General features: G+C 45.2%; 2 protein-coding genes across 4 annotated transcripts; both read left to right on the forward strand.

The window, feature by feature from the left end:
• The first annotated feature begins 16903 nt into the window (after window positions 1-16903).
• On the forward strand, window positions 16904-34093 carry LOC148529084 (uncharacterized). Of its 2 annotated transcripts, none has more exons than XM_088469011.1 (9): window positions 16904-17033; window positions 19758-19802; window positions 22786-22830; window positions 24270-24353; window positions 25180-25399; window positions 25481-25626; window positions 31246-31365; window positions 33350-33437; window positions 33965-34093. In XM_088469011.1, exons 1-9 carry the CDS (start codon window positions 16989-16991, stop codon window positions 33967-33969), a joined length of 798 nt encoding a protein of 265 aa, XP_088325137.1. In that variant the 5' UTR covers window positions 16904-16988; the 3' UTR covers window positions 33970-34093. The 2 variants fall into 2 exon arrangements, with proteins under 2 accessions (XP_088325137.1, XP_088325136.1); XM_088469010.1 differs by having other exon boundaries at window positions 16905-17033; window positions 33962-34093.
• A 3675-nt stretch (window positions 34094-37768) lies between these two features.
• Window positions 37769-53206, forward strand: LOC148529085 (uncharacterized). 2 transcript variants are annotated; one of them, XM_088469012.1, is made up of 6 exons: window positions 37769-37845; window positions 40367-40450; window positions 44554-44755; window positions 44841-45037; window positions 50663-50773; window positions 52828-53206. In XM_088469012.1, the coding sequence occupies exons 1-6, from the start codon at window positions 37813-37815 to the stop codon at window positions 52882-52884; spliced, it is 684 nt and encodes a 227-aa protein (XP_088325138.1). In that variant the 5' UTR covers window positions 37769-37812; the 3' UTR covers window positions 52885-53206. The 2 variants fall into 2 exon arrangements, with proteins under 2 accessions (XP_088325138.1, XP_088325139.1); XM_088469013.1 differs by having other exon boundaries at window positions 44841-45001.
• Window positions 53207-72089: the final 18883 nt, after the last annotated feature.

Here is a 72089-nt window from a genome sequence, read left to right on the forward strand (position 1 = left end):
TCCTCAGCTGGGGCTTCATCTGCGATGATGGAGAGATGAGACCTCCTACCCAGGCAGCTCCTATTCTCTCCTGATAACAGGCACTTAGGAAGGCAGTCCTTTATTCAGAGGGGGCTTCTTCCAAAGCAGGGTGCTCTATGCAAATCCCCAGGCAAGCTTCCTCCAGGGACTCACATCCAGCATCAGAGCACCTCCCCTGGCAGATTGGATAGGTAGCCTTCCGGGCTAATGTGAAGTCTGGTAATTGTAATCCAGGGCAAACACAAAAGTTATAACATCCTTATGTTTACAGCTCCAAGGGCACTCCACTGAAACTCCTTACAGACAGCACCAGGTGCAGTATTTGTAATCCAGGATAAATGAGAGGGGTTACTGCACCCCTATATTTGTACAGATCCAAGGGCACTCCACAGCAACTCATTACAGACAGCACCAGGTGCAGTATTTGTAATCCAGGGTAAATGAGAGGGGTTACTGCACCCCTATATTTGTACAGATCCAGGGACACTCCACAGAAACACCTCACGGACAATCCTTTTTTTCAGAAATTCCTCCCAGACTCAGCACTGACAGCCTAGAGGAAGGTATTTTATAAGCTCTCCCTCACTCTCTTCCCTGTCGGTCCGGCATCTATGAGTGGATAGGAGAGACCCAGCAACAGGCCGCCTACAGGGATCTCTGCCTGGACACCAAGGCTACCAATCAATGGGGCAGGATTTTCCCTCCAAAAATGGGTCGCTGACCAAGGGGCATTTTCTACCTCCCTGTCTGCACATGCTCAGTAAGGTCAGAGGGAGAAAGGTCAGCAAAAGTTCACTGTATTATCCTATGGGACCAATGGTGCTATATGATCTTATAAAAAAAAAACTGACAGGGGCTTGCAGGGTAACTATGGGCCTGATTCAGACCCACTCGCGAGCGGCTGTCCGCTCGCAAGTGGGTCGATGGTCTGCACTGAGCATGCGCACGACGGAGGGAGCTCCGTCGTGCGCATGCGCCAGACACGACGAGCGAAGGACTTTCCTTCGCTCGTTGTGTCCGATCAAAGGGGGCGTGCTGTCAATGTTGATTGACAGCACGCCCCCTTTGGTGGGCGTGCCGGGGGCATGCCTCCCTGACGGGGGCGTTCCCACGGGAACGCCTCCCGTCAGAAGCCGGCCCACTGACATCACTAGTGATGTCAGTGGGAGTGATTTTGGCTCTGATAGAGCCAAAATCACTCCGGAGCTTGCGGTTGAAAACCTCAACCGCAGGCTCCGGCTCGCAATTTCGATGGTCGCGATGGTCACGACCATCGCGGCCATCAAAATGCACGCTCGTATAGCCTGTGGGTGGTGACCCACAGCTATACGAGCGTCCAGGAGGACGCTCCATGAAAATGGAGCCCGGCCCTCATGCAGAGCGTGCGCTCTGCTCAGAGCGTACGGCTTTGAATGAGGGCCCATATCCCCTAACTAGTTAAAGGGGTAACCCCATAACTATGGGGTTACCACAAATACATCTCCCGGCGGCTGCTACATTCACTTATTTTTGCATAACAGCTGGGTACAAATTGACAGCTGCAATGGCATTAGCATACAACTTTGAAGGCGGGATGCATGACAAATCACATTGGGATGCGATGCATCCTGACACCGTTTGCATGCATGCTGGTGTTAATTACACTGGTATGCATGAAGAAAATCACAAATGACAGCTCTCTCAGTAAGAGCGGTCCTTTGCGAATGAGGGACTTCTGGGTCTATGACTACAGCAGCTCAGAGCAGAAGATAGATACAGCCAGTGGTGGCTCCAGAGGTGGGGCTGCAGGGCAGTCCAAAATTCAAATAGGGGAGCCACACCAACTACCAGTAAGGCCCAGCCAGCGATGTTTGTCACCGTTTGGGGTGGCAGTTGGTGTGGCTCCCCTATTTGAAGTTTGGACTGCGCTGCAGCCCCACCTCTGGAGCCACCACTGTAAACAGCTAAGGGAGTTCCTGGCTTTTGTTTCAACAGTGCTAAATGAAACTGGGATTCTTTGTGCTACAGTTACCGTGACCTAGACCCAGATCCCTCTGGCATCCTTCTGCGCATGCGCAGAAGGGCGTGCGCGCCGCGGGGGGGGGGGCTGGGAGGGATCTGATTGGATACCCCTCACAGCCCTTTGCGATTAGAAGCCCCGAGGCTTCTATAGGGTAGTTACTGCATTCAAGCATCCGGGGCTTGGTGCATATGAGAGATGCAGTAAATCCGCACTTCTTGCTTTGCTGCATTCTGCCCATTATCAGTCCCTTTGTCCTTTCCTGTTTCCCCAATGTTTGCATTTGTTACGTGTACACATTGGGCCTGATTCAGACCCACTCGCGAGCGGCTGTCCGCTCGCAAGTGGGTCGATGTTCTGGACTGAGCATGCGCACGACGGAGGGAGCTCCGTCGTGCGCATGCGCCAGACGCGACGAGCGAAGGAAAGTCCTTCGCTCGTTGTGTCTGATCAAAGGGGGCATGCTGTTGATGTTGATTGACAGCACGCCCCCTTTGGTAGGCGTGCCGGGGGCGTGCCTCCCTGACGGGGGCGTTCCCACAGGAACGCCTCCCGTCAAAAGCCGGCCCACTGACATCACTAGTGATGTCAGTGGGAGTGATTTTGGCTCTAATAGAGCCAAAATCACTCCGGAGCTTGCGGTTGAAAACCTCAACCGCAGGCTCCGGCTCGCAGTTTCGATGGTCGCGATGGTCACGACCATCGCGGCCATCAAAATGCACGCTCGTATAGCCTGTGGGTGGTGACCCACAGCTATACGAGCGTCCAGGAGGACGCTCCATTTTCATGGAGACCGGCCCTCATTCAGAGCGTGCGCTCTGCTCAGAGCGTACGGCTCTGAATGAGGGCCATTGTTCCAGCATTCACCATTGTTTCATTGTTCTGCACACACTCCATTTATTAAAGTTGTTGTTTTTTTGGGTTGATTGTTGTTTTAAAAAAAGGAAGAATGTAGATGTATACATATCCTGGTTGGCGGAAATGACCTGCTTGCCAACCAGTGTATGTCCGGAAGCCCGTTGCTGACTATGGGCCTGATTCATTACGGATCGCAACTGCAACAGCGTACGCAGTTGGCCGATTGTTGCGTACTGCACATGCATATGCATTGCTGTGTGCGTGTGCGACAACTACACTGTGATTGCACTGTGATTGCACTGTGCACACAGAGCACGGTAAGCCATTGCAGAGTGACTGACAGGTAGTCAGTGTTTGGGGGTTGTGACGGGGGAGTGGTAGGAGAAACGCAGGCGTGCCTGTCCGTTTTTAACGCCTTTGTATGGGTGTACATAAATTAGCCACTGCGACAGCATACGTAGCTGAGTAAGGTCAGGGCTGCTGTAATTGTGCGTGAGGGGCTGATGTTACTTGATGTTACCAATGTATACGCAGGACTGCAAGGTATTACGGGTGTGAGATAGCGGTAATAGGCGGCAGTGGGCTATGCTGGCTGTGTGATGGAAATGCGTTAGCATTCATTAGCATATTTTCGCAGTTTGGCTGCGTGCGTAATCGCAGCTGCAATAGAGATCCTTAGTGAATCAGGCCATATGTTTTGGTTAGTTGTAAGTTAGCATGAAGTAAAGACACACTTACTGCGGCTCCAGTGTCCTGACGTTCATGAACAGTGACCTCCCACATAGTTTTATAAATAATAGTGCACCAGTAGATAGTATTATAAATAATTGTGACCCCATTAATAGTAGTTATCAAAATAGTGCCTTCTTATGTTACAAGTTAGGGCCACCTATTGATCCCTAACATTTTCAGCAGTGCAGTGGTATCATTAGTTAGCAAGTGAGTTAATGTCAGATATGCCCACCCTCTTAATAGATAGAGAGCCAGTCATGCCAGGCATAAACTAAATCTGAGCCATTGCTTATGATTAAACAACTAGCGTCATTCTCAGGGACAAAGGGCCTGATTCAGAGCTGCTTGCAAGCAGCTCTGAATGGTCCCCCACTGCGCACACGCCGCATCCGGCGTGCGCAAGCCCCGTCCAGCGACTGCAGCTCAGTCACTACAGGGCTCGCTACAAGATGGGGTGGCTGTTGATGGTGAGTGACAGCTTGCCCAATTTTGTAGGCGGGGAGGGGGGGTGGCAACACAAACGCAGGCGTTCCCTAAGGAACGCCTGGCGTTTGTGGGAGGCCCTACTGACATCATTACTGATGTCAGTAGTGGACTTCCTGCTCTATTAGAGCAGAAAGTCCACTCGGCCTTGTGGTAGCTGAGACCCTACCACAGGGTCTTGTCGCAAGGCCGCTGGTAGCGATAATCGAGAAGGCCTCCTGGCCGCTCGCACAAGCTGTGGGACGTCTCCCACAGCTTAGCGAGTGGCCAGAGAAAAAAAAAACACTTCCATCAGACCTGCAAGCTGCCTCCGGCAGCGAGCGGGTCTGAATCAGGCCCAAAATGTCAAGAGGAAATTTATCTAAAAAAAAAAAAAAAGTGTTACGCTGTCAATCACCTGCAGTTGTGCCATGATGCCAAGCTTTTCATTGCTGGGTTTGCATGTTTGATTTCTGCATTTCCCTTATCATACAGTGGTCCTGATTAGAGATGTAGGCCAATGCAACTGCAGCTGCGAATTGTATGCAGCGGTTGTGTGAAATATGCAAAGGCCACAGCCGCCTGGATTTGTATTCGCCCACCGGTGACTTCGTAAATCCAAGCTACTGTGTACAAAGACTCTATGGATGCGCAAAATGACTGCAGGAAATGAGACGCCAGACCCATTTTTACTGCGTACAGGATACAGGATAGTCGCCACTAATTGCCACCCACAAATGGTCTCTGCCTCTCAATCACTTTGGGAATAAATCCTCACTGCGAGCAACAACAAAAATGAAACTTGACTTATACGCACTGTGACTTATACGCACGTGCAGGTTACCGGTAATTGCTGAAATGCGTAAGCATCCTCATTAGGTGGATCTCTGAATCAGACCCATTGTGTTTATGCAGAGTTCCTGTCAAGAGCTTCCTACAGTGGATGAAATAGGAATCCGGGATCTACTCAGGCTATAATGCCAGGGAGCAGGGAGGGAAATGCACTAATAAAACACTGCATTTTAGATTTATTGTAGACACATTTTTGAAGCTCTTTCTGACACATCCCTTATTATTAATTAGCACATTAAACAACCATTAGAAAAATCACTGTGAAAAGTAGGAACAGAACATAATCACACTAAAAAGTTTCAAGTTGGCAGTTTCTATACTCAGCAGTATAAGGGGTAGGTGCATGTTTTCAGATGTGGAGATGTTGCCCATAGTAACCAATCATATTCTATTTAACATTTATCTAGCACCTTCTAGACTAGAATATAAAATCTAGAATCTGATTGGTTGCTATGGGCAAAATCTCCACTTTTAAAAACCCGCATTTTAGTAAATATACCGCTAAGGCTCTATTCACAATACGTTTCTCTGTGGAGAAGAGAATACAGAGCAGCATTAAGGTTTGTGGGATCTTTTTGTTACTTTGTCATTTAGATCTCATCCGTGGGGTATTGTAATTAAACTCTGCTGGTCTGTCTCTTATGAATTTCATGTCCCTCGTTCCCTATGTTTAAGACCTAGATTACAATTGTTTGGGATGTATGCATTTATTTTCTATTTAGTTTATTAATGTCCTTTCATTGACTGAAGCCTACCAGGCCCATGGCATTTATTGGAATGTGAAGAAAGCCATGCTAGGTTTTCACCCTAATACCACTGCTTCTGACATATACCCAGTCTATTTAAAGGTTGTCCTGTGGAATGTTGGTTGTCTTAATTACCCGGTCAAAACTAGGAGGATAATCTCTCATGTAAGATGTTTTTGGCCTGATATACAGTAATTATCGTTCAGGAAACACATTGGCTTTCCTTAGCCTCTTTCACTCTTAAAGTCCCATGGATCGAGGCCTATCCACTAAGTTGTTTGCAAGCCCAACATTATATGAGCTTGGCAATAAGGATATTTTCTAATAATAATTAGTCCACCTCCTTTGATAGGCTATTCTTGACATCCCTCCCATCTACTAAAGCCATTTCTACCCATTATGTTTTTCTAAAAGAGCACATAGACCAGGAAACAGTCCAATCGGGCATGTCAAAATGCTCCCCCATTTCCCCTTTTTATCAGCCTCTACAATTTCGAAAGCTTTTAACAATAACGGCCAAGCCCTTAAATCTAGCTAATACATGGAATTGTTTTTTAATATCATTCACCACTCTTATTTGTCTCCACATCGAAGATTCACCATGTGATTACTTTTATCACCTGTGTGTCCTAAATGTTTCACACAACTGCTGACTTGTTTAACTGCTGCTGGGAATGCCCAGTCCTGTTAGAGGTTTTAGTTACCACTGCCAGTCAAGCGACACACTGAGGGCCTGATTCAGAGGTGCTCGCAAAAAGTGAGCGATCGCTCTGAATCAGGGCGGGCGCAGGTTTTTTTAGTTGCGGCCTCTTGGCCGCTCACATAGCTGTGAGTTACCACCCACAGCTATTGCGAGCGGCCATGATGATGGTCAAGACCATCGCGACCATCGGGCTTGCGACGAGACCCTTGTGGTAGGGTCTCAAGGCCGCAAGCCACAGAGAGCTTCTGGCTCAAATAGAGCCGGAAGCTCTCTCACTGACATCACTGGTGATGTCAGTGGGGCTGCCCACAAACGGCAGGTGTTCGCATGGGAACGCCTCCGTTTGTGAAGCCACCCCCCCGCCACGCCTATAAAATGGGGCGAGCTGTCGATCAACATCGACAGCCGCCCCTTTTGTAGTGAGTCCCGGAGCGAGCGCTTTTTGCACTCGCTCCGGGGCTACTGCACACGCAGTGCACCCGCCGCGCGTGCGCACTGGGCCACCATCGACCCGCTTGCGAGCGCAATGAGCTTGCGAGCGGGTCTGAATCAGGCCGAGACTCATCAGGTTAATTTTGTCCCCTTTACTGCAGAGTGGGCTATAATGGAACAACTTCCTCAAGGTCAGGTTTCCAGGGGAAGCAGGAAATTGCTGGCTAAAAAAAACTAATCTTCAGAACTGGATCCAACCAACTCCATCTGCCATCCCGTTATACCACCACAAACTTTAATATATTTTAAATTGAGTGGATTGATAAATTGTTTCACAAGGGGGCCGAGGTTGGATCTTTTTTTGGCACATGGGAGAGCTATATCTCTATTCTCACACCCTCTCTCCGGTACCAAATTTTCCCTGCCTTCCACAGCACTACCTGGTAATCCCTTCGACTATTTGAAAATGTTCCTCTAATTTCTGTTCTCTCAACATGATTTGGTTCCTCCTTTTTTCTTTTCCTCATTTTCTACATGGGAGAGAACTTGTCTGGATTTTAGATTTCAATTAATTTTTCAATTTATTTCTTTATTTTCTTAGTATTTTTGTTATCAATGGGCCTGAGTCAGCAGGGATCGCAGTTGCTAATACGCATGCAATCGGACATTTGGTGTGTACTTCATATGCGTATGCATCGCAGTGCGAGTGCGCAAACTGGCCGCAGGGATCGGGACAGCGTTGCAGGGGCATGCATAAATTATCCGCTGCAATACCATACACAGCCTGAGGCCTCATAGCGTGCGCTGAAGTTAGCAATTCCTGAGTGAGGTCTGACCTGCCTTAACTGTATGTATGGGTTCGATGTTACTCGATATTACCGATTATTTGGCTATGTTGCTAAAGTATACTGTTGTGAGTAAGGGGAAGTGGGTGTCCTTATGTTAGGCTACGATCGCAATGTGAATGCAATTATTTGCATATCACCACTGATATTAGCAACTGCGTTGCGTGCGTATTAGGAGAATAGCGATCCTTGCTGAATCAGGGCCAATGTCATCTTAATGAACCATTGTTATTATTCTATATCTCATGTTTTTCTATATCTAGTTTGTTTCTGCTCTAAAACCGCTCTCCATCATATTACCTCTACTTGACTGTGGGGCCTATTCATCATACCTTAAAAATCGATGGAGGTAATTAGGTTTAGAACTCGCATGGAGTTCTACCTAATTACTGGAGGAATTCATCATTCCTCCTCTCCATCAGTATCTATTCCGACAAGCTGTCATTTTTGCAATGACAGCTTTTCAGGAAATAGATACTTTTCCCTCTCTACTCTAAGTTACCGCAGCTGTAATCAGTGCTGCACATGCGCTGTTACATTCGTAAACCCAGTGCATGCGCAGCACTATCTACAGCGGCGGTAAATTGTGTGCCCCCCCCCAACCCCGCCCCCTCCACACACTTCCCCCCCATCCCGCACTTACCTGCCCACGCAGCTGCCTCCGACTCCATCCTGCTGGTCTGACACGTGGTCTCCCAGCACACCACAGTACAGTTTAGAAAAAAAAAAAAAAACTTTTATTTTTTTTCTAAATTTTATTGTGTTCTGCTGGGAGAACACACTGTGCCAGCACCCACCGGAGCCAGAGGAGGGACCAGAGCACCGGAGGGAACTGCAGGGGACCTGTCCAGCTGACCGCAGGTAAGTCTCACCTGCTACTCGCCACCTCACAGTGGCGGGTAGTACCTCCATCAATTTCCGAAAATACATAATTTTCGGAATTTGATGAATGCCATAATTTCCATATCCCCATACTAATGTATGGGGAGTGTGGAAATTAACGCAGGGGGACTTAGCAAGGATATATCAGTGTTATCTCCTGTGCTAAGTGTCATCATGAATACTAAAATAGCATTATTTAAGGAAAATGCCCTGTGCATCTTGAATTTGTATATGTTTGTTTTGTTATTTTGTACACTGTTTTATCTTCAATGAAAAATTTTATTGAAAAAAGGTTTGTGTGACCCCCAGAGCAAATAACTTGTAGCGGTGTCGGACTGGTGCATGAAGGGCCCACCAGGGAATGCAATGGTAGGGACCCAAGCTTAAGGGTGTGGTCAGCCCCCAGAGGGGGCATGGCCAGCCAAAACAGATTGACTTGGCCATCTATTAGAGAGGACATGCAAAAAACAGGGCCCGTTTATGAAAGAGGGGACAGGAGTGTGTCAGCACTACCCACTTTGATTGGCAGGAGGGATAATCTTGGTATAGTTTTCATAGAAACAAATCAAACAAATCAAGCACCCGAGTTCATCCATGATCCTGCTCCACTCCTAGAGGGGATGGGGCCCTCAGGCAGTGCGGCCCACCAAGGATTTCTCCTGTACCCCTGTTAGCCACTCCATCCCTGACTTGTAGGGTCCCCTACCAATAAATGTGTTGAATGCAACATGATAAGAATTCTAACCTATTTCTGGATGGATGGCTGCAGTCCAGATGCCATGATGTCCTGATGTTTGACACAGAATGCTGTTGTGCTTCATTTTTGCCCATTGGAAAACACAGGCAGATGGGGTGTCCAAATGTTAGATTAAAAAAAAACCAAAGCAAATAATAAACATAACAATCAATGGCAAAAGACACTTTTTGTGATAACAGGTTTGAGTTCCTTGTGTATGTATAATGCACTTATTCAAATGCAATGTGCAGGGCCTGTATACCTGTAGAAAAAATAATGAAAATATGAAAACCTCCTCTAGCTTTTCCCTCACATTCACCCTTGCCTGCCAGCACTTCTCATACATGTCACCCTGCCCACTCGCTTTTCCCACACATGTCCATCTGCCCACCAGCTTTTTTCTCACATGTCCCTCTACCCACCATTTTGTTCTCAAATGTCCCTCTGTCTATCAGCTTTTTCCTTACCCCTGCTCTCCAGCTTTTTCTCATATACCCCTGTACCAACTAACTGTTTCTTACATGTACTTCTTCCCACCAGCTTTTTTCTGATTTGGTCCCTATTGCCTACCAGCATTTTTCTCACATGCTCCGCTGCTAATCTGCTTTTCCCTCATGTATCCCTTTGCCAACCAGCTTTACTGTCACATACCCCTATGCCCTCCAGGTTCCCCTTATATGCCGCCTGCATACTAGCTTTTAGTTTACATGTCCATCTGCGCACTAGATTTTTTCTCACATGCCTCAGTGCCACTAGTTCTCCCTACCATGCCCCTCTGCCACTAGTTTCCCCTAACATTTACTCCTACCTGCCAGCATTTCTCTAACATGCCTTCGTTCCCACCAATTTTCCCCAACATTCCCTCCTGCCCACTAGCTTTTCCCTATCATGCCCCCATGTCTGCCATCTTTGCCATCACATGCCACCCTGTGCCCACCTGTGTAACCCACATTGCTCTTCTTCTACCTAAATCCCATGACTGCTACTCAGGAACCACCTGCTTGCACACTGTGACTGAAAAAGCTGCGGTCACGTGAGTCCATGCCTTGAAGTCGTCGGGTCAGCAGTCTCTTAACTCCTCAGGAGCTAGTACGGCGCTGTGCTCTTGTTCCCCCTGAATGTGGATCTCTATGTGTGGGGGCCCCTAAGGATTGTGGGTCCCCAGGGCTACTGCCTGACCTCCCCCACCCAGTGGCAAGACAAATGTAGGATTTTCTGTTTTTTTTTCGTATATATATATATATATATATATATAAAAAGCACATACATGCATATACACTATATATAGAGAGAGAGAGAGCAAACATATATTATATATACACACTAACACATACATACACATATATACACTAAAACATATACAGTATACACACACTAGGGGTGACTGTGCATCGGCCACTTTTCGTGTATTGGTTTTGGATCTGCTGCTCCTCCATACTCTGAAGCATATAGAGGGTTGAGTTCCACCGCGTCACAATCTCTTGCTTCAGGTGATGGCGGGGCAGGTTCAAGAGTGTTTGCTCGCGCTCCAGTCTTCGGCACGCAGTCGCTGAATGGCGAAAGTGGCCGGAAATTTTTCGGGCCACCCAAAGCATCTCCTGCATGCCCCTGTTGTTTTTCCGAAAATTCTGTACCAACAAATTTATTGTGTGAGCAAAACATGGGACGTGTTGGAATTTGCCCAGATGTAATGCCCGCACAATATTGGTGGCGTTGTCAGATATCACAAATCCCCAGGAGAGTCTAAGTAGGGTAAGCCATTGGGCGATGATTTCCCTCAGTTTCTCTAAGAGGTTGTCGGCGGTGTGCCTCTTACTGAAACTGGTGATACACGGCGTAGCCTGCCTTGGAACGAGCTGGCGTTTCTGAGATGCTGCTACTGGTGACGCTGCTGTTCTTGCTGCATAAGGCCATACATCTACCCAGTGGGCTGTCACAGTTATATAGTCCTTAGTCTGCCCTACTCCACTTGTCCACATGTCTGTGGTTAAGTGGACATTGGGTACAACCGCATTTTTTAGGACACTGAGGACACGTTTTCTGATGTCTCTGTACATTCTCGGTATCGTGTGCCTAGTGAAGTGGAATCTAGATGGGATTTGGTACCGGGGACTCACTACCTCCATCAATTGTCTAAATCCCACTGCACTAATGGCGGATACCAGACGCACATCTAGCACCAACATAGCTGTCAAGGCCTCAGTTATCCGCTTTGCTTCATGATGACTGTTGTCATACTTCATCCTCTTCGCTAAGGACTGTTGGAGGGTCAATTGCTCTGTAAAAGAAGTAGTGGTATACCTACTCCTCTCTGGGATGATGAACGACTCCCAGCAGCAACAGCAGCAGCGGCAGCAGTTAGTGTAGCAATGCAGGATCCTCCCGAGGAATCCCGGATAGGAGAGTCAGTCATGCCAGTGACATGGCCTGCAGGACTACTCCCGATCATGACTGAGGAGGAAATTGACGAGGAGGGAGTTGACGGTGTGGTTTGCAGGCGCTTGGATACAACAGGAGAAAGGGAATTAGGTGTCCCTGGACTGCTTACGGTCTTAGCCACAGCTTCTGAACTTGTCAGTAACTTTTTATGAACGCGCTGCAGGTGTCGTATACGGGAGGATGTTCCTAGGTGGTTAACGTCCCTACCCCTACTTATTCCACCTTTACATATGGTACATATGGCAAAACAGTTATTGTCTGGATTTGGATAGAAATATTTGCAGACCAAAGAGGTGGAATGTTTGGTCTTCTGCCCAGGCATGACCGTGATGGCCTTTTTCATCCCACAGACAACAACTGTCTCCCCCAGCGCCTGATTTAAACAAACCACCTCACCATCAGAATCCTCCTCGTCAACTTCCTCCTCAGCGCCAGTCACACCAATATCCTCATCCTGTTGTACTTCAACAGTGACATCTTCTATTTGAATATCAGCAAGTCGACTGTGGGTGCTCCTTCCAGCACTTGCAGAGGGCGTGCAAATGGTGGAAGGAGTCACCTCTTCCCGTCCAGTGTTGGGAAGGGCAGGCATTGTAACTTTCGCCACACTTGGACTCTCCATGGGGATTTGTGATATCTTCTTAGAATTAGAAAGTACAGTTCTTTGCTGTGCTTTTTTGCCAGCTTAACTCGTTTGATTTTTGTAGCGGGAGGAGGGCTTCCATCGTCATGTGAAGCTGAACCACTAGCCATGAACATAGGGGAGGACCTTAGCCATTCCTTGCCACTCCGTGTCGTAATTGGCATATTGGCAAGTTTACGTTGCTCCTCAGACGATTTAAATTTATTTTTTATGGTCATTTTCCTGAACTTTGCCATTTGGGATTTTATATACCCTCTACTATGACATTGGGCATCGGCCTTGGCAGACAACGTTGATGGCATTTCATCGACTTTGTCATGACTAGTGGCAACAGCTTCAGCCCTAGGAGGAAGTGGTTCTTGACCTTTCCCTATTTTATTTTTATTGGACAATTTTTTGTCCTCCATTTACGTGATAACGATGCATGTGCGGCTAAGGCGCACACAGACACAGAAAAAGATTTTATTTTTTTTTCCAGCACTTTGGGGGTTACATCACCCTTCAACAGATGAGCCAGCCGGCCCTTGACTTATGACACAGGCGCACGCTTGGCGCTGCTACTTTGTTGATGCACGTGCGGCTACAGCGCACGCAAGTCACAAACATAGAAAAAAATAAATTGTATTTTTTATTCAGGCACTTTGGGTGTTACACCACCATTCAACAGATGAGCCAGCCGACCCTTGATTTATGACACAGGCGCACGCTTGGCGCTGCTACTTTGTTGATGCACGTGCGGCTAATGCGCACACAAGTCACAATCAGAAAAATAATTATTTTGTATTTTTTGGAGCACTTTGGGGTTACACCACCCTTCAACAGATAAGCCTGCCGGCCCTTGATTTATGACACATATTTGCACTTGGGGGGAGCACCCCTGATGGACAGAGCACCCCCTGAACAACACTACAGCACCCCTTTAGGACTACAGCCTTTATGGGACACTGCACAACACAGCCCAGCCAGCCCCTATGGACTTTGGAGTGGACACAGCCCCTATGGACAACAGCAGCACAACTCCCACCCTCCCTCTTCACTGTCCGCAGCCGGAGTGAAAAATGGAGCCGACGCAGGGATCTTTCATAGAATCCAAAACCCGTGAGATCCAACAGCGGGATGGTGACGTTTTGCCTCGACTTCAGGTCCGAGTCAGGCGGAAAAACTCGAGCCTGACTCGATTCCCACTTCGGATCGGGGGGGCTCGGGGGGTTCGGATTTCAGAAATCCGAACCCGCTCATCCCTAACGCACACTAACCCATATACATAATAACACATACACATACAGTATATGCACACTTACACAAATATACACACTAACAGAGGTGCCCAAACTAATTATTCCACTTCTGATTCTGTGAAGAGACCTGGAAAACATGCACTGTTTGAGACCGAGTTTGAGAACCTGTGCACTAGAACATTACACATATATACACTTTTCATTCAGCAGCTGCAGGTTGCTAAGGGGGACGGGCACCCCGCATCATTAGGCCCTGCCCCCTCATGTAAATGCAGCGGTAGAGCATGTTATATTGGCTCCGCCCCCACTGTGGCCAGCCTGTGTGAAAGGAAATCGTTCTGTCAAGGGGGGGGGGGGCGGTTCTAGATACTCAGAGCAAATCCAGCACAGAGCAAATAGGACCAGGTAGGATTATGGAAATTTACATTTAAATTTTTTAATGCTCCTTCACAAACTAACAAGGCCAGCTTAGTTGAAAAAAAAAAAAAATCAAAACATAGGTGCGTTGTGTAGTATTAGGGCTCAGCTACACTAGTGGTTTGTCAGCTGCAATGAGTGGGTTGATTCAGAGGTGGATACAGGCAAAGTATTGGGTGCAAGCAGGGGCGCTGACAGGGGGGTGCAAGCGGGGGGAGAAGGGGGCGTGACCTAATCGTTGTAGGCATGGCCACACCCCCTTTGAGAAGACAATACAAAACATTTTTGCAGTGGCGCTGCCCGCTGGGGAGGGGGGGGCGCTGTGAGCCCCTCAGCCCGGCACATAGCCAGTGGGGGACGCAATCAGTGTGATCGCTCTTCCCACAGGCATAGGAGACTGCTGTGGCTGCTACTTAGCAGCCGCGAGCAGTCTCCCGGTGCAGCCCAGCACACAGCAGCATGTGCTGGGCTGCTTTGATGTAAGAGGGAAAGGGGGGGGGGGGCATTTCCGGACCCGGGCCCCTTCAGCAAGCCCGAGCCCAGGTAATCAGTACCTGCTCACCCCCTCTTGGCACCCCTGGGCACAAGCGGGCAATGTTTTCCCTCTTCGCATGCATCTGAGAGGCACTGCGCAAGCCCTGATTATTATCAGGCAGACACGCAGATCGAAATTGCAAGGAAAAACATGCAATTTTGATGGTCGCTACTTGGTGGTAACAGCTAACTGATGCAAGTTTGGATTTTTCACGCCAAAAATAGGGTCTCAGAAAGAGGCAAAATGTCATCTTTCATGGACAAACATCATCTTTTCTGGACAAAAGTCCATGGAAGATGATGTTTGTCCATGAAAGATGACATTTTGCCTCTTTCTGAGACCCTATTTTTGGCGGGAAAAATCCAAACTTGGCTGGGGAAATTCGAACCTATCCGAGCCTGCACATCCCTATTTTTAATATGCCTCAGATCAATGTCACTGTGTGCAATGTGCACAGCCTGCTATGTAGCAAATCCTATTCAAATGCACATGGGCCCAAAGCACCTCTCCCCCCACCCTTTACCAGACGCGTGCATGGTGCCACACCTATCTCTTGAACTGGTTATGTCAATAAACCTTGATTTTGTTATTGCTCAACTTTAACTTGACGAATCAGTATGAAACAAAGTGCAGGTTATTCATAGGAGTTTCCACTACAAAATTACGCAGATTTCATGAAATTGGTTCAGTAGTTTTTGCACCAACTTGGAACAAACAGACAGACACAATGTTCTTATTATATTAGTACAGATAAAATGATACTGAATCATGTTTAAAGAGCAATAATTTGCATAATTTAATTTAAAAAAATTAACAATTTTGGAGAAATTTTTTGGAAAAACATATTAGCAAGTTAAGTGGTTAAACGTGAGGACAAAGGTTTTGTTTACATTTTTGCATAGTTTAATTTCTCAATCCCTTTTGGTACCAGCTCTTAATGCAGTGCAGCTTACTCACAAAGGCTCCCAAACACGGTCCTCAAGGCTCCCCAACAGTTCAGGTTTTAAGGTGCGTACACACTCAACGATGTAAGTAATGCACAATTTTCGTTGAATGATTTTCGGTCAGTTTTTCCCTTGAAAAAGTGAACGAAAATCGTCCGTGTGTATGCACCATTACTTTACTTAATAAACGCTTTTCTGTGTGTTGAAGGAAAAATGTTGCAACTTCTATTGAAAATCGTTCAGTTGGCCAGTCTGACTGACCTACAAACTACAATCGACAAACGTGAACGCGCATGAACGATAATCGTTCATCGTTTATTGTTTTACACTGAACGATTTTTTTGAACGATTGAACGATAACGACGTCGTTATAGTTAAATCGTTCAAAAAATAGTTGTGTGTGTGTACGCACCTATAGAGATAACCATGGTTGAGCACAGGTTGGTAAATCAAATTGACTGAGGTACTAATTAATACCCCTTTTCCACCAAAATTCCGGGTCTGACCCGGAGTTGGAACAGGGTTCCTATCCGGATCAGACCCGGAATTTAGCCGGCGCCGACTCAGGATATTCCCAAGTCGGCGCCGCTCACACCGCAGTCGGGTCTGCATAGACCCGGCTTCTCAGGCGTGAAAGTGGATGCTTGGAGATGACGTCATCTCCAAGCGCCACTGAAGCCGGACCAATCGGCCGGCTTGCGGCGCACTGCAGGTCATCAAGACCCGGAGTGCGCCGTACACACGGCAGGGTTTCACGGGTTACTCCCGTGTTAAGCCCTGTTATTTACCTGGGTTGGATTGCCGGGTCTCTTGACCCGGCGGTCCAACCCTCACCCCTTTTACACCAAGGAGCTGCCCGGGTTAACCCTGCAATAACCCGGGTTTTAGCTCCGGTGTAAAAGGGGTATTAGTCACCTGTGGTCATAGATGGATATCCTTGAGGACCGAATTTAGGCTTACTGCATCATTTTCTGATTGCACCTGATTTTGCAAAACTGCACCCACTAACTATAAAGTGAGATGCCATTTGTATTATATCAAATACAAGAACAAGAACTGTAACATCTAAAACACAGATATAATTTATTATATGTGTTTTTATGCTATTATTAAAATCATCCTCAGGACCCCACACAGGTCACGTTTTCCAGATCACCCAGCAGGTGCACAGGTGTATTCATTACTCACTGACACATTTTAAAAGATCCACAGGTGGAGCTAATTATCTTGTGATTCTGTGAGGAGACCTGGAAAACATTTACTGTTTAAGGTCCTGAGGACCAAGTTTGAGAACCTGTGGTCTAAAATACCAATTACTAGCCATCATAAATGATTATACAAAAGGGTTAAGGGGTGTATTTTACTTAACAAGGTTCCATTAACTTAATGAGGTAGCATCAGTTTAAAACACACCTACGCGCTTATGTTAGGTGATATTTAATACATTTTTAAGGGTGATCAGTCCAGGAAAAGAAGCATTGGTTGTAAGTGCTGCAATAAGGCAATGGATAAGGATAATACAAGTGCTCAAAGTAATGATGACTTAAAGGTAAGTATTTTGTTTTATTATATACTTGATTTGCCTGCAGTGGCAAATGCAGGATTTCTAGAGGGGGGTTTCCAAATGCTTGATTTTAGAGCGAGTGTGACTAGTCCATGAAGAGAGCAGAATTAGTATTTAAACAGCTTTAGTATGCATCATACAAAGTGTATTGTGTCATAATTCCAGCATATACAGGACCAGCGATCACAGTAACCCATTATTTGTGGCAGTAGGGTCATCCTGCCTGAGCTGAATGTATTTATTTTAGATGTGGGCACCATTCCAGAGCAATGAAGCAAGTTCAGAAGCCTGGAGTAGCAGCAGAAGGACCTAGCACTGCCCTGGAGATAGAGATAGGGATGCAATATAATTAAAATATATATATATCTCTAACAGTACATGTTTTCCAGATGTCTTAGTTGGTGCACAGGTTATTTATCACTGGCTGATACATGTTAAAAGATCCACAGGTTGTGCTAATTTCATTTGTGATAGTAAGAATAAAATGCAGCACTAGTAAAATTCTGTTAAATTACTATTTTTATTGTTGTCATGGTGTGGGCTAGGGAGGGGGTTTTCCAGGCAGATGGAAAACACCCCCTCCCTCTGCGTTTGCCTATGAGTTGCACTAGTGTTAGTATATTGCACTATTCCAAAGTTAACAATGCAAGTCAGAGTGTATGCTTTGTACCTGTTTCTAATCTCCAGCATGCTAACTCTCCTTTGTCCTGTTTTCTTGGTTGAATCAGCACATTTAAATCCCTGCATAGAACACACTGGAAACTATGGTTTCTAACTTGAATTGATGTGTTGAGCTTATTCATAACTGCAATTGCTGTACTGTTATGATGCAAGGGTTGTGCTGTGTTGGTTGCCAGCTGTCTTGTGTCTTAAAATGTATGTATGTTCCTGGAAATCTAACTGCACAATGTAACATTCTCACCTGTGTTGCATGCAATTCTCCAGCTCTTCCTCCTGCTTAGGTTTACATGGTAATCTATTTTGTAGGGGATGGCTTTAATATGCATTCACTCATATGTTTAGTTAGTATGCCATGATGGGAATTGCAATTACTCAAAGGGTTACTGGGACTGTTCAACAGTAAAATGCATTTGCCAATTGTTAGAAAGGGTTTTACATACTGTAATTGGGTGTGCTAAGAGAAGTCAAAAATGGACACTCTTTATAAACTGCATCACATGCTGGTGAGATGTGTTTAAGCTTATTATTGTGTGGCTGTCCATTTTATTTTTGTAATGTTCTAATTCAATTTATATTTTATTCTTTTGTGTGGTGTCCACCAGTGGCAGGACAAATTCACTGTAATGCTCTTATTTAAAGAACCTCTGTTCCTTTATCTGAGCTGCTTGCTGTTTCCCCCTTCCTCCCTTGTATCAATTTACACTTAAAATTAGGCTTTAATTTTATCAGTGTTGTATAATTATCTTAAAATCAATCATGCTGGGCTATAGTTGAAACTCTAGGGTGCCCAATCTTTATAGGCACAGCCAAAAGTACGGCAGTGATCTAGTATGAGCGGATACTGTGTGCTTCTTCCCCCCCATAGAAGAACCATCCTGGGGCTAGTTTTACCTATGACAGGGCAACTACTGCAGTATTAGCCCAGGTGCTGTGGCTTTGAGCAGGGGCCAAAGGCAGCCTCACACATTCTGTGGGACTTAATTCTTTATTACATCTAGCAGTACTGTATTGCTACCATAAGGATGATAGTACATACACTAAAATACATTCCCATTTTCATTCTCAATTAAGAGTGGGTGTATTTGAGACCTTGGGGCACATGTATCAAAGCTTAGTGTGTGCATGTATAATATCTATATTCCAACCAATCGACTTTTAACTTACGTTTTGCAGGCTGTGTTTAATAAATGAGTTTGGAGCTGATTGGTGATATATATCACAATTTTGTCTCACATCAAGCTTTGATACATATGCCCCTAAGTTGATGTCTCCATTGGCTGTTTATAGCAGCTCACTATCTTGTATAGATGCAGTTTTATGAAGCCATAGCCTGAATTGGTGAAAATGTGGACTAAGCCTGATGGAAGTGGAAGCTGTGATGTGGGTGTGGCCAGTGCAATATGGGCATGTACTAAATCTTTACACAATCTGCCCCAATCTCTCCCTTAAGTATAAAAATGGCTGAAGATATCATTATCATGTTGATGGGCCTTTTATGTGGATGCTGGGGGATGTAGTCCCATCTGCTCCTGAATGTGGGTGCTGTTTAATATTACAACTAGATCAAATAAAGTAACAAACTATAACTGGATCATTGTTTGCAAAAAGTCACTACAGATGCTAACTTTTTTTTTTTTTTGCATCTTTAAATATCTGGTAATGTGTGTGCATGCAGTGACCCTGATATCAAGGTTTAGGGTGGCTACTGGGGGAACCTGAGGAGGGAAGTGCATTGCTTGCCATTTCACACCTACTGATCCTTTCAAGATCATGGCTATTGTCTATTTCCCTGTTAAGCATTGGAAGTTAGTGGTGAGAATTAATTATCATAGCATGCACAATGATGGCTCAGCTTGACACTAGTAAAGGCATCCTGCACTTATGGTCACTGTGTATTCTATTGGTGATTAACTTGTGGCTTTATGAATTGTACAGTAACATGACCTGAATGTTGAATACCTCTGAGTGAGCTTAAATTGCTTTGCTGTGCCTTTAAATTACTCACATGATTTTTTATTTTTCCTTTAGACCATAGATGAAGATGCCAAAAACTCATGTGATGTGGGGTCTAAGGTAACCATAACTTTACCTATCTGTCAATATGCTAAAGAATGAGCAATGCATCCTACATCAGGTTCTGTAAACTAAACAATCAGTGATGAGCTATACAAGGCTTTAAGTATTAAGGTGCATACACACACAACGATTTAGTTAATGAACGATTTTAGTAAAATTTTCTACCTTGAAAAATGGACTAAAATCGTTTACTAAAGTTGTTCATTTACTATGTTCATTTAAATGTAATGAATGATTTTTATGAACTACAAACGATTTTTGCATATTAACTTAATGAAAATCGTTGAGTTGACAAGTCTGACTGAACTACAAACGTGAACGCGCATGAACAATAATCGTTCGTTTGACTCAGAAAGTGAACGATTTTTTTCAAACGATTAACGTTAAATGATTTAATTTAACAATCGTTCAAAAAATCGTTGTATGCACCTTAAGGGGCATATTTATCAAAGCTTGATGTGAGATAGATAGATATATTTCATATGCCCCTTAATGTCGTCTTAGAGTAAGTTGCCGCAAAATCTACCAACAAATTCCGATGTCACTGTATAATGGTGAATTCTAAAGAAATATGCAAAAAATGCAGACCAAATTGCTTTTTTTTTCACTTGTCCAGGAGACTATCAAATTTGAGTTCTCCTCATGGATGTCCTCTTCCCCAATGAAGTGGGTTAGGCTGTGATTATTTACCACTGTTGCAGTCCACTATGGGTCAGAAAATAAAGGTCATGGACCTCTGACATGTACCATGCACAGTATATAAGTTTCTAAACAGTATAAATGTATATTTAAAACTGGAGTACTGTGTAAAAATATAAATTCCTTTGGAAGGAGATACTGTATCTGGTGTAGTTATGCAGTGTTCAGCTTTGAGAGATGGTTATTTGTGGTCCTGTGAGCAAGGATCTATCATATGTGGACTATGGCGGTAGTTGGAACCTATTTTAAGTTCCTAAAATGTAACTGTTCCTTATTGCCGACTGTGATTTGGCAGGGGAGATGTATTAAACCTTGGAGTGGAGAAGGAAACTACCAACCAAGAAGTCCGTCATTTTACACACAACCTGTAAATGGAAGTTGAATGCTGGTTGGTTGGGGTGTGTCGCTTCTTAAGATGGTGTTGGTTATCGGTTGATAAAGTTCCAAAAAGCTTGCTTTTTCAGACCTTGAAAAATTGGGGGATACTGCAGCCCCTGTTTAAAATAATGGGATTGAAATACCGACTGCTGTGTAGTCGCCGGTACAAATCACGACTGCGGCAGCCTGACAGGAAGACATCCTTTCTCCCCCAACCTTCCTTTAGTGGTGCCTAACCCTAACTTGCCCCGGGGGTGTCTAACCCTAAATTTCATCCCTGGGCTAAGTAGTATACTTAGTGATGGCCATCAACCATCGATTGTTTATGGCTGTTGCATGTTTTTGACATTGATGGGGGAGTACCAGATGGCTTCCCTCAATCGATGTAACAGCATAACAAATTTTTTTTTTTTTTTTTTAACTAAGTACCGGAACAGAGCATAGCTCCACCTGCAAAACCTTGCCCAATGTTCTGATTAGCCTACAGGCTTGTCTGTCAAGACAGGGATGACCATCGGTTGGTGAAACAATTGTTGGTCAACCACTGACTAGTTTGTAACCAACTATAGTTATACCACCGATGGCCATCACTATACTTACCCGGCTCTTGATTGGGATGGCGTGAGTCGGGCTTCCGGCGTGGGGATTAAGATAGGTGTCGGTATTTTGACGCCTATCTTAAGTCTTGTGTCGGGCATGTTTAGACCAGCGGCCTCATCTGCCGTCTATTAATTACACCCCTCTGGGATATCTCTTGTCCTTTGCTGACATGAAGAGGTATTGCAGATCTCCAGCATTCAATATTTCTGAAATTGAAGTTGCAAAATTATTCAGTAACTGCTGTTTCCTCATGATTTTCAGGTGTGATACTGTTAATAAATGGGACCTTCACTGTTATGTGAGGCACTTAATGCAATTTGTTAATACTCCATCCTCATTGGCTGATGATGGATGTGGTTTGTCTTATGGCCGGTAGCATCGCATGCATAACATGGCAACATTCCCCTTCTTGCAGCCTTACAACAAAGTGGCTATAAAGTTTATTTGGTACAGAAACTAGTTATTTTCTATAATCGTAAATTCATATGGAAGAACTGAGGAAAATTAACACCATGGGAAAAAAAATCATCGGTTGAGAGGACTTTTGTGAATATTTTTAAATGGCTTCTAACCTTAACATTAATTCAGTTTCAGTTAGTATTTTCTTCCACTGGTGTTTTGCATATTAAATGTAAGTGCTTACATCAATGAAGGTGTGCTTGCCATGTAGTTTTATTTGTGTTTAAGTTGGAGATTACCTAACATTTCGCCACAAGTGCATCTGGGTGTGGTACAGCATGTTGACATGATACAATGTAGACACTGTCCTTAATGGTCTAACTGTGTTAACTGGTCCCGATGGCAGTAGTGACTTCCATGTCCTGAAAGTTCTGGGGGAGGTGTCACATGGCGTTAGTGACTATTCTTCACAATGCCTAACCTTACCCCAGTGCCTAACCCACCCATACAAATCCTAATGTCGATGTGGTGGTGTCTGCAGTTCAACAATGCAGACATTGTGATTGTCAACCTTACCACTGCATCCCATTCATGCGTGATCTACGCATGTATTGAGCAGTGTGCAGGAAAATGTAACCTCTCCAGTGAATTTTGACCCAAAGTAATTGGGTTTCAAAGCATTTGGTCTTAGCCACTGGTTAAATGCTGGTTAAACTTTTATTTTATTTTAAGTCCTATGCATTTCTGAACAGGCTTGAATTGGGGGGGGGGGGGGGGGGGAGGGGGGGTCTTTCAATAATTGATCAGAAAATAACAATGTTATGCTACCCATTTAATATTTTGATTACCTATCAAGAAGATTTGCAGTTACTATCTGCCAAACTGACTTTTTTTTTTTTAAAAGGATACAGATGAGAGTGCCAAGAATACATGTGATGTGGAAACAAAGGTAAGAAGTTCAATGCTGGGTAAGGGGTGGAATAAAACATGCCATTTAAGTACAGAACGCCCTAAAGCTGGACGTTATTACCCCAGCTACAACAGGAAAGCACTAAAATGATATGGTGTTGCACACATACTGTACTTAGCAAACACTTACTTTTTAGCAAGTCTAAGCCAGAAACTACTTACTTCTGGGATTTCTATTTCTAAGTAAACAAAACTCTTCTGGGAGGTGTGGGGATTGCGTTTTGCTGTACATTGTAGGTTTCTGGGCTAGCTGATATGGGTGGAATTGCTAGGTGTTGAAATTGGTGCATGCATGGCACAAGAGAATAACACCCGGACATTTAGTTTGGCCTGACTGTGTGGGGCAGATAGAAAGTACACAGAGCCGTAAGTAGACTTTTTGGTGCCCTGTGCCATAAAGAGCATTGGCACCCCCCTCATTTTCAAAGGGACATAATGCACCCAAAAAAGGGGAATGTACTCATGGGGAAGGGCCAGGGAAGCAAGAGGAGGCCAGGAGATGCTGGGGATGAAATTAGAGGAAGCTACAAGGGAGAATGGGCCTGTCAAATTTCTATTTATAATCAAACAGCACCCCTTGACCTGTGGTGCCCTGTGCGATGGCACCAGCCGCACTACCCTAGCTACAGCCCTGAAAGTACACTAAGGTCTCTGGGGGTACGGACTTGGCAGGGATGTAAAAGTCACACCCCTATGATGTGGTCACAGTCCCTGTACCAAGGCTCAAATTATCTCATAGCAGCCTTCCCTTCACAATACATTTAAGAGACAAAAATCAACAGGCACTCAATAGTTGGTTGTGGTGAGATCTTTCAAAGTAACAGCTTGGGGTCCCCCACAAATGCATACTTCACGGGTTTCCCTACAAAAGGATTATATTAAGCTTCTTGACATGCACTCAAAGTAAAAGATGTGGCCTTAGGCACTTAATATAGGTGATCGTAGAAACTAGCCACTGACCAATGTTTGGGGGATCTCAAACATGTGTATATCAAAAGAAGCAACCAGGAAAAAATGGTGGTGCTGGTAGAAAACTAAAGCAGTTAAATTAAATTTAGGTGTAACTCAGGGGCTCCTTAACTGAACTCAAGGCACCCTAACAGTCCAGGTTTTAATGATATCCATGCTTGTGCATTGATGGTATCATCAAACTGAGGTACTAAGTCACTTGTATGGATATCCTGAACTTGCACTGTTGGGGTGCCTTGAGGACAGAGTTTAGGACCACTAGTGTAACTCCATTATTAAAATTGTCTAATTTCATGTTAACTAATAGTCCATACCTCTCTGGACAAAAAACAAATGGTTAGCACTAGCAACTGCAGTTTGTTTTCCTTAGGGCATATTTTGACATGCACAGCCTTATTCATAAACTCCAATTCAAGTGTAACAACAACCTAATCTGGCTGTTCTCCTCAGGCAACCAGTGTGCCAGTCAGAAGCCCAGGATACATTAAGTCCCTCCTACTAAGGATTTCTCGCATCTGGCCTCTGAAATATGTGGTAAGGTTAAGTGCTCAGATGTGGGGGAGATGCAGTTTAAGAATCTGATACCTTGCATTTTATCCCCCAAAAATTAGAATTTTCAACAAGTACAAATATTGTATCAACTTTATTCATTAACTATTCACAGAAGAGCACTTGTGCCACATCTATCCCAAGACTCCAAATGTATAGTAAGCAATCAGCACAAGATGTAACTATGGGCCTGATTCAGACCTGGTCGCAAGCGCTTGCAACCGGGTCGATGGTGGCCCAGAGCACATGCGCACGACTGAGCTGGCTCCGTCGTGCGCATGCGCGAGACCCGGATAGCGACTGGCAATCCATCGCTCCGGGACTCGTACCAAAGGGGGCGTGCTGTTGATGTTGAGTGACAGCACACAGCCGGGTGGGTAGCTGCCCAAACGGAGGCGTTCCCATGTGAACGCCTACCAATTGGGGCCAGCCCCACTGACATCACAAGTGATGTCAGTGGAGAGATTCCAGCTCTGTTAGAGCCGAAATCTCTCTGGGGCTTGCGACAGACGAGACCCTACCACAAGGGTCTCATTGCAAGCCTGATGGTTGCGATGGTCTTGACAATCGTGTCAATCTTCCTGGCCGCTCGCTATAGCTGTGGGTGGTCACCCACAGCTATGCGAGCGGCCAGGAGGCCATTCTAAAAAAAAAAAAAAACAAAAACAAAAAAAAAACCGTCCCTGATTCAGAGCGAGCGTCCGGCTCTGAATCAGGGCCTATGTTCACTGTGTTCTTAAGACTGAACGCCATTTTAAGCAGTACATAATTTGGACCTGGAGAGATTACTTGTCTGTCCTTTTCTCTCCAGTTTAAGATGCTTAAAAAGATTGTGTCATTTGCTGGCCTTTCTGAAGAAGTGGAGACTGTGGGCAGTGCTGAGCAGATATCCCCAAACAGACGGTTTTTGAGTGGCAAGAAAAGGATTGGACGCTTGGCCAGGCTTATTCTCTTGATCACTCCTTATAGGCTACAGTATGCATTGGGTTACCACTCTGTGCAAAACATCGGAAAGACCTCTGCCTCCGATGGTAAGTATTCTAAGATTATAGCAATTGGGGCTGAATGATGGCTATATATAGATTTAAAGAAATGACAGTATTTTCTTGCAGACATTCGGAAGTCCCCTCTAAAGCCGCATGGGAAAGGTAGCAAACGTAAACAGGATGACTTGGATATGGAAGAGCAGCACAGCTGGGTGACCTTCATGACTGAAGATCTTCCAGATGAAGACCAGGCTGATGACCCTACTTATGAGGTAAACAATCATTCCTGCCTGACATTCAATTAATTTGAAATGTGACTTGCCGTTGAGTTTGGCACATGCCCACTGTACGTTTTCTTACTCCTCCATTTGGAGTACTGGAAAAACATTGTGGTATATTGCGTGCACTAGCTTTAAGTCTTAATGTGTCCTCTCTGGTGACCCTGGCAGTATGGTGACTTTAGGTTGAGCTGCAGCCCTCTCTGGATATATTCTAAAAATCTGGGACTTTAACTATATCTACATGCAGAGCTTACTAAGGGTCTCATTCAGACCCGCTCGTGAGCGCTGTACGCTCGCAAGCAGGTTGGTGTTACCCAAATGCGCATGACTGAGGCGCCTCCGTCGTGTGCACCAAAGGGGGCGTGCTGTCGATGTTTGACAGCACGCCCTCTTTGGTGGGCGTGCTGGGGGCGTGGCTGCCCAGACGGAGGCATTCCCATGGGAACGCCTACCGTCTGGGTCCGGCCCCACTGACATCACTAATGTCAGTGGGAGTGCTTTTGGCTCTGATAGAGCCAAAAGCACTCCTGGGCTTGCGGCAGCGAGACCCTACCGCAGGGTCTCGTCGCAAGCCTGATGGTCTTGACCATCGCGACAATCATCATGGACGCTCGCATAAGCTGTGGGTGGTAACCCACAGCTATGCGAGCGTCCAAGAGGCCGCACTATTAAAAAAAAATGCCTTGATTCAGAGCGGGCGCTTGTTCAGAGCGTCCGGCTCTGAATCAGGCCCTAAGTGAGCAAGGACAGCTAGAATGAGGGGGCTGCCTGTAGGGAGTATAGCCATTTTGGATGGTGTCTTGTAGGGGAGGGATGCACCTCCTTGGCAGGCTCAGACTCTGTAGATCTGACCAACTGTCATGGTAGGTTTCTTTAAATCTGCTGCGCCACCATTCGCAGTTTCTTACCTGCCTACTAGTGTGTGTGTGTTACTTGGGTTTCTCTCAAGTCTTCCTTACCCTCAGGAGTCAGTGGCGTAACTTCATCCCAGGTTCCTGGAGGCAAGATAAATGTAGGTGCCCCCCTACAAATTAAAATGTACCCCCCAGCACCTATGCCAGCTGCTGCTGCCCCCCATGCAGTTCCTTTTATACTATGCCCCCAGTAATGGTCCCCCTATGTAGTGCCTCCCAGTAATGGTCCCCCTATGTAGTGCCTCCCAGTAATGGTCCCCCTATGCAGTACCTCCAGTAGTGAGCCCCCCTGTAGTTGCCCCCAGTAGTGAGCCCTCACCCCGCACGCTCAAACAGATAAAAAAACAAACAAACACTTACCTTTATCCCCGCTCCAGTGCTGCTGCTGTCCATCCCCGGCGTCCGCTCCTTGGCACTATGGGAGTGACGTCATGACGTCACTCCCATAGTGCTCTGCGGGACCTGGAAGACTGAGCTCACTCCTGAGCTCCGTCCCCGGCGTCCACTACTCGGCACTATGGGAGTGACGTCATGACGTCACTCCCATAGTGCACAGCGGGACCTGGAAGACTGAGTGAGCTCCGTCCTCCGGCTGCCACCGGAGGTTTTATTAGGAGCCGGGCGCCCGCTGGTAACACTCAGCGGGCGCCTGGCAAATGGAGGGTGCAGGGGGTGCGACCGCACCCACTGCACCCTCCGTAGTTACGCCAATGGAGGTGTAGTGCCGATCAGCGGCGCTCCTTCTCCATGCAGCTCCTGGGGACAATGGAGCCAGGTGCCCCCTTCAGGGCTGGTGCCCGGCGGCAAATGACTCCATTGTCTCCGGGAGTTCCGCCACTGTCCGGAGTACTTGTAACCATTTCAATGGGACAGGAGGGACTTGGGTTTTAAAAACTGCTTCTTGAGTAGATTCACAAATCATGGCCGTAACTTCTACGATCCAGAGGGGTGGTTATCATTCTATACCTGGATGATAATTTGACCCAAAACAATTTTCCCCCTCCTTGATCCTGACTTTGAAGCTGGGAACTGCAAACATTATAAATTCTTGGTTGAGTTGCTGAATACAAAAAGTCACAACTGTCTCCCACCGAGCATATGATCTTGCTGGGACTCTTATTTGATACCCAGCTTCAGTGGGTGTACTGCCAAAGGGCAAGAAATCTTGTCCCACCCAAGTTTCCCTCAGAAGTTCCAGGTCAAAATCATAATTAAGCTAAATGAGTATCCCCTCTGTGCCATAAGGTCATCTGTCTGTAACTGCAGGTGGTAGTTGATGGTGTAGTATCTCAGTACAGTTCCTTCAAAATCTGTTTGATTCTAGTAACTGCTTCAGGTCTATTTTCAGAGTTTGTGGACCTTGGCAATTGGGTCACTTTCAATTGATCCTGTTCAGTTCAGGACCATTACACTTAAGCAAACACTGAGTGAAAAGCCTGACCATGCAAATGCTGTAGTATAGCATATAAAAATATTTTTATATTAAGGATGACCTAACAAAACACTTCAGCAACAAGAGGTACAAAAGGGAAGAACAATGTTCAGATCATTGCAGTTCTCTTTCCAGGAATAGACCATTTAGAAGTGCACTTTCTAAATTGACAAGCCCTTCCTGGTGAAAAGATGCCTCCAACTGGCAGAAAGTTGGTCAGTCAGATATCAATGTGATTGGAACACTGTGCAGATAGTCTAAACCGGAATCTGAAACCTGATGGTGTGTTAACAGCATAATGCAATTTTAAACATCTAGCAACACCACACCCCACTCCCCTCTCCCCACCTTAGCTAAGTTTTATTCATCGGCGTTTGTTACCTTTTTGGTTCCAGGCTGGCCAGAGCATGATACTCAGACCATCTTGGCACTTCAATTTTGACAGCTTTTGCAAAAACAAGACTTAACTAGTTTTTCTCCCCATCTGAATTTGCATTGACTGGCTTTGATAGCATGGTTGAAGCATTGTCTCTAGGATACAGTGATGCAAACTATACTTAAGGTGAAGAAGCCAGTCTCTGCAAACCTACCATGGAGAACTGCATACCTGTGTCTTGGTGTGAACAACATAGGTTGTCTACTTAATCTCTTGGGCTGCTGGATGAGGGATTGAGACAGTTCAAGCTCTGTTTTGGTGCTTTGTTTCCCTCCAAAGGAAACTACAGTAGCTGGATTACCAGAGGCCCAGGCATTTTTTGCAGAGGGTAAAACCTCCAATTGCTCCATGGAACCTTCATCTTGCAGAGAATGCATTACAGCATCTTCCATTTTGACTCTTTGGTGCATTTCCAATTATTTGAAATTCTCCTAGCTGAAAAGATGGCTAGACACTTTTCCAGAGTTGGGGCTCTAAAGCCACGTACTCACTTGCCGATTGTGGAACGATTACAACATCATAATCGTTCAGTTGTTGTTTTGTAGGTGCCCACACTGGGCAATGTCATTCAGTGCAGGCACCCTCCCTCATCCCCAATCTGTCATTATCGGCAGATTGACCGGCATGTTCAGGGGATGATTGATGTCAGAAACGACCAGCTGGAGCGCGCATCACTGGTAGTTCCCGACATTAAACTGCACTATTAATTAACAATGCAATGTTATTCAATCGCTCTGTTTAATCAGCAAGTGGATACACGGCATAACTTTTAGTTATTTGTAATAAAGATGACTCTCTTGGACTTGTCCTGGGGTTTTTTTTTTTTTCCCCAAACTAATATTTACTGTAGATATCAATCAACAGGATATTATGATCCCAACCTTGGATTATATAAGGTCTGTTATAGTTAAAGGGGTATCTCCATTCTTTGGCTGTATAACATGGATATCTTTCACAGGACAAGTGATAGATCTAAAGATAGTTTTGGAGATATTACAATACTTGGCGAAAAGGACAACTGGCTTGAAAGCAGTCAATTGCTAGATGGGTTACTTCACCATAAATCTGGCTTATTCTGGAGCTGGGCAGTTGATTCCTGAAAAGACTCAGGGCTCATTTCACCAGGTCAGTGAGTTGCCTGTATGACAGGTGGCTATGGCTGAGCAGCTGTGCAAGGCTGCCACCTGGTCATGTGTTTTGGGTTGTATACAATATTTCCAGTGCCCAGGCGGGATTCTTTACTTGTATTAAGCCTAATCAATTTGCCTAACTTGGTGGATACTGGGTGTTCTCCCTCTATTTTTCCTTATTGCCTACTGCAGAGGTTCCCAAAGTCCATTATAGTCCACGTTTTAGGGATATCCAAGCTTGAGTCCAGATGGTTAAATCAAATGGATTGAGGTACTAATTAAGACGCCTGTGCTCAAGCATGGATATCCTTAAAACGTGGACTGTAATGGTGGACTTTAGGAACCTCTGGCCTACTGTAACTCTAATTTAAACTTTACTTGTGTGCTTCTGCAAGGCATGGATAGAAGAGGAGGAGCACAAATGCACCAAGATTTAAAATGCACTCCTCTGCGGTGGCAGATCTGCATTTTTGGGGCCCTAAAGCTTGAACTGTTATGGGACCCCTTTGCAACCAGCAATATCCAACAAGGTCCAAAGTGCTGCCCTTGCAAGGACCTTCAGGCCCAAATAGCAGATATGTGGAGAGCCCCCCCCCCCCCCTCCCTGAGAGACAATGTAGAGTTGTAGAACCCCCCCCCCCCCTCCCCTGGAGTGAGACTGACAGATGTAGAAACTTCCCAGAGTGACTGTACTGTAGATGGATGTAGATGCCCCCAGTGAGAGACACTGTAGGTAGATGTAGAACCCCCAGCATGAGACTGTAGAAACCCCACAGAGCATGAGACTGTAGATCACATACAAAACTAAAACTTGCGCACTTCCTCTGTAGGATCCCAGCTATTGAGCCTTCAGAGTGGGATCTCTGGAATCTCCGAGTTGGGTCTCTCCCCCATGCTACATGCAATGCCTGTCTGCTCAGCTTTCAGTCTGTGGTCAGGATTGCAGGCCCAACTTCTAATAGATGGTACAGCACAAATGGAGATGGGAGCATCTAGTGGCACCTGGCAGTACTGCACTCAGCAGTGACACTGACTTTCTGCACCCTGCCAACTCATAAGAGCCATCCTCTGGTTGGTGCTGTAGATAGTGTCTGCCAGCCAGTATTGATTAGAGGGGGTTTCTGGGTACTCAGAATATGCTCTACAGTAGGGCATGTAGGGAAGGTGTCTAAGATCAATATTAAGTACTTCAACCCATAGGCTTATGATTCTATCACTAAAATAACCTTATTTGAATAACACACTTAAACTCTGAATTTTTCAACAAAATCAACTCATTAAAAAAACATGTGCTCTGGGGTTAGGGGCCCTGAAGCTTAAGCTTCATTAGTTTCACAGTAGATCCACCTCTGCACAAACTATACCCCAACTTCCAGTGTCACACTTGGGTGTTGGGAGACCAAACATTACAGTATTGGGGCTGTGCAGCCTATTGCTATAAAGGGCATCCCTTTACCATCCATGGCCACCGCTCCAGTCCATTTCTTATTCTGGACGACCCAGCAACTGGTAAGTTGGTGGGAGGTGTGAAGGTAGGGGGTGCATCAAGCCCCCTATTATAGTTTCATCAAAACCTGGTAACACAAATGGTCTTGTAGAAAAATGTTCATCTAGAATCTGTACTGAACTTTTCATAGTTATTTAGTAGGTATCTTGTCATTGGATCACATGTTTAATCTGATTTTTAATTGTCTCCAGCCCAGTAATTCAGAGACAGACAGTGAAGAAAATAAATCTGAGAATGACACTGAAAGTGATCTGGAAGTAGAAGAGAAGGATGGAGTTGTGATGCTCAAAGAGGCCCCACAAGAAGTAATGGTGCGCCACACTACTTTTGCTGGATTTGGCTCTGATTCAATGCCTGGCTTTGGTTTTGCCAAACTGCTGTGACTGGTTTTGGATTTTTACAAAAATTGCTAAAATCGCATAATTTGTGTTTTTTTTTTTTTTTTTTTTTTCCCCTAGAGTAGTAACCTCAACATTCATTTACTGTCAATTTAGACCAGCTCACAATAATTTCACAGGAAGCTGTCTGTACAATGTTACTTCCAGTGTATACTAGCTGTTACAGCATTCCAAGCTCATTTCTTCCAGCGATACTCTCCCTAGTATTTACCCACTGTGTGGCCACGCCCTTGGAAATGAAAAAAATGTCAGCGCCACTGGCAAGGGGGGGCGCTCTGAGCCCCTTCAGCCCAGTGCAGTGCCAGTGGGGGTGTGATCAGTGTTATCGCTACCCCCCCCCACAGGTGACTGCTCAGCAGCCACGAGCATCCTCCCACTGCAGGTCAGCACACGCTGTGAGGGAGGGGGGAGCGTCGTCAGACCCGAGCCCCTCAGGAAGCCCGGGTAACTTGTACCCGCTCCCCCCCACTCTCTGCTCCCCTGATGGTGTGGGTGTGTACTCAGTACTTGGGTAACGTACCATCTCCAAAGTGTCATTTTACTGTGCCAGTTCTGCGTCTAGATCAACAGGGTGTGTACCCAGTAAATCACCCAAGTGCAAGACTTCCAGTATCATTTCTCCTGTGCTTTCCCTGTTATGGTGTTCCATTTCCCACTTGTGCCGCATACCTGACCAAAGGTCTGCAAACTGCTTGCTGGATGCAGCTTAAACCCAAATCCCGCATGGAGGGGTCACCGAACACCTCCCAGTAAGTTGGCCTTTGTTCAGGTTTAGCCAGCATCTGGTACTTGTGAATGAGGAAGGCATATATCCAGGTCCCTCGTCTGATTCTTTTGTCAACCTGGGTCCACATCTTCAAAATACTTCTACAGAGGACCACCATAGCCTGAACAGGACAGCTTGTATACAGTACACAGTGGGATGCAGCACAAATTTTTCTTTAACTTTTTTAAATTTTTTTACTTTAAAAAATATAAAACAATTGTGCCCCCTACAGTCACTTTAAAAAGCTCAGACATTGCATAGCAATGAAATGGCGCCAAATCGCAGCGCCTTGTATAGAAACTAACACTTGCGAGAATCAGACTTCAGGAGGATGATGTTCGACCTTGAAGTATGACTCGGGTGGACTCTGATCCGCGGTGTTTGATGAATTTTAGAGATGATTGGATTATGTGGAATCTGAACCGGTCCACTAATCTCTAAAACTTACTTCTCTCTCTTCCTGTTGGTAGGTGCCTGACCCTAGAAAGCTTAAAAATCATGTCTTATTGACTGTCTAACTTCTGGTGTCTATCTAGACATTGTCTACCTTTTTACTGTAGATCTTTAGACCGGATCTCCTTGTAGATATGGGTGAAGCAATCAGTTTCTCACTTCATATCCATGCAAAGTTTTGTTGAGCCAGAAATAATTTAAAACATTGTTTTTTACCTTCTTCCCCGTAGCCTTCAGTGTTCATACATTGGTGCTTATTTCTCAGTTATTGAATATATGAAAATTTAACTTTTAAATGAAATTAAAATGGTGCTAAACTGAAGAAAGCTGAGCCAGTACATCCAAGGAAAAGCTGGCTTGTATCTGTTCAAACAGATTTGTGCTCCCATTAATCCATGTTTAATATACCAGTTAATAGCTAGATGCCACTTGTAAACAGAAAATTGACTATTTGCAAACCTGATGCATAAACTTGGATATTACTAGTTAAGTCGCAAATGGACTCTAAGCTTTGACACTCTTAAAAATCGTGGCCATTTTGCACCTCCAGGTTTTCAACCTTTACTCTTGAGGGATTTTTCTTGAACAGCTCAGTCTGTAACACTAGTAACTTTAAATTAATTTTGGATCAGGTTCCATCTATTCCACTTTACATTTTACATTTTTTTTTTTTTGTAGGACATGCCAGGCAATGATGTGCAAATGCATGAATCACAATGTAAAGAGTCAAACCCAGATGAAGAGCAGAAAACCACGGCCTCTACAGGTTAGAATAAGTAGTTAATGAAGGAATGGCATCCAATGGTCTTTCTGGCTTCCCCAGAAATATATAGATGGGGTTGTACAGGAGGGGAGCAATTTAGCCATTCCTGCTAGAAAGTTGATGTTCCCTACTGCCCCAATCAATTTCAATAGTAGTTCTAATATTTCTAGATTTCAGAAGATAGTTGTTAATGCCTGGTTATCAGATAATGTAGTCATGATATAAAACCACTTTTCTGTCCCACTAGTGGATGGGGGTCATCTTGGCAGAGTCACAGAGGGCAGCCTGGCTGGTGTTTTTGCCCAGGTTGTAAGGTGAAAGGCGTGTTTTGCCTTTGGATCCTAAAATGTGCTATGTCTTGATTCAGATTTACTACATACATGACATGTTGCCAGGTGCACAATCTTTAGATTTTTTTTTTTCATAGAATGTAAGGCTACAGGGACCACTGGCTTTCATGAAAGTAAAATACTTCATCCTCTTGTGGATTTGTTTTCATGTTTGTTTGTTTTTTTTTTCTCCCTCAGTAGATTGATCTAAGAAATGAAATACGTTGCCTGTGATCAGAAAATCTTCTAAACCCTGCCTGCGGTTTAGTCTTAATCAGGACTGTAACCATGGAATCTTTTTGTTATGTTAATAAAAACATTTTTCAATGAGCATGACTCCTTCTTTTTTGTTAGCCACTGAGGTCTGCCAGACTGTAAAATCTTGGCCCCCTGCTATTGGCAGACTAAATAATTGCCTGTTAATCAGATGAGGAAAAGCCCTAATTCTTCCATAAACGAGTATTTTTTTTTTTGTACATTACACTAGTACAAGGTGACCCTTTAGTTCATAACTTGTTCTGACCAGGCCTTAATAGTCAAACATGATGGAAACACGGCTGTGTGCTGGACAGAGGTCATGGATTTGTGGTCAGCAGAATTAAACAAGCCACAACCTACTGTACAAATTGTGAATGGCACTCCAGGTTTCGCGTAGTGAGGAATGGTGTAAGCGGTAGCTCTAGGGGATTAAATGGGTGGATAGAGCAGGCAAATTTGAGAACCCTTTTGTCTGCAGTTTTAGTTCAGTTTGCTTCACTTCTGGCCAGTAGATGGAGACAGCACACAAGACTTTAAAGAACATGTGCAGTAGTAATGCTCATGATCTCAGACAAATTATCCCCTTAGTGAAGAAAACTATAGGAGGGTGTTGCTGCTTTCTGGATTCAGGATTGAACTCTTATTGCTACATCTAAACGGAACTTGTGTGTAAATCTGGGGATTTGTAGGCAGGACACAGCCCTGGCAAAAAAGCTGAGTAAATGTATGCCACTTCCAGTGTATTTTGTACTTTTTCTGCCAAAGGCTTTTCTAAGACTTTTTTTTTTTTTTTTTTTTTTTTTTTATATGGATAAATTACACTTAAGTTGTACAGTAACGTTTATAATCAACTTTACTCTTGAGTCACTCTGTGTTCTGACTACAGCCTCTTAAGCAATTGCTTAGCCATTGGCGTATCTATAATGGGTGCAGGGTACTCTGGTCCATGGGGGCCCACACCGCCCAGTCTGCACCAATATAACTATACTGTCTTCCAGAGTCCCACGTCAGCAGGTGCTGCAGACAAATCTCCAGGAAAATGGTGCAGTACTCAGATTCCAATGATTTGCATATGTGCAGTAGACTGGCACAAAGACAGTCTACTGTGCTACCAGAGGGGGCCCCACACTGAGGCTGCACACGGGCCCCTGTAACGATCTGTACCATTTAATAAACCCTGCTACAGAATAAGATTTATTGATATATTTTTCACCTATCCACCTGAGTCCATGTACTTATGCCAATATTTTAAAGCTATATCCACACTATTTTGCATTCTGGTTAGACTACACATAGGCCGCACATATCGCTTAACCAACCATGGGCCCATTTCTGGGTTGGATGTTGCAGCATTCATGTGTGGCTCTCCTGCCGGTATTGCTTTTGTGACCTTGTGCAAATACTGCTACAAAACTCTCCCTGATGTACGTTTGTGTTCCTGCAAGGACTGAGATGCCCACTCCGAGCAATTTCAGATGCTCAAATACCACTTGGTCTCTTTTAAACAAAACAAACTCACACCAGCCCTATGGCAGCTGCAGATTATCAATTGATGGATGACCAATGTGAACGATTCTGCGTCTCTGTATGCATTTGTCTGCTTAGCCACCACCAATACACTTTCAAAATAGTCTTAGAGCATGCATCTCCCGTCTGCCACAATCACAACTGACTCTGTATTTAATCTGGACTCATGTACAGTATGACTTAGAACCATGTCTCTTTAGTGCATGCATTCTGAGTCTGGCTCACAATGTCTAATGTCAAATAGTAAATAACCCAGGTCAGTGGTCATTAGTTATAGTATTCATTTTGAACTCTGGGCAAAGCAGTGCATTTTCGCAGCCATCAGGGGCAGGGTATGCAAATTCCATGAACGCAAGGCTTAAGTAAGCCCTCTGTCTTAGAGAGCGACAGCATGCTGGTCTTTCCTTCACAGCACACTTCATCTCCAGGAAGTGTAACATCGGAGAAACTCGTAGACCCTACCCTGCCGCAAGCAATGCGATCACTGCAGGCTGAAATACAACCACGTGACATGTACAATGATGCCTCCATGCTAATTATGCACTCCCATGGAACTCTGCTGGAACACCTCCACATCACCATTTACATAGACCTTCCCCTGACACCACCTACAAATGGCATGATCTGTCACTCAAAGTAGCACCCAGTCTTTGTGCTACGAGCACACTATTCACGATCGCAGTGACTGGCTCGTGCATGTGCACTGTGACATACACATGTACAGATGGGCAACTATTGGCCATAGCGTGTGATTGCAGCTTAGCAACTGGGTCTGAATCAGGCCCTCAGTCCAGTAACCTAAAATGTGCAATAGAATATTGGGCAAATGGTTAGTATTGGGTAAAAGGTTTCCAGTGACCACTTATCAAAACACTGTTCCTGGAACAGGTTGCAATGTTCTGTTCTCCTGGCACTGATTTTCCATCCAGAAATGACTGGGGTATAATTTAACTTCCAGTTAGTAAAATTTGGAAAGACATGCCTATAAATCAATGTTTGACTATGAGCCTCCATGCCATGGGTTTAGCCTTTAAAGCTAAGTGGGACATTTTCTTAAATGGCAGTATTTCAGATGGGTTTGTGATTGTTATCCGTTTCCTAATTTACAACTCTAAACCAGATTGACCTAGGGCTTTAGCGGATTTAAAATCTGTGGCTATTGCAAACTTATGACTCACTTAAAAAAAAAAAAAAATGCTGTAACTTTTTACACCCCACCTCATTGCCTCTTTTCAAACCAAAATGATTTGGGTACCCACTTATGATGTTGCATTGATAGTGTCACCATATGACAGTGTGATGTAGTTTGCTGCATGCAACAGCACTGTGATTCTGGAAGGTGTGATGCAATGGGGGGGGGGGTTAGACCATGATCATCTGATGCCATTATTTAAGTAATCCCTAAATTACTCTGGCTGCCTCAGGAAAATACACCAGCGGAAGTGATGCACTCTCAGAATTGCAAGACAGTAAAATGGCTTCTGAGGTTCATACTCGGAGTTTAATATACCATGATCTGCTATTGGTCTTGGCAAGACTTTGGCTAAGAAAACTCTCCAAGGGCGGCATTCAATTGTTTTCACGGCCCGGATCTCCTGTCTAAAGTGACAGGAGATCGTGGGCCGCTATTCAATTGTTCCAGCTGATCGTGCCCAAAGTGGAAGGTTTTAGCTGTGTAAATCGGCTAACCCCCGACCAACGTACTGGGCGCGATCGTGAAAAGTGCTGTTTGGGCGCACAAACAGGTCACTGTTTTCCGATTTCAGCTTGCACTCCTCTGGGGCTGCGAGCCGAAATGGAGCGCTGGCACCTGATCGTGCCCGACAGGAGCAACAATTGAATAGCTCTGTCGGGCGCGATGGGAGCTGAAAACAATTGAATTCTGCCCCAAGCTTTCGTAAATCTCACCAATGTTAAATTTATATTACAATGAAATCACTTTAATGCTGCTGCCTTGTGCCTTCTCGAACACATACATTAGTGACACAAACTAGTTTAGGATGGACTAAACCACGTTCCCGATGGGGGTGTGGGAGGCATAATCTTTCCGGTAGTGGTAGCCCTATAAGAGTTCCAAACGGTGAGCTGAGCCCATGAGGCCTTTGTGTAACATTCCAGGTATAGGCCCCCCTGCATTTGCCACCAATGGCTGCAGCGCGGCCGCCTGTCTGGCTTTGTCACATGCGCTGCTGGGGCGGGACCTGTAATTTGCCGCCACTGTTGTGCAGGTGCCGGACAGACGCTGTATCGTGTGGACGCTAAGCATGGCTGGCAGTGACTCCAGTAGCGATAGCCGGGTACTTATGCTAATAATGTCTTGCTGGGGAAACGCTCTAGGCCAGCTCTGGGGCGGGAGGTGCCACTAATATCCTGCACACGGTAATGGGCGTGCGGGTGTGGCAGGGATTGTTACCACGTATCAGTGGCTGGTTAGGTTACGTGCAGCATGGTGAAACATGAATGACTACACGGCGGCGTAGGAAATTACTCCGGGGTCCTGACATGCGGGTCACGCTGACAAAGTGAGCCGGGTCCCCGTGCGTGGGGCGTGAACAGAGTACGCGGTCTGCTGGGGAGGTGTAGGCGCGTCTCTTCTACAGCCCCGAGTCTGAAATATTCGTACAGTACTGTTTAGTGTAGCAGATGTTGTCCTTGTACCCCTAGAAGGGGGGAGCCCTGTTACTGTCAGCTCTATTGCATCTCCAAGTTATTAAGATACTTTATGTGGGTAAACAGAGTGTATTGGGATTCTATGTTTGTTTGTTTTTTCCATGTTCTTACATCTACAAAATGTGGTGTTCTCTCTGAATATGAATAAGCCCATATCCATGCAGAACTCGAAGATCATGCTTGTAAATTAAATGAAAAACAACTTTAAATCAGTGGTACCCAAACTGGGTGTTGCAGGGCACTTCCAGGGGAGCCACAGATTGGTGGTTCGGGATGGTCAGTGTTATAGGAAAAACCAGTGCCAGTGGCTAATCATAAAATAAATGGACAAACAGAAGCACAACCCTGTCCACAACGACATAATTTGTGATGTAGTAGGGATGGACATCGGAAGCCCACCATCATATGATGGCAGTGCTTCCACCATTGCATCTTTTGATGCAATGGTAACTAACCATCGCATCAAAAGCATTCAATGGTAAAAACTATTCATATGAATAGCAAAGGGGAGGGTCTCGGCACGTGGCAAAAAAAAAAAAAAACCCAGGAAAGGCAGAGCTGAATGAGGAGGAGAGTGAGAAACACAGGGCTGCACACTGTTTGGCTCTCATTGTCTCAGAGAGAAAATCAGAGCTAACGGGTGAGTGGGAGGGACTGAGGGCCAGGTCTGAGGCAGTGTGAGACAGTCTCCAACGATCTTCGCAGCATGAGTCGGGAAGGTTATCAGAGGCAGAGACACAGCACAAAGGGGAGGTAGAGCAGAAGCCACCATCGAATGATTACCATTTGATGGCAGCAAACATTGGAATGCTGCCATCGAATGGTAAAACTAACATCGGTAGAAAAACATTGATGGTCAGCAAACATCGACCATCGATGTCTATCCCTAGGATGTAGTTATGAGACCGGCGGCTGCCATTCTCAATCCCGGCAAGGGATTTAACATAGGCGTCAAAATACTGACGCCTTTGTCTATCCCAAGGACGCCAGCCCGAATGAAGGTAAATCTGGGGCAACCTTAGCGTTAGCCGCAGGGGGAGAGTCAGATTAGGAAATCTAGCGGGGCTAGGTTTTGGGGGACTTAGGGTTAGGCCCCCCCTCCTGGAGGGTTAAGTTTAGGGAGTGGTAAGAGGAAGTTAGGCACCTCCTGGGGGTGGTTACGGTTAGGCACCACTAAGGGGGGGCGACAGAGGTGGGTTTGGGTGCTTACCTGCCCCAGTCGGGATTTTCATCCTGTCGGGCATCCGATGTCTGGATTTTAAACTAAACAGCCGCTGGTATTTAATCCCATAATTCAACATAAGGATGATGTAAGCACAATTTACTTAATTTAATAATTTCTGCTGAATTTCTCAATAAGAAACTTTTGGCCTAGGGGTGCCATGGTTCATAAATGTTTGGGAACCACTGCTTTAAATAATGAGCCATAGTATTTCGGCATATACTCTTGGTTAATTATGACAAGAAAAAATAAACACAAACGTTTCCCTCAACACTTTGCATATAGGCCAGTAAGGAGATTTGCATCCTATATAATAATAGTGATTGCAGAGATCTCTGTACATATATTTGCAACTATATGGTTGTCACCAGCCACGCCAAGGTGTTAGGACCACCAAAAGCGGAGACACCTTGGCGTGGCAAATATATGTCCTGAGACCTCTGCAATTACTACTATTACATATAGGATGCAAAACTTTTTTTGTTTATTTTTTAACCCCGCCCTTACAGCTGTAATGGGCTTATATATTGAGTTGAGCATGTATTCTTTGCTAATTATAGCTGAATATTTGCTGTTATGGAGATACCATTTTGCCAAAAAGAAGAGTGTTTTGTGAGTTAGGTGTTTTTTTTTTTTGTTTTCTTTTGTAAAATCACCCACACCCTCCTTCCCCAATGATATAACTGGTGACTGTTGCGTGCCGGTTGGTCATTGCCATTTTGACATTCTTAAATATGGTAAAATCTTTTTTCCAATTGAAACAACTTGGGCTTGGGTTTTCCACACAAGTGCATGCCTCATATTAGTTTCCTTACAGAAGGATTATATAAAATTTCCTGACGTGCACCGCTTATTAGTAACACTCTTAATTTTGAATGTAACTACCCTGTGAGAAATAGTCTAATCAGACAGCTGTTCTCCTGCAGGCAAACAGTGTGCCAGTAGGAAATCCAGGATACTTGAATTCCCTTTTATCAAGAATTTCTCGTATCTGGCCTCTGAAATATGTGGTAAGTACAAGTACTAGGATGAGGGGATGTATTAGGAATTTGATTCCTTGTTTAATAATTTATGAAACTTTAAGTTACTTTCTGGAGTATGAAGATGGGTGGTAGAACTACGCTCTCGTTGACCAGGGGGTGGTGTGTTGTGGTTTCGGGGTGCTGCACCTTTGTGTGGGCGTACCTTTCCCACACTGAAAACGAATGGGGGTAGGGGGGGGGGGTAAGGTGCGCTCTTCCTGCTAGTAGTAGTGATGGTGATGACTTGTGTGTGTTTGTGAGTGGTGTTAATTAGAATGTTTCTTCTGGTGGTGGTGGTGGTGTTTTGGGAGTGAGGAGGGTGTGATTGGGTATGGAGTGTAGTTTGGAGTAATGTGAAAAAGGGAATGGAATAGGATCAAAATGAGGCCAGCGAGACACAGTAATTTGGGGCAAAATCTTTTATTGAGTAGTCACAATGCTGCTCTGTTAAGATCCCGGGCAGGTGGGTGGGGTTCAGTGATGAGACTGGGGAGGTAGGTGGACCCTTTTAGGGTGCTCCTTCCCGTGCGGTTCAGTGACCTTGCACGTCACCCCTGCTGGACCTATGGTCGACAGTCTAGGAAGTTTCGGGGGGTGGGGGGATTTGCAGAGTGGGTTGGAACACCTGTGCGGCGTCCCACGTGTTGGTGTGAGTCTTGGCAGTACTTTCCTACCGGTAGGTTTTTTGTTATGGTGATGTAGGTCGACGTTGCGGCCGTTGCAGATAGGTTGGAAGCTGCAGGTTTGTTGGTGAGCTGGATCAGTGTGCTGCAGGTGCACGGCTGTTCTGATTGGTCTGCGGAGGTCAGCGACCGGAGTATGCAGCTGAAGTTGGCTCTTGGTCGTGCCGCTGGTGGTGCAGAGCCAGAGGTGTGGATGGGTGAGCCGCTGGGAGGCTGGGTTGCAGCGTGTGTGCTGGGACCACCCCTGGGGGGTGGTCTGCCCGGCATACTGATTCAAAAAAAGCTAGGGGGGATGTGGAAAGTGTGACCGGGATGGAGCTGGTCACTGGCGATGTTGGCTGGGCGGACTTGCGGACGGATGTGCGGGATGCTCTTATCACTGACGGTCCCTCATGGAAATGGGGATCGACGGTGCAGACACCCCTGGCCAGGAGTGAGTTGCTGAGCACGCCTGGGAGCAGGGGGGGAGAGAGAGGCTGGTCCGGGGTGGAGCCGGTCACTGGAGGTGTGAGCGGTGCGGACCAGCAGGCGCGTGGGCTGAGAGCTTTCTGCACTGGTGGTCCCTGGTGGGGATGGGGATCTTTAGTGGAGGTCAGCCTGGATCTGTGTCGGGTTCGATGTGAGGGTCTCCAACGCGTTTCGGCACAGGTGCCTTCTTCAAGGAGGTGTGATAGGTAGGTAAGTACTGCCAAGACTCACACCAACACGCGGGACGCCGCACAGGTGTTCCAACCCACTCTGCAAATCCCCCCACCCCCCGAGACTTCCTAGACTGTCGACCATAGGTCCAGCAGGGGTGACGTGCAAGGACACTGAACCGCACGGGAAGGAGCCCCCTAAACGGGTCCACCTACCTCCCCAGTCTCATCACCACTCATCACTGAACCCCACCCACCTGCCCGGGATCTTAACAGAGCAGCATTGTGACTACTCAATAAAAGATTTTGCCCCAAATTACTGTGTCTCGCTGGCCTCATTTTGATCCTATTCCATTCCCCTTTTCACATTACTCCAAACTACACTCCATAGCCAATCACACCCTCCTCACTCCCAAAACACCACCACCACCAGAAGAAACATTCTAATTAACACCACTCACAAACACACACAAGTCATCACCATCACTACTACTAGCAGGAAGAGCGCACCTTACCCCCCTACCCCCATACTTTCTGGAGTATGTGACCCTCCACTAGTAACCTACTCAAGTATGTACAATGGTGTATCCAAACTCTAGGATATACTATGAGCTATTGAGAGAGGAGAGTGTGGGCAGTGCTGAGCAGATATCCCCATACAGATGGTTTTTGAGTATCACTAGACCAGTGGTTCCCAAACTGTGTGCCATTGCACCCTGGGTGCCTCAGGACACTTGCAGGAATGCCTCAGGTTGGTGGTCCAGGACCAAACCATATTATTAATGGTCAATGTAATGTAAATCTGTGGACAAACAGAAGATCAAACCTGTCCACAACCACATAACTGACCCTAAGAATGACAGGTACGCACAATTTACTTCACTAAATTTTTCCTGAATTTCTCAGTAACTAATGTTTGGCTTAGGGGTGCCGTGAAAACACTGCTGTTACTCTAGGGCACCATGAACCAAAAAAGTTTGGGAACCTCTGCACTACACTCATACATAACATGTATCACTAGACTCATAACTTTATATATGGGCATATATTATATGGTTTCTTTATACACTTTAGTTCTCTAAAAGAAAACACAAAAGAACCCTCATATGCTCACTAAGGGCGAGGTTGATTAAATGTGATCACTAACGAACGTCTTCACATACTTATTGCAATATCTTCCACCGGTATGCAGCATCCTCTTCTTACTGGGACAGCTCGGTGATGCATAACTGTCCCGGCAATGACTTGGCTTCCTGACATTAAAGTTGAAGTGCGCATGCGCAGCCATTAATTAACCTTGGCATGTGCAAGAGCTCTTTGACAGAGAAGGTGTCACAAACCGTGTAAGAGACCACCACCTGAGACCCCTGCATCCCCCTGTGCACCTGTGCCATCGCAGTCTGAGGTGCTGCTGGCCGCCTGATTCTCAACTCTGGGCCTTCTCTAGGAAGTCATCTGCAACCCCCGCTGTTGTCTGAGTTCCTCTGCCGCTGATCCAAGTGCGCACGGTGTGCTAGTACAGAGATCTTCTGGACCATGGGCGCGGCTATCTTGGTCCGGGTCAGGTGGTGTCCGTGTATCCAGTCACCAGCGGTCTCAGTTTACCTCAGCCTATCCGCATCCAGCTGCTGGTATAAAAGACTGTCCTGTGACCCATGCTAGTTGCCAGTGCAACAATGTGCATTGTTCCTGCATGACCTATGTTCCTGAGCTCCCAGTGTGATACTTCTGCTTCCAAGTTCCACTATACTCCAGTCCGGAGACAGATCCAAGCTCCACTCTACTCCAGTCCGGAGCCAACTCCAAGTTCCAAGTTCATTCCATATTGCTCCAGTCCGGAGCCAACTCCAATATTCCAGTTCATTCCACATTACTCTAGTCTGAAGTCAACTCCAATATTCAAGTTCATTCCACATTACTCCAGTCCGGAGTCAACTCCAACATTCAAGTTCATTCCACATTACTCCAGTTCGGAGTTAACTCGAATACTCAAGTTCATTCTTCATTACTCCAGTCCGGAATCTAATTTTAATTTTTCAAGCTCATCCTCATCGTTCCAGTCTGAAGTCCAACTCTTCGAATTCATTCAGTTCCAAGTCTACAGTTCTTCCTACAGATCCTTTTCCAAGTCCAGAGACTATTCAGAGACTTTTGTCCTACAACTTTATTCAGTATCTTCTAGTTGTGTTATCTCTGCTCTGTGGACTATATTATAACTTCATATATTACAGTTACCTCTATTCCTGTATGAGTATAAACTACATTAAACCATCCAGTTTTCAACCATCCGTTGGTTCAGGTGTCTGTCACTCAACCCAGTTCAGGTACACAATCACAAGTTCCTTGTTTCGTGACAGAGGGATTCATGGTTTTTGTGAAAAGAAGTTCCATGGCTTCTATAGCCAATGCCATTTGTCGATGGCAGCTAGCGGGCATAAGCTTCAGAAAGTTACCCTTTTCAGAGCTTGATGCATTTGGCCACAACACCGCACCATAGAATTTTATGGGGCTTGCAGTGCCGCGGGTCAGAAACCGATTTATCTGGTGCTGACCTTTTTAAGTCATATTGCAGTAAACCTCCCAAAACTGCAGTTTTTGGAGTTTTTCTGCACTTTTCCTGCCCCTTAGTCTTCCAAAGAACCAATACTGCTTTAACAAGTACACATGATTTGAGCCCAGAGAGATTACTAGATTTGGTAAATGTTACTATTTTATTCTTTTCTTTATCCATTATTAGTGGTGCTTTTTATTTCTAATTTTTCTCCTTTAGTTTGAGAATAAAGCTGACTTTTCTGAAGAAGTGGAGACTGTGGGCAGTGCTGAGCAGATAGCTCCAAACAGATGGATTTTGAGTGGCAAGAAAAGGATTGGGCGCTTGGCCAGACTTATTCTCTTGATCACTCCTTACAGGCTACAGTGTGCATTGGGGTACCACTCTGAACAAAACATATGGAAGACATTGGCCTCTGATGGTGAGATGGTAAATAGTATAGGATTATAACAATTGGGTCTGAATGATGGACATAAGTAGATGTAAACAAATGGCTTTCATTCCAGACATTTGGAGGTCCCCACTAAAAGTCCATCATTTTCCAAATGGGAAAGGCAACAAGTGGAGAAAGGATGACTCGGATATGGATGATCGACATAGCTGGAAGACATTCACGACCGGAGATCGTACAGAGGAGACAGATAACGATGATGACTCTTCATATGAGGCACTTGAAGATTGGTTTGAAAACCGTAGGCACTTGGTGTGTGGGTTGTGGGATTTGTTGCTGCCTAATGGTGGTATATGGAGCTCTGGTCTTTGTAGATTATGGGTTGTGGTATCATAGCACACACAAGGTTAGGGTTCCTGTGTTTGGGGAATGGGATGGAGAAGATAAAGTTAGAGATGTGTCTGCTTGCTATAATACATGTGGTGTAGTAAAGTGGAGAATACTGTATTGTTTTTATTTGTAGGGAATACCTTGTCCAATATAAATGATGACTGTATTGGTTATTCCTGGGAGTACAGTGTTCTTCAGTGGTTCTAACAGGGAAAGAATCAGGTTAGATGGGTAAGAAAGGGGAGAGTTAGGCAGTGTTGCAATTATTAGAGTTGGAACACAGATATTAAGATAGAAGAATAGTGTGTTAATCTATAATTGAGAGGCAAGTTATCTACTAGCTAAAATTGGGGTAGAGTGGGTTAATTGGCACATTAAAGGGGAACTTTGGCAGACAGTGGCGGAGAAAGTTCAGGCATAAAATATTTGTTATACATATGTAATCAGTTGATGAGGGTAGTGAATATAATAAAATCAGCAGGAAACCAAATGGCACATATTTAAATGATAAACAGAATTACTGTGGTGAGTAACCAGAAATAGAAATGTAACTACTTGATGGGAGGTAGTGATGGCTAAGTTGGGTATTCAATCAAAATGTCGACACTCGATTTTAGGGTTAGAGGAAAATTGCATGCAAAACCGCATTGCTGACTGTTGACATTCACAATGTCAACTTAACATACCACACTCGTTAATTGAACAGTTCTTCAATAAAGTGTAACTATGGGGGCACTACTACAGGGGCATTATATGGGGGCACTACTACAGGGGAACTATATGGAGGCACTACTACAGGGGCATAACTATGGGGGCATTACTATATGACTTCCTTTCAATCAAGGGGGTAACGTCGGCGTATCTAAATATATTTTGGGGTAAAAGGTAAAAAAAAGTTCCCTGACCCCTGTGCTAATGGATACGTCCCTTAAGGGAGATGTCTATAATCAAACAGGGCAGAATTACAATAGCATGCAGTGGAGATCAAAACTTGAATTTGCTGTAAAAATATAATTGAATCCAAAAAGAAATGCAACTATTGGGAAATAGTAATAGCAAAAAAAGGTGGCGGGCTGCTTGTATTAGAATGTGGAGAGTAAAGCCGCGCATCCACTACCTGACTCTAGAACGACAGTACGATTACGACATCGTAACCGTACAGTCGTTCCTGATCCCCTGTAGTGCCTACCCTGAACGATATGTCATTCAGTATAGGCACCCTCCCTCATCCCCGAATATGGCCAATCTGACGTTATTGGCAGATTGACGTCGGAAACGATCAGCGGGAGCGCGCATCGCTGGTCGTTTCTGACATTTTAGTACCCGATTCATGCACAATTAGCAATTGAACGATATCATTATTGTTCAATCGCTCATTAAAATTGGCTAGTGGATACGCAGCGTAACCAGAAATGAACATTTACCTATTATTTACTAGCTGGGAGGTAGTGATAGGTTAGTTTAATATATATGCTTGTGAAGGAAAAAACAGTGGTTCTAAGTGGGTGTCAATTGAGGTGTTTTCAGGTTGCTAGGGGATATTCAAAGCTGCAGAATCTTACCTTGGTAATTGACTCTAAATGGACTAAAGCTTAGTTACAGTAGTTAATGCTGTATGTCAGAGGTTCCTAAATGCGGTCCTCAAGGCTGCCCAACAGTTCAGGTTTAATAGATATCCATGGTTACGCACAGGTGACTTAATTAGTACCTCAGTCAATTTGATTTAACCAATAAGCGTAAGAAGTGATCTCAGGTGCCTAGCACTTTCAATTTGGCTGCAAATAAATTGTCAAAAATAGTATCACCCTTGAATACTTGGACACCTAAGTAATGTGACAATTCAAGTGCGCACGGTGCTAACAAAGAAAATAATTAAACATAATTAAATACTTCCCGACTGTACTGATGTTGGGATCCCGTATATAACTGTGTGTTTCTGTTGATGGTACTCTCGTTTATATGAAAAACATAAACATCGTACAAGACATAGGCCCTGATTCAGAGCCGGACGCTCTGACCAGAGCGCTCGCTCTGAATCAGGGCCCACCTCCATTAATATGGAGCGTCCTCCTGGACACTCGTATAGCTGTGGGTCACCACCCACAGCATATACGAGCGTGCAAAATGATGGGCGCGATGGTCTTGACCATCGCGACCATCGGAACTGCGAGTAAAAGCCTGCGGTTGAGTTTTTTCAACCGCAAGGCCAGGAGTAATTTTGGCTCTATCAGAGCCAAAATCACTCCCACTGACATCACTAGTGATGTCAGTGGGGCCGGCTTCAGATGGTAGGCGTTCCCTTGGGAACGCCTCCGTCTGGCAGGCACCCCCCGGCACGCCCACCAAAGGGGGCGTGCTGTCAGTCACCATCGACAGCACGCCCCCTTTGATGAGACACTCCGAGCGAAGGAAAGTCCTTCGCTCGTCGGGTCTCGCGCATGCGCACGACGGAGCTCCCGCGAGTGGGTCTGAATGACCCCCATAGTGTGATATGGTAAAATAACAAATTTATTACAACTCTCCAAAGCTTACCTCCCTTCTTCACGGCTGTGTAACAGTGATCACCAGGACTCATCTTAAATACCCTCTATTCAAAATACTTCCGGGTCATAGGTCGCAGGACTATTCCAGTGACTGCGACTGTTTATTACTTCTAATCTCTATTACGATGGTCCATAACAAATAATAAATCCCTTAGTTTAATAAAATAGTTAATTTCAATGCTGGTTTAATCTTTAGACAGCATTGCACGAACCGTAAGTGCGTCACGATCTACTTCCGGTTTCGCGATCTTCATGCTCTGGTCTAATTCAAACTAAGCACATCAGTCTTTTTCCCTCGATTGCGCATTGCTGTGCCAATCGGGGTCCCTCTTCTGTGCTGTGGCCGGCTAGATTGTACAATCTCCGGTGTTCTGCTACTTCCTCTCCCTGGAACGCATCCCGGAACGCACGTACTTCCGGTTTTGGTGGCCATCTTGTGGATGGCTCTCCAGTGGTTGTATGGAACACGATTTGTTCAACTCCATTCGGGTGCCATCTTAGATGTGGTAGATTACCATAGAATATTCAGTCTCACCATCTTATGTAGAGGCAAAAATCGTAATTAATGCACAGTAATCAACTTTTATGTCATGTGAATACTATATATGGATGGACTTAGATATTGTGAATCTGGCATGTAGTGACCAGTAGGTCATAGTTATAATAAATAACTGCGTAAAAGTGACTAGTGCTTATCTGTGGTTAATATTAAAACAAAAAAAATAGACATAAAGTTCGCATATTAACATCATTGTAAAAAATAATTTCTAATATAATAAAATTCCATAAGATAATAAGAATATAAGATGATAAAATTATGATATGATAAAAAGATGAAGGAGGGAAGGGGAAAGGGGAATTGTTGTTTATAGAAACCATTTGTTCAAAGTCTGAATTAGCCCCTTGGGGATAAGTGTTTGTAATTAAAAAATCCAGTGCATTTTGCTTTTGGCCAATCTTTTCTCTTCATTCCCATCCCTCCATGTACTTTTAATGTTGTCAATGGCCATGAATCGTACAATATCTCTTATGGAGCAGTTGTGCACCTGTTTAAAATGACTAGATAGGGAGTGTGTCATCACGCCCTTTCTGATATTGCGGAGGTGTTCCCCCAATCTCCTCTTGGGGGCTCTATTGGTCCTCCCTATATAGATGAGGAGGCAACTGCACTCGAGTATAGAGATTAAAACAGAGAAATCCAAATATGTTGATTTGAAGATAACACGTATAAATTATATCATTTTATGACATGCAACACAACCAATGTGGTATACTTAATCGAGTGCAGTGTCCCAGAAGTAAGAGCCAGTGGAACGCAGTATGTGCACCACACACAGCTGAACCGTATTCAATAGGAGCAGTGAACTTCTCCGTATACCTTTCTCAAATAGCTTGTCAGTGCTTCTTATCCTGATCTTCTCACAGCAATAAATAACTCAGTCTTAGACCAATTAGAGTCTGTCGCCAAGGTAAGATCCTGCTACTTTGAATTTCTCACAGCAACTTCACAACATTATCAACAACACTTAATTTGATACCAGCATTGTTTTTTCTCCCACATGCATAACTGTTCAATTGCTCACCATACTAATTCTGTTTATCATTTAAATATCTGCACATGTTAGGATTTCTGGTTAATTTTTATTATATCCACTATCCCTATCAACTGATTACCTATTTGTATGTCCTATTTTAAACCTGGACCATCTCCACCTCTTACTCACTATTGCTTGATTTGTTTGTTATACAATCTGCCTAATGTTAGGTACACACCTGAAAAATTTCACTCTCGCTCCTACCGACTTTATGATCTATAGAACATACAATTTCTAGTGTATAAATACAAGTGATTTATTGTTCCAATCAGAGCGAATATCTGTCCTAAAGTCTGTCACAAAGGTGACATTATTAAATGAACTATGGGCAGAAATGGTGGGCAGATGATCAGAAATGCATACACATTTCATAATGTGTACACTATCAGCTCAATATTTTCGATGAGAATAGCGGAGCAAGGCAGATCAATCATCCTGTCCTACTGGGTTTGGAACAATAATTGGCCCTGGGTGCTGTGTACATACTCAGCCCTATTATATTTCAAGTACCTAATAGACAACAACCATCTGCTCTGTAAATTAATATAACTATTATTTGCAGGGTTGCATAAAATTGAATTTAAAAAAAAATAAATAAAAATCACAAATGGATTATTTGATTTAAATCAGATTTTTAGGATTTAAATAGGATGTTTTATTAAAAAAAATTTAAGTCAACATTTTACGTTTTTTTAAATGTTTATTTAAAAAATGTAAAAATAAATAAATCCTATTTTAATCAAATAAATCCGTTTTTGATTTATTTATTTTTTTAAATCCACTTTTTATGCTTTTACCATCTCAATTATAGATTAACATACTGTTGTTCTGTCTTCCTACACTAATAATTGCAACTCTGCCTAAAGCTGGGTACACACATAAAGATTTTCTGTCCAACCATCCAACTAGTTGATTGGTTGGAACGAAAATCTGGTAAGGTATGGGAGTAACTGATCAGCAATTTGCTCCTAAATGCCAGAAAACAGATGAAAATGGTCATTTAGACAAGTTTGTTAAATGTTTGATCTAAACAAATTGTTCAAACAACAGTTTTTGTCCATTTTCCAGCATTTGGGAGCAAATTGCTGATTGTCATTTGCTTTCATACGTTACCGGGTTTTCATTCCAACCAATCAACTAGTTGAATGGTTGGACAGAAAATCTTTACGTGTGTACCCAGCTTTACTCTCCCGTTTCCCCTCCTAACCTGATTCCTTCTCCGTTGAAACATTAGTATCTGGTAGAAACACCTACAACTTTATCTAGATACAGTATAAGGCAAGTTATGATTCCAGTCTGCCATTATTTGAAATGGTTGCCTACTACCAGTTTACAGTAACTGACTTATTCTGTATCCATTTTAGATTTTGATGCACAGGCTTAATAAATGGATTTTATTTTGTCTCCAGCCCAATTATTATGAGAGAGATAGTGATGACTATAAATTGGAGAATGACACAGAAAGTGATCTGGAGGTAGAAGAGAAGGATGGAGTGGTGATGCTTAAGGAGGCTACACAAGTGAGTAATGGTGACATTTATTTAACAACTTCATATTCACTATATCATGGGTGAAGAAATCCAATGTAGTTTTAGAGATTTGGCCTTTTTCTTATTCTTTTCTTCATACCCATATTTCAGACTGGAGCCAAAACTTATGTGAACTACGTCATACATTTCCTGTGACCTCACACCACCCTAGCCCTCGGTGCGGCTAGCAATGATTATTGTCCTGTCCACTTAACCATTTTTTTGAACTTGTGGAATCTGCACAGATTCACCAGAACTTCTAGACTTTAAACATTTAACTAAACTAAATAAAGCGGAACAGGTTCAAGATGGCTTGCCCTTGGGTGATTTACCTCAAACAGGTGTGTTCTTAAGTCGCATATCCACCACATGATATCGCTCCACTTTGGTCAGAGAATGACGGTTAATGCACCTTAACACCCTTGTTAAGGCGCGATAACCGTCATTCTCTGACCACACAGCGCAGTGTATTGAATAGCTGTGGGAGCTCCCTCCCGCGGCTATTCAACATCGTGTTGAATTGAATTCCCCCCATTGAGCACACACACTGAACGATATTGTTCACAATATCGTTCAGTGTCGGCACCCTCCCTCATCCCTGAACCTGGACAACCTGATGATATCGTCAGGGTGGACAGCAAGTTCCGGTGATGATCGACGTCGTCAACGACCAGCGGGAGCATGCATGAAATTGTTCATTATATCGTTTAGTGGATATGCGGCTTTAGTAAAAAGGTAATGCTTTTTATATGTCACCTTACATTGCTTGCAGCTAAATAAAAAAAAAGTATATATATCTTGTTTCCAAATAATGTTTCAAATATTTGAAAACAATAGCTTCAATACTAACCTCCATTTGCAATTTGCAAACATGAGATGAACACTTTGGATTGCATTCATACTGGATTCATTAAGGATCGCAACTGCTAAAGCGTACGCAGTTGGCTGATTGCTGCGTACTGCGCATGCGCAAAGGCACTGCAGGGCCATCGCAGAGTGATTGACAGGCAGTGAGCGTTTGGGGATGGTGAAGGGGGAGTGGTCGGAGAAAAGCAGACCTGTCTGTCTGAGCCATTGCATGGGCGTGCATAAATTAGCCACTGCGATTTCATACGCAGATTGAGTACTTACAGCGTGCTACGAGGTTAGCAATTTCTAAGTAAGGTCAGGGCTGCTGCAATTCTGCGTTAGGGTCCGATGCATAGGCAGGACTGCAAGGTATTACGGATGTGAGATAGCGGTAGAGGGGGGGGTCAGTGGGCGTATCTATGCTGGCAGTGCGATGGCATTGCAATAGCATTCATTAGCATATTTTCGCAGCAGACCTGCATGCGAATAGGGAGCGATCCTTAATGAATCAGGCCCATAATTCCAAATCAGCTAAAACTCTTCAAGCATCTCTAATTCTACACTCCACCCTTTCCTCCCAGTCATAAATTGTGAGCTTTTTCTACGTGAGATGATTGCTTGAACATGTCATACTTTAGCCCTAGTAACTTGAAAAATATTTATTTGGTTTTGATTTTACAGATGTGTTCTATTACATCTAGTCTCAATACGCCATGCAGCGTAACATGCTGTGAGTGAGCAGCAGGGTCCCGTGCAATTATGCTAGCATTGGGTGTCTTTTTTTTGCTAAAATTCCATCTAAGTGACAATGCAATGTGACTACGACACACCAGGAGACTGTGCTGATTCATTTGATATGTGACACTTGTATATCTGTGTGCGACTGTGTCTGTAAACAGAACTTGGTGTCTAAGAAAGCTGAATCCACTGCATCGTAGCATTTCGTATGCTGAATCAAAGATTCATTCGCACACAGTTATATAATTGTTGTATATCATATTAATCAGCACAATGCGTCCTAGTCGCATCGCATTGCTATGTAGATGCATTTTTGGCACAAAAAGATCGGCGCTAGCAGAGCCTCACAGTACCTGGCACGCCGAGAGGGGCTGTTTGGCGCAACTGAAGCAAAGATGTGCGAGTACACAACTGTATCTAACCATGCAACTAACTTTTTTCTGTGCTTTATTACTTAGGACTGCTTAGGCAATGAAGAGCAAATACCTGGAACAGAAGGGGAAGAGCAGGAATAAAGAACCTGGTGATGGAACTAGGCCCGTTGTGTCTGCTGTGTTCTGAAGAGTTATAGTTCCCTTGTTGTGTAGTATTATCTGTTTTATACTTTGTCTGTCTTTCAGTAAATACTTGTGTGCTGGTCGCACACTTTACTATATAATGAACAGATCGTAGGATAGAGGTGTAAAAGACTAGCTTCATTACAATGCACTCTACAAATAAACTTGAAAGGCTTTGTGTGAGACCAGCGCATTTTCTAAACCCTGTCTGTAGTGAAGTATTTTCAGGACTAACCCCAGAATATTTTGTTACTATGTTAATAAAAAGCATTTCAATGAGCATGACTCTTTTTATTTATATATATATATATATATATGTGTGTGTGTGTGTTTGAAACATGATATGTATGAGGGTTATGACTGAGAGAAAAAGTTTGGGCACAGAATTGCTTTTTGTTCAGTCTTGTACTACAACTTGAGGCATTTAGTTTAGCACAAACTGTAAAATTAATAAAGAACCTATTTATCAAATGGAGAAAGCAATATTCAATATTTAATGGGAATCCCGATGACTTCCCCAGAGATAGGGCTTCTCCTTATCCAATGACTGCCAGATAAAAACAAATTGCTGCATTTTATTTTTTAGTAGCATTTAAAAAATGTCAGAGTTTAAACAATTTTTTCTACTTCAGGGTCCATAGGGTTCCACAGGATACCTTGGGGGTATAGGTGATGACGTCAGGCATCGGGCACCATAGAGTTAAGTTTCAGCCTCCCAGGATGCACTAGGGTCCCCCTCCTATACCCCGCCCCCGAGCCAAGGCATCTCAGTTTAGTTTGGTGCCCGGCCGGAGTCGGATGCACCTGTTAGAGGGGGGCCATGAAGAGCCCCTGAAGTTTCTTCGATGCAGCTGTGGCTGCACATCTGGAAGTACAGCATGGACAGTCAGTCCTGACGTCCATGCTGTCTTCCCTACACCAGGGGTCTTCAAACTTGGCCCTCCAGCTGCTGTGGAACTACACATCCCAGCATGCACTGCCACCTTTTTGATATAACAGTATGTTAAAACTATGTGCAGTGCATGCTGGGATGTGTAGTTCCACAGCATCTGGAGGGCCAAGTTTGAAGACCCCTGCCCTACACCCCCGCCGGTACCGATCCGGGGATGATGGTAGGCATCTGGGATCACAGCTAGCAGTGACCCCAGATGTTTAGGACCATGGCCGGAATCAAGGGGGAGAACAGGTAAACAGCGGGGTCCTGCGGTGGGTCCCTGCTGATGCATGGTCCAGAGTCCCCAGGCAGGGGGCTCCCTGGGGACTGGCTGCAGTGTGGAGCCAGGTACTAACCTGCTCTTCCACTACCCCCCTGAGACAGCAGGACCGCGGCAGAGCGGTAGCGCTGCGGCGTCCCAGGGGTTAAATGCATGCCAGGGGAGCGCGCCTTCCCTGTCTCACAGCTGGTGCCTCCCCCGCTTCACACAGCCCTCTCTGCACACGCCGACTGGCCCTGTGGCAGCGCTCCTCCCCCAGGCGAGCCTCTATGCTCCTCGGTGGCCATCTTCCAGAACGCATGGTGAACGCTGCTGATCAGGTCTGTGTATGCAGCGCTGTGTCCTACCAGACTCTATGTCTGTGTAGTTGATCTATCAGCGCTGTTAGTGCAGGAATTGAATTTCTTTGCATTGTATGTGACTGTGCTAGCGCTGCTGCCTGTACTTTACTTCTAACTGTCAGCCTTATCACTGTCCCTGCTCTTTCTGCTAAAGCCCTTGCGGTGCGGTGCTGCAGGGTGGTCTCTCGCTATACTAAAAGTATTTGTGAGAGGGGTCACATACTTTCCACCATCATGTCTGAAAGTGACTTTCCGCTCCAGCTTCAGTGTACTACATGTAAAGTACCTACAGCGGAGGGGGGTGGGTAGCGCGGAGGGGCTATACCGGCAGTGTCTTTTATTAGCGCGGCCAATTACGGTCTCAGCACCGGTACAGGAGCCGCCCTGGGCTTGTTTCGCTCAAGCGTTTACAACCTTGGTGGGCGAGTTAGCTCCGCAGCCCGCGTTCTCGCAGATGGGATTGTCCCAGCAATCAGTGGTGTCGTCACCCATGCAGCATTTCCCGAGACAATTGATGGTACCCCGCAGTCTCCCTAATTCCCCTCTCCCGGTTTCTCAGGAGCCGGCATGGTTTAATTCCCTGACTAGCTTTGTGCAGCACTTGTCGGAGGTGTTACAAGGGGAGTCTGTGTTGCGGTCACATAAGCGGCCGGTTGCGTCTGTCTGCTCCTTATGAGGATGACGAAGCGACGTCTGATGATGGGGAGATTCTGGATCTTTCCGACTAGGAACCTCTCTGTACTAAGGAGGCAGACGCTAGGTCTAAGGTATACATTCCTGGTCTTATTCGGGCAGTCCACACAGCTTTGTTGATTGAGGACGAAGTTCCTTCTGCGTCTAAATCCAAATATGCCTGTCCATAGGGGCTGTGTCCACTCCTTCAAAGTCCATAGGGGCTGGCTGGACTGTGTTGTGCAGTCAGTTGTCCATAGGGGCTGTGTCCACTCCTTCAAAGTCCATAGGGGCTGGCTGGACTGTGTTGTGCAGTCAGTTGTCCATAGGGGCTGTGTCCACTCCAAAGTCCTATGCAGTGTCCCAGTCCTAAAGGGGTGCTGTAGTGTTGTCCAGGGGGTGCTCTGTCTATCAGGGGTGCTCCCCCCAAGTGCAAAAAAAAAATATATTTTTTTCTATGTTTGTGAATTGTGTGCACTGTGGCTGCACGTGCATCAACAAATGAGCAGCGCCAAGCGTGCGCCTGTGTCCCATAAGTAAAAGGCCGGCTGGCTTGTCCGTTAAAGGGTGCTGTAACCCCCAAAGGGCACTCCAAACAAAATAAAAAATATATTTTTTTTGTGTTTGTGAATTGTGTGCGCATTAGCCACATGTGCATCAACAAAGTAGTGCCAAGCGTGCGCCTGTGTCCCATAAATAAAGGGCCGACTGGATTGACCGCTAAAGGGTGCTGTAACCCCCAAAGTGCACTCCAAACAAAATAAAAAAATATTTTCTGTGTTAGAATTGTGTGCACTGTGGCTGCACGTGCATCAAAAAAGGAGCTGCGCCAAGCGTGCGCCTGAGTCCCATAAGTAAAGGGCCGGCTGGCTCATTTCTTAAAGGGTGGTGTAACCCACAAAGTGCACTAGTCTCCAACAAAAATAAAAAATTATTTTCTGTGTTTGTGTGCGCCTTAGCCGCACGTATATATCAATATAACATAAATGGAGGACCAAACTTTCTCCGATAAAAAAAAAATAGGGAAAGATCAAGAACCACTTCCTAGTGCTGTTGCTGCTGCTGGGAGTTGTTCATCATCCCAGAGAGGAAGTAGGAACACCACTACTTTTACTAACAGTCCTTAGCGAGGAGGATGAAGTACGACAGCAGTCATCCCGAAGCAAAACGTATAACTGAGGCCTTGACTGCTATGTTGGTGTTAGACGTGCGTCCAGTATCCGTCATTAGTGCAGTGGGATTTAGACAATTGATGGAGGTAGTGTGTCCCCGGTTCCAAATCCCGTCTAGATTCCACCTGCATTTTCAAAGCAACAGCGACAAGCGTGCGTCTGTCTGTTGCAGGGTGGTGTAACCCTCGAAGTGCGTTCCACAAACAATAAAAAAATTCTTTTTTTTTCTGTCTTTGTGAATTGTGTGGGCTGTAGACGTACCTGCATCCTTAAAGCAGCAGCGACAAGCGTGCGTCTGTCTGTTAAAGGGTGGTGTAACCCTCAAAGTGCGCTCCACAAACAATAAAAAGTTATTTTTTTTTCTGTCTTTGCGAATTGTGTGGGCTGTAGCTGCACATGCATCAACAAAGGAGCAGCGCCAAGCGTGTGCCTGTGTCCCATAAGTCTGTTAAAGGGTGGTGTAACCCCCAAAGTGCTCCAAAAAAGAAACAATTTTTTTTTCTGTGTTTGTGACTTGTGTACGATGTAGCCACACGTGCATCAACACAGTAGCAGCGCCAAGCGTGCGCCTGTGTCATAAGTCAAGGGCCGGTTTGGACATCTGGTCCGGACTGAAGGACGTGCCAACAATTTCTGACAAGACTACTGTCACTGCATATGATACTGGCCTCAAAGCAGTAGTGGTGTTACCTCCAAAGTGCGCTCCAACAAAATAAAATAATCTTTTATTCTGTGTTTGTGTATGAAATGTATGCGCAGTAGCCGCACCTGCATCCTCAAAGCAGCAGTGACAAGCGTGCGTCTGTCTGTTAAAGGGTGGTGTAACCCTCAAAGTGCGCTCCACAAACAATAAAAAAATTCTTTTTTTTTCTGTCTTTGTGAATTGTGTGGACTGCAGCCGCACCTGTATCCTCAAAGCAGCAGCGACAAGCATGCGTCTGTCTGTTAAAGGATTACATCGATGACAGCATCCAAGTAGGCATGTCAGACAGTCCGTACCTGTACTGGCATGAAAAATAGGCAATTTGGAGGCCCCTGTACAAACTGGCTCTATTTTACCTGAGTTCCCCCCCCTCCAGTGTGTACTCCGAAAGAGTGTTTAGTGCAGTCGGGAACCTTGTCTGCGAAAGGCGTAGGAGGTTGCTTCCACAAAATGTGGAGAAGATGATGTTCATAAAATGAATTCTCAACTCTTCCAGGGAGACCAGCCTCCAGAACGTACAGAGGGACCTGTGGTTGTGGATTCCAGCGGGGACAAATTAATACTCTGTGAGGATGAGGATGTACACAACACTGAAGAGGGTGAGGAATCGGTGGTGGATGAGGACGACATCTTGCCTCCGTAGAGCCAGTTTGAGCAGGGACAGATTAATTGCCAGCTTGTTTTGTGGGGGCCCAAACGAACCAATCATTTCAGCCACAGTCGTGTGGCAGGCCCTGGCGCTGAAATGATTGGTTTGTTAAAGTGTGCATGTCCTGTTTATACTACATAAGGGTGGGTTGGAGGGCCCAAGGACAATTTCATCTTGCACCTCTTTTTTTTCTTTGCATTATGTACTGTTTGGGGCCTAGTTTTTCAAACTGCCATCCTGTCTGCCACTGCAGTGTCACTCCTAGATGGACCATGTGTTTGTGCCACCCACTCATGTAGCTTAGCAAAGTCATTCAGCTATCTCGGTGCAACCTTTTGGACATAAAAACACTATTGTGAGGTGTTCAGAATAGACTGGAAATTAAGGTTATTGAGGTTAATAATAGCATAGGAGCAGAAAAACCCACAAATTCTGTGATTTTAGCTGTTTTTATGCTTTTTTTTCAAAAAAATACAGATCCAAAACACAAAACCCAGAACCCAAAACACGGAAGGGTGGTTTTGGCAAAACCAATCCAGATCCAAAACACGGAGAAAGATCCAGATCCAAAACACAAAGCACGAAAAGTGTCCGGTGCACACCCCTAGTTTAAAGTACTAAAAGTATCACCAAGCTACCCAATCCCTGATAAGTATGGTGCGGTATGTGCTATGGTGTTTGCAGCCCAGATTTCAGGGGTGCAAACGTGCAGAAAGTGCAAAGTCAGTGGGCCCGGCCCTATTGAGATGTACTTCCAGCATGTGTTCATTAGCCGCCTGAGAGTCTGTGTCACATACACCATGCTGCATACAGCACGATACTTATCAGGGAGTGTGAAACTTCCTTAGTACTGTGCAAAACTATGCCAACATGGCACTTTTTGGGTGCAAAACACATGTCTAAAATGCTAAAAGTATCACCAAGTTACCCAATCCCTGATAAGTATGGTGCAGTATGTGCTATTGTGTTTGCAGCCCAGATTTCACGGGCGCAAACACATGCAGAAAGTGCAAAGTCAGTAGGCCGGCCCCATTGAAATGCACTTCCAGCATGTGTTCATTAGCCGCCTGAGTCTGTGTCACATACACCATGCTGCATACAGCACCATACTTATCAGGGAGGGTGAAATTTCCTTAGTACTGTGCAAAACTATGCCAACATGGCACTTTTTGGGTACAAAACAAGTGTCTAAATAGCTGGGGAACCACATAACAATTATGAAAAATCATCATTGTCCTCACTAGTTTCACGTAATAATGTGAAAATATTGGGTGGTGAGGGTGTAGAAGTAGGTTGGTAGGAGGCTTCGGATGGAGTAATATTTTGGATGGAGGAGGTGGTTGGGGGAGCAGGATGGTAGGAGGAGGTGGGTGGGAGATGAGGTTGGTAGGAGGTCGATGGGGGAGGAGTTTGGAAGGTGGAGGTGGGTGGATAGTTGGCCGTTTTTGGATGGTATGTTTGGGATGAATAGTAGGTGAGTGTTGGCCTGGTGAGTGTATGGGGGGATGGAACTACTGGCGGGGTAATAATGGTAGTGTCCGATGTCAGTAGAGAGTGCCTAGCTTTAAATATGAGTTCAGACGTCAGTCTTTCAAATTGTATTCTTTGTTCCTGGACCATTCCACGCAATGCTGCACTGACATAGGCCGCAAGAATTCATTGTCACAAAGGCCCTGATTCAGAGCCGGACGCTCTGACCAGAGCGCTCGCTCTGAATCAGGGCCCACCTCCATAAATATGGAGCATCCTCCTGGACGCTCGTATAGCTGTGGGTCACCACCCACAGCATATACGAGCGTGCAGGATGATGGTCGCGATGGTCTTGAACATCGCGACCATCGCCACTGCGAGCAGAAGCCTGCGGTTGAGTTTCTCAACCGCAAGGCCAGGAGTGATTTTGGCTCTATCAGAGCCAAAATCACTCCCACTGACATCACTAGTGATGTCAGTGGGGCCGGCTTCTGACGGTAGGCGTTCCCTTGGGAACGCCTCCATCTGGCACGCACACCCCCGGCACGCCCACCAAAGGGGGTGCTGTCAATCAACATCGACAGCACGCCCCCTTTGATCAGACACTACGAGCGAAGGAAAGTCCTTCGCTCATCGCGTCTCGCCCATGCGCACGACGGAGCTCCCTCCGTCATGCGCAGTGCAGACCATCGACCCACTTGCGAGCGGACAGCTGCTCGCGAGTGGGTCTGAATCAGGGCCAATGTGCTTTACATGATTTCATTAATAAAACATGGCTGGTGGGCACATAGGTGGGCAATGGGCATTGCTGGGCAAACAGAGGTGGTCAGTGTGTGCAGGGCTCAAACCAACTCCCATTATGCATATGCAAAAAAATGGTGGCTAGTGGCCATTGCTGGGATGTAGGTGGGCAATGGGCATTGCTGGCCAAACAGGTGGGCATTGCTGGGCAAGCAGGTGGTCAGTTTGTGCAGGGCTCAAACCCATGCCCACTATGCATATGCAAAAAAATGGTGGCCAATGGGCATTGCTGGGCAAACAGGTGGTCAGTGTGTGCAGGGCTCAAAACAACGCCCACTATGCATATGCAAAAACTTGGTGGCCAGTGGGCATTGCTGGGGAAATAATAGGTAGACGGTGGGCATTGCTGGGGGATAGGTGGCCATTGCTGGGCAAACAGGTGGTCAGTGTGTGCAGGGCTCAAACCAATGCCCACTATGCATAAAATTGGTGGCCAGTGGGCATTGCTGGGGAAACATTGGTGACCAGTGGGCATTGCAGGGCAGCAAATCCGGTATACAATCGGGAAGCCGGCTGCCTTAATACCGGAAGCCGGCTTCCTGACTCATATCCCGGCGAGGGTGAAATGCCGGGCGTCTAGATGTAGACGCCTGACATTTCCCAGGCGCCGGGCGCCGCAAGCGGACAGCCGCGGGGGGGGGGGAAGGGTTAGGTTTAGGGCACCCGGGGGGGACCTAGGGATAGGCACCCCCCCTGGAGGGTTAGGGGGGGGTTAGGGTTAGGCACTTAGAGGGAGGATTAGGGTGAGGCACTTGGGGGGGAGGTTAGGCACCCCCTAAGGAGGGTTAGGAGGTTAGGTTAGTCAATACTTACCTGTCGACGATCAGGATTTCCAGCGCTGTCGGGCTTCCACAGCCGGGAACTATGCTGTGGTTGGCCAGGCACTGCCGGGAATCGAACCGCTGGCCTTTCATACCGATTCCGCAAATCCTATACATACCTGCTACACAACTGTGTCTGCTGCTCCTCTCTGCTCGGCGCTGTCTGCAGTGGGCGGAGACAGGAAATTGTCAAAGTGACGGGGCTCGGACGCACGATGCATCGCATGCTAAAAAACACGCACTAACAGCATACGAATACGACGGATAATATGGGCTGCACATCTGATCATACGATCCGTTTTAGGAGCACGCATCGGATCGGATCCCACTTTAAAAATGCACAATTTCTACACGATTGATAGTAGGGCGCATCGAAAATATGGCAATCGGCCTGAAATCGTGCAGGTGTATGGACAGCATAACAAACAAGCCGCAATCTGTAATTATGGTTTGCGATTGGTACTCCTGGTTTTTGTCCAAGGGTGTAGGAGGAAAGGCAAAGCCTTGAGTGGTGCAAATGTGGTAAAGGCAGGAATTAGCTAGTTAGAGGGTCACATTTAGTAAAAATTAAAGTGCAGCTTTAACTTGTGTGATAGTATTAAGTATTACCTAGGACATTTATGGGACTGCTTTTAATTGCATTTTATATAATTCCAATATACTTTTACAAACATGTTTTTGCAGAAATTAACCTTTTGGATTTGCAAGAATAAGTTTATTTGCTTTACTTCTGGCCACTAGATGGAGACAATTTACAAGAACGTGCTATAATGCTGAGACAAACCAGTTATCCCCTGTCTGTTCTAGTGAAGAAAATGTATAGAATTATGTTCAGGTTGGATATTGCAGTTTTCAAACCTCTGAATTGATGATTGATATTTCAGTTGTCATTTCACAGGTGCTAGACTACAGCATATTTTCCACATATAGATATTCATGCTCCTATTGCTGGATCAAAACATCTTTAGGGTTAAATCAATTAGCTTACTGCGGGCTTTTAGCTCTCGGGTCAAAAACCAGGAGCTGCCTGTGGTTCCTGCCCGTGGTTAACCCATAGGCATAGATTCCGGGGTTATTCAATTACAGCATACAGTAAGCCCAGAGGGGGCAGTTAACGCTGATTTCTCTTTGCACCCTCCTGAGGTGTGAACAGAAATTCTCATTACTGTAGGTGCACCTTTGGAACTTACCATGGGCAGTAATTGAATAGCTCAAGGCACATAACCAGGGAGCTAAAAGCCTATGATGAGTTTAATGACTAATTGAATCCCCCTCTAATGTGCAAAAAATCTCAGTGTATTTGTATGCACGTTACACCACTAGCAGGGGCTTATTACATTTACATAACTCCAAATGTATTTTATACATGCTTGTTCTAAATATACTGGGTGTTTTTGCTGATCAAATGGAATGTTAAATGCATAAATCATGCAGAGTAGGACCAGATTGTGAGAAGTGCAATTGGCAGATAGTGGTTGAATGTTTTATCCTTAACTATTATTGTATAAGGAGGGACAGTTGGCAATCATGGATAAATTACAATTCAGTTCTAAATGCTTATTTAATTAAAACCTTAATCTTGGTGTCACTCTGTGTTCTACTGACTACTCTGCCCCCTGTAACATAAACTGCTGTTGATCTTATAGTCTTAAGATGGAATCAGTAGCAAATTTCAAATAGAGTTTTGCGGATGTGTGCTGTACAGTAGAGATTTAATTGCACTCACCCCCCAATCACATGGGGTCAATTGTCAGCCACATGTTTCAGAATAGCGGTGGGCGGCTGCAGATCTGACTGGCAGCTGCTGGCATTAACAAGTGCAGTGGGATTTGTGAATCCTTTAGAAACCACTCTTGCATTAACTTGCCCTAAATGTGATTGGCATAGATAGAAGTACTGAGTTGCATGATCCCTAAGCACCAATTTCTAAACTTGATCCATATAATGTAAACACATCACTATCTTTTATTGAACAGTGATCCAACAGTCACGGTCTTCACATGGAAAAAGCAATGAGACTAATGTAAATGTCGTTGCATATCATCTATACCATTTGATAGACCACTGCTGAGAGTAAAATGTATGTTTCTTTTTCACCTCATGTTCATGTGAGCATAGACTGAAGCTCAGAGAATGTATTTGCCAATATTTTAAAGCTATTTCCCATTGCTGATGAGCAAGTGACATCTGTTTAGACTGTGAAAGAGTGTGGTATATTATTTAGACATTCAAAAAGATAGACAATCATAATAGAGACCATAATGTCCATAAGACCATAATGTTGGCAGGTCCATTATGTAGACAATCAAAATGTTGACATGGACTATATATCAACAATATGTAGACAGTCAAAATGTTGACAAGGACATAATGTAGAAAAGTAATATATAGACTGGACAAAATGTCGACATGGTCAAAATGACAGTTAAAACATAGCCAATTATAAAATCTACACCAAAATGTTGATTGTCATTATGTTGACATAGATAATAAGGCCAGGGACCCGGTGGTTGATGTCAGCATAGGGGAGAAGGCCCTCTCCCTGCGGCCCCTCCTTGGCTCAGGGCGCCATTCCACTGTGGCCTTGCCACCCCTGAGCTGCTCCTCCCTTAGCCTCCGCCCCCTCTTTCCCTTTCTTTCATTATAACCATGGAATACTGAGGTATAGAGGGTTTATTGTACCTCACATCTACCTATATTTGTGTGGGCTATCACATACTGTACATCTGTTATGGACTACACTGTACCATATTGTACATATATCTGGGTTGCTCACTGCACTGTGCCAGATTGTGTGCTACAATTATCCTTGCAGCTATGTCTAGCAAAGGCAAGAATAACAAGCAGCCTGCTGCTCCCACTCTGGTGTCTTGCAAGTCCTGTTTAGCAGGCTTAGCTTTAGATTTATCATCTGGGGAGGCTGAAGACACAGTCCTCTCTCACTCTGACTCCCCCTCGGGAGAGGAGTAGCCCTCCTCTAAAGTGAATATACCTGCACTTGTAAGAGCCGTAAAATCTATTCTTCAAATAGAAGAGACGGAACCCACTACTAGGGCAACAGAGCCACTATTTAACCAACAGAAGGTAGTTTTGCCAGAGTTTCCTCACTCGGATCAGTGTGAAGCATGGAATATGCCTAGCAAAAAGTTTCAGCTGCCTAAATGCTTGATTTCCTTTTACTCTCTTCGAGCTGCTGATTGCACTAAATGGGAAGTTCCCCCTGCAGTGGATTCCCACGTGACACACCTAGTTAAGAACACTACCTTACCTATCCACACTGCAACATCCTTAAAGGAGACTACGGATAGAAGGATGGAAGCTTGCCTGAAGTCTATATACTATCTTACAGGAGCTATTACTCGTCCTGCCAGGGCTACGGCATGGGTGGAAAATGCCATCCTCGGATGTCATCCTGACAGGACGGGCCGCTCCCTGCGGGCTCCCAAGGTGGGAGGCCGCCTTCTTCAGTTTGCCCAGTTCTGTCATCAGACCACCTCAGACGCCTGGGTAAAAGAAGTGGTCTCCCACGGATACACCCTCTCATACTTGAGGCAGACCCCCCAGCAGTTCTTTTGAACAGGACCTCCATCGGACCCAAGCAAAGCCCTGCGCCTCCAGAAGGCCATTCAGTTCTTACTGCTCTCGGGGGTATAATTCTGGTCCCCTCATCACAGAGAGGGAAGGGCTATTATTCTACCCTTTTCTTGGTCAAAAACCCAACGGGTCTCATCGGCCTATTCTTAGGTCTCTGAACAAATTTATCAGGGTGCCCAGGTTTTGTATGGAAACACTACGCTCTATTGTCCTGGTTATGGAGCCTGGGGACTTTATGGTGTCTCTGTACATTCAGGATGCTTACCTACATGTACCTATAGTGCCTTCTCATCAGCAGTATCCAGTTTGCTGTCCTACAGCTACATTACCAATTTCAAGCACTGCCTTTTGAGCTTTCTACAGCTCCTCTAGTCTTTACTTGGCAGTTATGGCGGCCTATCTTCGTCGTCGGGATCAGACTGCTTACATACTTGGACAATCTTTTGCTCTTAGCAAACTCCCCAGAAATTCTTCACCGCCATCTACAAGTAACCATTGCCTTTCTACAAACGCACGGCTGATCAACTGGAAAAAAAGTCTTCCCTGACCCCTTCTCAAAGATTGGTACATCTGGGAGCCTTCCTGGACTTTAAGGCTCTGAGAATCTTCCCGACAGCAGACAAAATCTCTATTACAGCACCGAGTGCACAGATTACTCCACAGTCACCGAGTGTCAATTCACTCTACAATGCAGACCTTGGGATCCATGGTGTCCACCTTGAACATGGTGGAGTTCGCTGAATTTCACTCCTAGCCCCTACAACACCTGATCCTCTTAAGGTGGAATTTGTCTGCCTCATCTCAGATCCCAGACGATGGGCCTCCGGGGGTTCGCCTGTCCCTATCCTGGTTGGCTACAGACGTCCCACCTATACAAGGGTCGCCCCTTTTGGAACCCAGATTGGGCACTCCTCATAACGGATGCAAGCCTCCGAGGGTGGGGTGCAGTGACTGGCCAGCACTCCTTCCAAGGATGCTGGACTCGAGCCAAGGTGATCTTACCAATAAATGTCCTGGAACTCCGAGCCATTTACAAAGCCCTCACTCAGGCTCAGGATATTCTTCAGGACAAGCCTGTACAAGTACAGTCCGACAATGCCACTTCAACAAGGAGGCACTCGAAGGTGGTCAGCAATGGCAGAAGTGTTTCGCATTCTCACATGGGCCGAATGCTATCTCCCAGCCATCCCAGTGTTCATCCCGGGGATTCTCAATTGGGAGGCGGATTTCCTCAGCCATCACGTGCATGCAGGGGAGTGGTCTCTTAATCCAGAAGTCTTTCAGCTCCTGGTGGACTAATGTGGTCTACCGGACATGGACCTCATGGCCACAAGTTTCCAGTGTACGGGGACAGGGAAAGCAGTTGGGAAGCCGATGGACGGAGCCCCGACCGTCAGCTTCCTGACTGTCTAATCCCGGCAAGGGCTAAATGACAGGCGTCAAAATCCCGATGCCTGTCATTTTACCTGCGCCGGGAGCCCGACACCTGGCTTACCGATCGAAGGTAAGCCGGGCCCAGACAGCCGCAGGGGGGAGGGTTAGGTTTAGGGTTCCCGGGGGGGGACTTAGAGTTAGGCACCCCCCAAGGAGTTTAGGGTTAGGCTAGGGGAAGGGAGGGTTAGGGGGTTATGCACCCCCGGGGGGAGGTTAGGGTTAGGCAACCCCCCCCGGGGGACGTGGGTTTAGGTGGTGGGGAAGGGAGGCTGAGGTTAGGCACTTAGATGGGGGATTAGGGTTAGGCACTTGGGGGGGAGGTTAGGTTAGGCACCCCTAAGGGAGGGTTACGGGGGAGAATAGGTTAGTGAATACTTACCTCTGGACGATCGGGATTTTCACTGCTGCTGGGATGCCGCTGTCAGGATTTGAACCAGGACAAGGGATCCCGATGCAGCCTTCGTGATGCATTATCTGTGAAGTGGACCTTCCATTTGGCATACCTCTTTCCTCCAGTCTCCCTTCTGCCTCGAGTTCAAACAAGAAGGGGGCACGGTCTTGTTGGTAGCTCCGGCTTGGCCCAGATGCCATTGGTACTCCAATCTTCAAAGTCTCTCCATAGACGTTCCTCTCCAACTTCCTCTACAACCAGACCTGTTGTCTCAGGGTCCCTGTCTACATACGGACCTGGCCCATCTGTCTTTAACGGCTTGGCTCTTGAGACATCCCTCCTAAGGTCTAAAGGGTTTTCCAGCACTGGTCCAGACCATGCTCAGAGCATGTAAACTGGCCTCTGCCAGGATTTTTCACTGGGTGTGGCATACATATTTCCAGTGGTGTGCTACTAGAAACTATGACCCTCAGGTTTTTAGGGTTTCTAGAATCCTTGCTTTTCTTCAAGATGGATTGGATCTCGGATTCCACCTAGCCTCTCTGAAAGTACACGTCTCTGCTCTGTCCATCTGGTTCCTGCGCAGAATTGCTCCTCTACCAGATGTTCACACCTTCTTGCAAGGTGTTCTACGTATACAACCTCCTTTTGTCCCTCCTGTGGCTCCGTGGGATTTGTCAGTGGTTCTTCACACACTTCAGGAACCTCCATTCGAACCCCTGGATTCAGTAGATGTCAAATGGCTCACTGCAAAGATTGTTTCTTCTGGCAATAGCATCTGCCCATAGGGTATCGGATTAGGGGTGCTTTCATTTCGCTCCTCATTTCTAATCTTTCATACTGACAGGACTGTTCTTCGAATGCGCCCTTGGTTCGATCCCAAGGTGGTTTCTCGTTTCCACCTTAATGAGGAAATTGTGGTTCCGACCTTTCAATCACCAGACCTCTTGGCAGGTGGGGCCTCTTTGGATGTGGTCTGTGCTCTGAAGATCTACATGGACATACTAGTTCCATCAGGAAGTCGGACTCCCTCTAACAAACAGACTCTGGTCAGATGGCTTCACATGACTATCTCACAGGCTTACACGCAGACTGGCCTTCCTGTTTTCGCTACAGTATCTGCTCATTCTACTCACTCTGTGGATCCCTTAGGGGCAGCCCACCAGAACAACTATGCAAGGCGGCCACTTGGTCTTCTGTCCACACCTTTCTTAGGTCTTATGTCTTTGATACATTTGCCTCTCAGGATGCTTCCTTTGGGCGCCGAGTGCTCCTCTCAGGTAAGGAGCATCCTTGCCCTTGAACAACTGCTTCGGGACATCCCCATTGTCTCCCTGTGGAGCCCCATGGACCCTGAAGAAGAAAAGGAGAGTTATGGTAAAACTTACCCTTGTTAACTCTCTTTCTTCGAAGTCCATAGAGTCCACAGAGCACCCACCCTGATGCAGCTGGCTTCTATGGGTTTCTCCTCTTATTCACTTGTTTCCTTCTCTGTGTGAGAGTGTGATTCTTCAGTGTACCAGTATTCCTTATTCCTATCCTGCTCCTGCCTTGGGCTAGTTAACAAAACTGAGTTGCAATCAGGCTGTGGGCAGGGTATAGGGGGAAGGACCAGAGCATCCTGGGATAGGAAAAAGCTTTGTTGTTGGTGTCCGGTCCTCCAAGTACCACCTACACCCCATTGTCTCACTGTGGACCTCTTGGATTTTGAAGAAAGAGAGTTAACAAGGGTAAGTTTTACCATAACTCTCCTTTTTGTGGTTTGAAAATAAATATCTCTTAACTCAAGTCTTTAAGGAAATTTCTGTATTTTTGAGAGGCAGCACATTTTACTGTACTTACTGGGTGTTTTGTCCCATCAGCTGCACCCCAAAATAATAAAAGTTGAAAAAAAAAACCTATTTTGTGGTTTAAAAATAATGATCAAGTCTTTTATGTAGATATTTAAAGGGAAGGTTGTGTGTTTTTTAAAGACAGCATTTATTACAATACTTACTGGGTGTAGTGGTCCTGTCAGCCGCACCCCAAAATAATATAAGTTAAAAAAAATGAATTTTCTCAAGTGTTTTAGTTCAATTGAGATATTTAATGGGAAGACTGTGGGCCCAATTCACGCTAAGCCGCGGACGCATGCTATTGGCGATTATCACCCGTCTGCACATGCGTATACGGCAAAATACACATGCGGGAACCAGTCACTGCATCCGGGATTCGTGCGCTCGTAGTACACAGACTGGATGCTACTTTGAGTGACAGTGCCGTTTGTGGGTGGTAACGGGAAGGTGCTTGTGAACGGGGGAGCGGTGCTGCGAACACAGGTGTGTCTGGGTGTCAAAACTGAGTTTTATGGGTGTGCATAATTAGCAAGGAAGCATCACTGTACACATCACTTGGTTGTATTTCAGCCTGCAGTGATCGCAGTGCTTGTGGCGGGGTAGGGTCTACCTCAATCGCTGCGTGCAGCTCTGATGAGTCTCGATGGTTCTGATTAATCATACATTTCCTGGAGATGACGTGTGTTAAGAAAGAAAAGTGGGCGTCTTTATACCATCGTGCATTCTGCTGCGGTCGCTCTTTAAGACATAGAGGGCATCCTAACACCAGACAGTGCGATCGTGGAATTTGCATACCCAGTCCCTTTTGGCTGTGAGAGAGCACAGCTTAGCGTATGGGTCTGAATCGACCCCTGTATTTTTAAGAGTCAGCATATATGACTTTACTTACTGGGTGTTGCAGCCTCGTCTGCTGCACTGCAAAATAATTTTCTCAAGTCTTTTAATAAATCTTCATAGTAAACGTAATAGTGCCTCATTTCCCTATCTTATTGTACATTCACTTGGTGTGGTGGTAGTTACAAGTTTTAGCACAGTAAGTTTACTCTTGTCCTGGTGTAAATCAATCATGAAGCAGTCTATAGAAGAATAGGAGCAACCCAGTTCTAGTGCTGGCAGTCAAAGTACTTCTTTAACATCTACTTCTAAATAAGGTCAAGGGGTAAGAAGGTTTAAGAAAGAGCAGTGCAAATGCAATTTTTAAGAAAAAAAATTATCAAGGGAAATGTTACTGCTGAAAAACCTAAAATTGCCAACATGCCATACACCACAAGCAGTGGCAAGAAAAGGCTCAGACCATGGCATTTGTTTGCAAGTTATGGCCCTGCTATTGCTCTTTTAAAGCACTAGAATGCCTATTGAGAAAGCCAGGGCCAAACATAGACTTCTGTAATCTCACATGCACCACCTTCTTGCTCTTAGTCTAAATATGTAACCTCTAAAACAGACAAATTAGTGCACAGAAAGAACACTGAGGATTAAATTTACTAAGAATCAGGTCTGGGAGAGTTTGCTTTTTTTTCAAGTCGATTAGCTACGCCGAAACTCGGGTGATTTCAGGCTCCTGAGACTCTCAAATATACCAAGAAGTGAGTTTACCTGAGAGTGAGATGGCCGATGGTGAAGCAGAACAAGATTTCTCCCCCGAGTAGCAGGTTTTGCAGGAGATTACTCACCAGAGATTGCAGTGTCTTCTCTCTGCAAAACTCTCCAGAGCAAGCAGCCTGCACATATTAGTGAGATATGTGAAGGCTGCTTGTGTTCTAGCCTGTAAAAAAATGGGTTAAAAGTTTAAAAAAAAAATTACATAGGGCCCCACCTAAATCTTAACCAGCCCCGGACTTGCCAGCCAGTCCTGGTTTCTAAAATTACAGGGAACAGAATGTGTAGGGTTCTACCGTAATTTAGAAACCAACATCAGGCAGCAGGGCCAGTCCTGGTTTTAAATATAGGGGGGAAAAATGCGTAGGGTACCCCCTGATCTGATGATGAACGTGTTGGACAAGAACAAGTTGATAAAATTCACGATGATGATATTTTTGGGTAAGTAAATCAGCCACCAGTGGCAGCACTTCATGTCAGTGATAAACACATTGTCTTGCCTTGGGCAAAAGCCACCTCTTCTGTATGGAAACATTGTTACCCAAATCCTGACAACATTTGTCAAGACCTCTGTATCATTTCCAGTACCAAAGTAAGTAGAAGTAGGGACATTAACCATCTATGCACTTGATTTATGGTGCGTCATTTGCAGTGAGTTCATTCAAGTTGTTTATCAAAATCTGAAAAATAATAGCAAGCAGTCCAGAATCAGCTACCAGCAGCATGGATAAATACCAAGATACCAGCATATGCAATCTCCACTGCCAACACCTTCATCATCAACCTCCTTATAACGATTGGAGGTAGTCCTGCATCCAATTTGCTAAGGTAATCTTACTCCCCCAATGCAATCCACGCTTTCCCTGCAGAATCCTTGTGCGCTAGGGCTGCTGCTGCTGAGGGTGAATCTTCATCACAGAAGGGGACCTAGAAGACTAGGGGGTAAATTTACTATGAATCGAGTTTGGGTGAGTTTGCAAAATCATGCGAGTTTAGCCTGTTTTTCAAACTCGCAAATATACTCAGACCAAACAGGTCTGAGTTTGAAAGTGAGTTTTCTCACTGTTAAAACTCATGTGTTTGCAAACTCGACTAAACTCACCATTGGCTAAACTAGGAAGTACTTGACATGAAAAAGTTGCAACCGGGGCATTACACCCCGGTTGTTTTGGGTCTGGTGCTGGTTTTAATTATAGGGGGACCCCTACGCATTTTTCCCCTATAATTAAAACCAGGACTGGCCCTGCAGCCACGTGCTGGTACCTAAATTATGGAGGAACCCTACTCATTTTGTTCCCCATAATTTTAAGTACCAGGACTGGCTGACAAGTCCGGGGCTGGTTATACTTTTGAGGCGGGACCTCACGTAATTTTTTTTAATCAACCCGTTTTTTACAGGTACAAAACAAGCAGCTTACACATATCTCACTGATATGTGCAGGCTGCTTGTTCGAGTGAGTTTGCCAGCGAGAAAACACTGCAATCTCGATTGAGTAATCTCATCTAAACTCGCAAATAGGGGGAGAAATCTACTTCACCATTGGAAGACTCACTTTCAGCTAAACTCACTTCTTAGTAAATTTGCGGGTTGTTAAAGAGTAAACTCACCTGAGTTTTGGTGAAGCAAAGTGAGTTTAAAAAAAACAAAACTCGACCAAACTCGATTCTTATTAAATTTACTCCTGGTAGTTTAAAACAACTATTAATTGAATCAATCATTTGCAATAGGAACCAGGTATGACAGCCGCCATCTTGTTGCACAGTGGATCACTAAAGCCATGACGGCTATGTTAGCATTTGATCTGCATCTAAAATCTGCCATCAATGCATCTAGTTTTAGCCGATTAGTTAAGGTCATGTGTCCACACTACAAAATTCCATCTTAATTCTATTTGACCAGAACAATTCCTCACCTGTACCAGGACGTGAAAAAAAGAAAAAGTTATTTGTCTAGAAAATGCCATTGTACCAACTATCCACTTAACTACAGATATGTGGACAAGCAGTACTGGTCATACTAAAGATTACATGACTGTGACATCCCTCTATGTGGGTTTATTGGCTTCAGCAGCAGTATCTAATATACAATGCCAGCTCATTCAAAGACAGGCTACTCTTTGTTTCACTGATTTCACTAAAAAGCATATCAGTGTCAGTCAAAAATGTACTGTAGGGATGTGATAACAAAATGGCTTACCCCATTAATACTCTCCTCAGGATTTGTAATTTCCAATAATGCAAAGAACATTGGGTGAATTTCAACATGTACCATGTTTGGCATACCCAATAAACGACGTGATATAGAGTTTCTTAAAAAATTACATGTCCATGCAGGAGATTGTGACCCATAAAATTTCTGGACATTTTCGGCATTTGGCAACCAAAGGTAGAACATTGCAGCAGCTGCAAGAAAAGTTCCATTTGCCATGCCACCAACTGAAGCAAGAGGTAGTAACTGGGTGAAATT

Source organism: Taudactylus pleione, unplaced genomic scaffold, assembly GCF_031769625.1.
Source record: "Taudactylus pleione unplaced genomic scaffold, aTauple2 ptg000087l, whole genome shotgun sequence".
NCBI classification, from domain to species: domain Eukaryota; kingdom Metazoa; phylum Chordata; class Amphibia; order Anura; family Myobatrachidae; genus Taudactylus; species Taudactylus pleione.

Excerpts from the sequence above, each read along its gene's own strand:
- LOC148529085 (XM_088469012.1), top strand. The coding sequence starts at position 37,813 with ATGGCTGGCAGTGACTCCAGTAGCGATAGCCGG. Across the intron at positions 45,038-50,662 it reads TTGAAAACCGTAGGCACTTG|CCCAATTATTATGAGAGAGA; the intron begins GTGTGTGGGTTG and ends TTTTGTCTCCAG. Across the intron at positions 50,774-52,827 it reads TGCTTAAGGAGGCTACACAA|GACTGCTTAGGCAATGAAGA; the intron begins GTGAGTAATGGT and ends TTTATTACTTAG.
- LOC148529084 (XM_088469010.1), top strand. The coding sequence starts at position 16,989 with ATGGATAAGGATAATACAAGTGCTCAAAGTAATGATGACTTAAAG. Across the intron at positions 24,354-25,179 it reads TCTGGCCTCTGAAATATGTG|TTTAAGATGCTTAAAAAGAT; the intron begins GTAAGGTTAAGT and ends TTTTCTCTCCAG. Across the intron at positions 31,366-33,349 it reads AGGCCCCACAAGAAGTAATG|GACATGCCAGGCAATGATGT; the intron begins GTGCGCCACACT and ends TTTTTTTTGTAG.